This window comes from Mytilus galloprovincialis, chromosome 7, assembly GCF_965363235.1.
Source record: "Mytilus galloprovincialis chromosome 7, xbMytGall1.hap1.1, whole genome shotgun sequence".
NCBI lineage: Eukaryota > Metazoa > Mollusca > Bivalvia > Mytilida > Mytilidae > Mytilus > Mytilus galloprovincialis.
This window is the reverse complement of record NC_134844.1, coordinates 29,627,570-29,699,658: the sequence shown is the minus strand read 5'-3', so window position 1 is coordinate 29,699,658 and position 72,089 is coordinate 29,627,570. Positions and strand designations below refer to the sequence as shown.

The following is a 72,089-nucleotide window of genomic DNA, read 5'->3' as shown; positions in this document are numbered from 1 at the left end:
TTAAAATACATACCCTTCTTCTATTTATTTTTCTTTAATCATAAAATTAAGTATACTATTATTACATCATTTATTTGAAAAACTGGGATATTTTAGTGACCCCAACCGATATTTAACGCACATTTTAAAAGTCTTATGCGAACCCCTGTTACATTTCGGGATCCCTTATTTGTGAACTAACTGAATGAATTCAAAGTTTATCTTATCGGTAATTGTGCTTTTCACTGATTGCTGTATTTTGGACGTAAATCTAAATTTTGAGCATGGAACGAATATTATATATCACGAACTATACAGTCATTTAGATAACAAAGTGGAAACACTATTTGAAATTATTTATCCCGCAATGCATTGAAACATTACATTTTGTTGTTTTATAATAAATAACACGTGTTCTCTGTAGATCGTTAATATACTATTCCATCATGATCTGTTACCCATTTATTGGATTGGTCTAAAACCCAGGTTAGAAACAATGCACCATACGTACATAAACAAAAGACATTAGTTAACCAAGTATATCCATATAAGGTAGTGTTCCTGATTGGTTAAAACAAACGACAAAACGACATGCACATGTTAAAAAAGATATGATTTTTAAATTTATTTAAAAAAAAATATATTCAATGTATTTTAATAAAACTAACCTAAAATTGTATCTTTCACAAAGGCCCCTTCCAAAACCTCTTGCGTCTTCTAGTTTTCTTTTGCTACTCATTGCACCAATGGCTTTTTTAATAGCTGCACTGGAATTAAACAGGCAAATAATCAGACAGTTAACTAGTATCAATTTAAGTGTTTCACTACACTTGTTTGTATAGTGTATGGTGGTTGTTGTTTGTACGCTTTTTTATTTTATGATGGAGATTTAAAAGAGGTTTGCCGATATTGAAACACTTATGTTCACTGTCATTTTTGTGATATCCCAAATGCGTTGTCCTTTCATGCAATGAGAATAAATATATATTCTTAAAGTGAATTTAATAACTCTCAAAGTTTGAATTTGTTTTGTAATATGTATATATTCGGTCGTTGAATATTGTCTTATGTTACAGTATATATATTGAAGGATCATACTGTATTCAAGACATTAATCAGGTGTTTGTTTATCAAGGTTTTGAAGTTCATATGTAAACTATTTTGCATCTAGGATTTTATATTTAAAGTTAAAGTAAAACTTCTGAACTTTTATGACCAACACAATAAATTAAGTTGATTAATATGGAACATCTTAGTCAATCACTGGTCCACGTGTACAGTTCCTTCCTACCCTAATTGACATGGGACTTATATTTGCACATATCATAGAACGCAGACAGATCTTATGTTATGAGCAGGTATAGTGTTCTTTCTGTCAGGAACACCAGGTTATATTACATCTGTTTAGTGAGCCATTACCTTTAAGTCTTTTATGAACTACACTTTGTTTTTATGTGCGTTTTTTTTATATAATGTCAGGCTTTAGAAAGCCATGAATATAATGTGAAACTTGTAATCCCTTAACCTTACTTCTAACTTCGGACTGACATATTTATAACATTAGGCAATCATAATAGTTCCAAAACTTGTAATGTTATAATTTGAAGGATATTACTGAATAATAAAATTTATATAACTATAACATAGTTGACGTTGCGGCATTTTAAACATACCTCGCAAATAACGTTGCATATAAGAGGATTCATACCGTTAAATATATTCTTAACAAGGCAGAATGTACTTACGCAGGATATTTGCCAGAAGTTTTTGCAGCAACCAATTCTTCTATTTCAGGTTCTTTTGGTCGGAAGCAAATCCTCCTTCGTCCGAGGGATGCTTCATCAACTGGTTCCCCTGGGGGTCCTTTGTCCCTTGGTTGCGCGTAGACAACTATAATCACTAATTGCAATGTGATTTGCAGCCTCTAAAAAGACAAAAAATGATTTACGTATGTGCATTTCATTTTACATTGAATAAAATACATTCAATATTACTAAAATAGTAAAAGGCTAAATACTTGACACCAAGTCAAAGGAGTAGAGCCAGTTATCCAAATAAATAGCCCTATATATGAAGGTGCATTTATATACACTTTCTCGATAACGACAAAAATCAAGTTAATACGTTAATACAAATACTAGTGTAAAAAAATAATAGTTCTAAGTATTTCCGGCTAATAACTCATGTTTGCCTTGGATTACTATATAGAGTAGCTTTAATTTAAAATCCTTATCATTTCAGTAACTGTTCTAGTGTCGTGACCTTGATTATTTCTCAGTATTTAACATGTTTAAAGGATGATACCAATATTGTAGTTAGAGTAGGGTATTCAGACTTACAACTCCTATAAACAATTTGTAAATACAACTAACACTTTATAAGTTTTGTTCATCCGATGCAATTTTGTGGATTAACCTTCCTTTGTAACGCTCAAATCTAAACATTTGAGAGATAAGGATGCATTAATTTGTATATGTTTTGGGGACTATATGACCAAAAGAGAAGAAAACGACAGTCAGTTTCATCAATGTTCAACTTTGATTATAATGCCTGTGTAAGCTAAAAGTTGGTGCTGTCCTTGATTGTAAAATTGACGGATTTATATATTTGAAACTTTGATTATATTTGCATTTCTGCCAATACGCTGACATTGAACAATCTCATATATGTGAAAACGTATTTCCTTTTTTTTCCTTTGGTTGATTTTGGCAACATTGTAGATATTTACTGTGTTCTTTTCAAACATGCACGTATTTTAGAAATAAATAGGCAGCTACGTCTAGTTAAGGTAGGATTGAAATATGTAAATATATGCATGAAATTTTTGTTTAAACGAATTTTTAATGTAATACATTTAAAATGTGAAGGAAATATAATCAAATTTGACTTACCATTTTTCGGACAGAACTTCCAAGTTAACAAAGTAACTAATAACAAAATACTATTAAAAAAACTTTCCTTTGCAAATGTTTGTTACAGTCTTAGTCTTTTATATTGGAAGTTTCCTCAAGAAAATTAATCTATTGATATAAGATTACGAACTTATGACCGAAAGTTCACATAATGTCATTATGGTTTTGTTCATTATTCAGTATAACGTATTTGGTGATCATAAGTCTTAACCTTCAATCTTTTATTAGCATAAAAAATGCGACAAAATGGAAAAGATTATGTTAAAAAGGGTCTCAAAAGTTAATCGGACATATTACAAAAATTAAATACATTGCGCAAACCAATCGTGTGAACGCTTTACAAAATCAATAGATGTAAACTTCCTCAAAATAAGGAAACACATTACATATAGGTATAAATTGGACTACATTAATCGCTGAGGTAAACAACTTACGACTTTTTCGTTTAATAATGAAATAATCATATATTTAACATTCCACAAAATGTTTTGCATTACTTCTATTATGCTGTTTTTCCAACATCTGTTGGCTGTGCTACTTCTTTTGGAACAATGGAGTTATTTTACTTTGGCAAGCATCCAGATGCGTTATCAATTAAAATCTGTAGTTATACAAACGGTGTGTGCTAATAAACGGACATCGCTGCTTGTACGTTTGCAATAATATTCCTTTTAAAACTATATGCGTAGTCATAACAAAAATGAAGAATTGTTTTTTTTTTAAAAGGACATTTCTCAAACTGTGTTCTTTTAGATTGTGTATTTATAATATTGAGATTAGAGATTGCTGGGTGTATCTTTTTCTTTTTTGATTACGTTGAAACTAACTATTATGATGAGGTTATCTACCCTTGGATAGTTTTTTGACGAAGAACAAAAATACACAAGAAGATACATTGACATTTCTATTCTAATTAATTTACAACTAAAACACAAATGTTGATAAACGTGTTCTTTGTTTTTATCTATATCTTAATGAAATATGCATATGGGGGTTTGAAAAATAAAACAGTTGACGTATGATGAACCTAAGGTAATTGGTAAAGGTTTTTATATCTCTGCATAAACAACAGCATAAAAATGTATACTTGCAAGTGATTTAAATATAGTCCGTGTCTAATGATTGCATCTTATGTGAGAGGTGAGAAATATACCAGAGGAACATTCAAACTCATAGATCGAAAATAAACTGACAACGCCATGTCTAAAAAGAAAGAAACAAGGAACAAATAATCGCACACAAGACATAGCAAAGAAAACTAAAGACTAAGCAACACGAGCCCCACCAACAACTGGGGTGATCTCATGTGCATCGGAAGGATAAACAGATTTGGCTCCACATAGGGCACCCTTTGTGATACTCGTATTATTACAAAGCCGGTTAATAGTCTAATTCGGTAGGTCACATTCATGAAAAGGGAACGGGGTTGTAGTAACGACATACATGTAAGGAACATATCCGAGATCATCTGTGAAATGGATATTCCATAATGGTTAACCAAGTCGTGATGACGTCCATAAAATTTACGAAGGGATGATTTCAATATCATTATTTAGAACTCTTGGTGTAATAGCTTCCTTGTGAGCACCAACCCTCTAGCAAGGAAATCATGATATGAAATAGAAGACTGGTAATATTCTATGAATTGGGAGATTTATACTCCGTATGCAGGCGCTGCTAGAATGTTGCTACATTGAAATGGAAAGTTAACAATTGGAAGTTGAAATCATCTCATTTGTTGTAAAGTTTTGTTTTCAACCGATCCTCTTGGTCTCTTTCTAGTTTAAAGTCAAGATATTCGGCAGACATAACTGTATATGTATCTGTTGTATCCTTTATCTCTTGTTCGATGGGTTAGATGCGTTTAACATTGTCACGACATTCTAAATTATTCAGTGAGAGAACATCATCTATATAGCAGAAAGTAAAGTTAAAGGATATTGCTAACTTCTTTTCTTTCTTTTTACGAAGTTCCTGTATGGATTCAGCTTCATAAGAATAAAGGAATAATGTTACAAAAGGAGGGGCACAATTGGTGATAAAAATGCAAACTATAATGTACTCAAAATTATATGCGTTTGATAGTTTTTTTATGTTGACAATTTTGGAAATTAATTTCTAAAGTTCAATCTATGATAGGTGTAAAATAATTTTCAATGTTCACATTTTAATTTTAGAAACAAATAATGTGAAGTTTTGTTAATTTGTCGCTTCAATACAGAGACATTGTCATATATATGAGATGAATTTTAATGTGAAACTTTGATAAAACATTTTTGTGTTACATGTACATGTACATTACTCACGATTTCATGCTCCCTTCATGTCAGCTCTTAACTTTTTTACATTTATATATACCTTTTACTGTATTAAATGATCAACTAATAAAATATTCTTATATTCTATCGAATAACATTCACGTACCTCACAATGGGGTCGGAGGCGGGAAGGGTGGATAGAACTATATCCTCATTTCAGTTAAAAAAAATGTATAACTATTCAAAAGAAAATGATTCTGAATATATCATTCGTATCAATTAAAATTGTTGAAAAAATAATCACTATTCCACGATAGAAATGTCTTTACAGATAGGAAAATACAAGATAGCAAAACCCCTTTTTTTCAATAAACTAATTTGGTACAATTAATAATTTACAAAGTGTCTTGTATTTTTCATATACTGTTATCAGATGGTAACAATTCATTTGTGTCTTACTTCATGCAGTAACAGTACTAATTTTATTGTTTATGGATAATAATTTGTTAGGTTTATATCGAGATTAATTAGTGAGTTTTATTTCACATCCGAAATAAGACGTAGAGCATATTAAAACCTGAATGCATTAGAAAGGGGTATCCTACTTTAGTGTGGTCGGTACATTAGGATGCTAAATTTTGCAAATCTTGACGGTATATAAGTCAGATAATGCAAAATTTAAGTTTTTTCTTGTCGTAAAACACCCCTCGGTATGTTCTACGACAAGAAAAACCTTAAAATATGCATTATCTATAACTAAACATCCCTTAAGAAAAGGAAGGAAATCTGTTTTATTCTATGTTTGCTTTTCTTTATGGTTGATCTTCTGAGTATTCCTGACATCACACGGTGTGTTGTACTACACGGAGGCCTTACATATCCATTATAACTATTTTAACTTAGAACTGTAAGTTATTTTAAGTATTTTTGTCTTGTTGCCATGTATTTTGTGGACGAAGTGTCCCAAATGATAACATTACGGTCAAAAATCATTGCACCAGATACGCATTTCTACAAGTACTGATTTTCAATGAATGTTGAAGGCTAAAATAATTGACTGTCCAAATTCTAATACAATGGTAATATCCACTGAAACTATATAAACATTCATTATTCTTATTGCATGGCTATTTATGTTCGTTAGTGAGTTGTGAAAGAGGGACGAAAGATACCAAAGGGATAGTCAAACTCAGAAATCTAAAATGAATTGACAACGCCATGGCTAAAAATGAAAAAGACAAACAGACAAACAATAGTACACATGACACAACATCGAAAACTAAAAAATAAATAACACGAACCCCACCAAAAACTAGGGGTGATCTCAGGTGCTCCGGAAGGGTAAGCAGATCCTGCTCCACATATGGCACCCGTCGTGTTGCTTATGTGATAACAAATCTGGTAAATAGTCTAATTCAGTAGGTCACATTGATGAAAGGGAAGGGAATTGTAGTTACGACGTAAGGTACATATCCGATATCCTTTGTGAAACGGTTATTCCATAACGGTCAACCAACTTGTGATGGCGTCCGTAAAATTTACGAAGGGATGATTTCAACTTCACCATTTGGAACTCTTGGTTTGATAGCTTCCTTGTGAGCAGCAACCCTCTATCAAGAAAATCATGATAGGAAATGCATACACGGGAATATCGTATCAATTGGGAGGTATATACCCCGTATGCAGGTGCTGCTGGAATGTTGCTACATAGAAATGGAAAGTTCACAATTGGAAGGCTGAAATCATCTCTTTTGTCGTAAAGTTTTGTTTTCAACCTACCCTCATTGTCAATTTCTAGATGTAAGTCAAGATATGAGGCTGACTTAACTGTATCTGTAGTATCCTTTATCTCTAGTTAGATGGGATGAAAGTCATGCAACCGGTGATGAATATATATTTATTGGGGTTAATCATTAAAACGAGAAGATGCAGTATGATTGGGAATGATACAACTCTTCATCCGATAATAGTACTTTTTGTAAGAACTTAAAAGTCTGCCTTTGAGCTCGTTTTTTTTTTTATCTACGATTGAAAACAGTGATATGGGAGTTAATATCTAAAATAAGTTCATAAATATTTATTCATTCATATCAAATCAATGATGTTTGACCGATGTTGAACAAATGTCATTTATTGTATTTAATGTTGAATATTGTACTTATGTTCCCCTCAATTCTTCACACATTCTTACCAGTATCAGCGGGAAAGTTGAATTATTTATGTTAAACAGGGTCACCCAAACTTAATCTGCTCAATCAAAAATACATTTATTCGACGTCAACATTATCTATTCATGAGTGAATATGTTTATGTGTTCACGTCTGGAAAACAAGGAAACTTCAAAAGTTGATATTGTCAATATACAACTACCAACTACATCAGATTTTGAAATAATTATCACCAGTTAGAAGAAAACCAGCATAAGATTGGCAATATAGCATCCAGAGAACCTCTTAAAGTTTGCATTATGAATAACATATGAAAAGAATTATATTATGTGTTATGCAAGTCTTATCCTTTAATTCAAGTTCCGCAATATAGATAACTAAATAATTCAAAGTTTGGTGACTATATTATTAGCGCATCTAGTTTTTAGAACTTGAAATAAAGGATCATACACTAGATACAGGTAAGTCTGCCTTATATCTTGACTTACATCTAGAAATTCCAATAGCGGCTTCATATGAAAAAGGTTCAGCACATCACAAATTAAAGGACGCATTGCCTCATATATGTCAGATCAACACTAACCTCAAAAACAGACAATAAATTTCTCTACGTGAATGGGATTTTGTATAAGTTATCATGGTCTTGAATTATGTTGTGCATAACATGCATAAGAAGCTGACGAATTACAAAAATACTCTTAAAATCCTATCATAGGTACCACATTGAAAATTGTATATGTCATGTACACGTTGCAATTTTTTACAGGTTATAATTTGTACAACGCAAAAATACAAGTTAGAGCAACAAAAGTACCCTGTACATGTTATAACGTGTACACAGTGTTGCTTAAAAATGGTTTCAACCTGTACAAAATTTCAAAATAAATTGAAATAAAGCAGAATATACATGCACGTTTGAAGCTTATTAAATAACAATGAACAATAATGAAAAGCAAAAAAAAAGATGCATTATTTACAGCATGAGCCGCTATCAATGGATGGAATTGGAATGGTAAAGTTGTTGCCTTGGGAAAGACCAGTTAATTTAGTTTTTTACTGATGCGTGTTTCATCAGCAATGTAAGCATCACTTACATCATTTATAACCTGCACAAAATTGCTACTTGTACACGACATATACACCAGACTCGTTTTTTTTAATTGTCAACGACTGTGACAAAAATCAGTTTTGTAAAAACTCAATTTATAAGTATTAGCATATAAATGATAACAAATACCAACACTGGGCTGGAAGAGATATATCAATTCATTCTTAACATAAAATATATTTTGAGTATGCAAGGAGCATTCAAAACTGACGATACAAATGACACACTTACAGAATACAAGTGCAATAATTTTTACAACATGTAATAAGTCGATTTATTGTGTCAGTTTTTGTGAAAAAAAAAAAATACAGAAAGTTAATTGATTCTTTTTACTATAAATATGATTGTATTTTCTAATTTAACTTCCTTACAAAAGACTCTGTCGTCACTTTTTTCAAGGTGTCGTTGGTTAATTGTTTAGTTTAATTAAAAGAGGGACGAAAGATACCACAGGGACAGTCAAAATCAGAAATCGAAAATAAACTGACAACGCCATGGCTACAAATGAAAAGGAGAAACAGAAACACAACAGTACACATGACACAACATAGAAAATTAAAGAATAAACAACACGAACCCCACTAAAAACTATGGGTGATCTTAGGTGATCCGGAAGGGTAAGCAGATCCTGCTCCACATGTGGCATATCCAGTGAGTCTGACAATCAATATGTTCACATAGCTCTTATGATTTATTGACATAATAGGAGACAAAGACAACCCAGAGTTTTAATGTGATTATATTTAGAACGTGTTTTTCTAGTTTCATTATATTTAGGAATTAATACAGGGGATATTTAAAAAAACACAAATCAATCCTTTTCCTCTTATTAACATCAAACAGAAAAATGACCACCTCGTCCCTATATCCTAGATACATTATCTGTAGAAAATCCGCAGAAAAACCCGCTATTTATCCATGTTGTCTAAATATTCGGCTAAACATGTTTTAAAGTTTGTATCATTATTCTACCAACAGTGTTTGTTTGATGTATTGTCTGCTTTATATCAATCTGATAACTTCAGCCTTTTTCAACGGATTTTTGTAGTTTGTTCTGATGTTGTGTTATTACACCAGTGTCTCCGGTTAAAGGAGGACTGAGTTCTCACAAACATGTGTAAGCATGTCACATTCTTTATGTGCCTGCCCTTGGTCAGGGATTTATATATCAGTGTTTTTCATAAATTGTTTTGTTAATAATTTATAAGCCGTTATTTTTATTGATTTGTTTGACATTTTTTATGTCGAAACTTTTATAACCGACTATACGGTATGGGATTTACTCAGGGTTGAAGGCAGTACATATGCTTATATTATGCTTACATCAACTGCAATTAAACTTCGGATGATAGTTGTCTTCTTTGCAATCTTATCACATCTCTTTATGTTTATAAAGATGGTCTTCAGAAATTGTGTAATGAGCAAAATAATCAAGCAATCTACCGGAGAATATTAAATGTCAATCATTACATTTCTTGCTGAAATATCACTTATGTTTCTATAATATTGTTTATGCTCAATTGAAAGTTCGAACACAGCATTGCTTTTGATAGAACTTTTTGTACAAATTCTGGTACACACATACACATTTGTTGTTTTGGATCATGAAAAATGTTACCTTGTGAAAAAAAGGCACGGATTCCAAAAGAATATGCACCACAGGTGCTATCGTCAAAGTGTAAGACCTTTTTTTTATCAACAACATATTTGTTGACTTATTGGATTGACATTGTAACAGGTAGTCAGTATTCCAGTGGATACTTATTACAATGCATGTCCTACACGTTTAGATACTCATTTAGAACTTTTGATAATTTAGACTAATGGGGTTTCTGTTTACATTAGTCATTTGGGGTCCTTGAAAGCTTGATATTCGGTGTGAGCGTTATAGTGTTCTTTTCAATGAAAACAAATAGCGCATTTCCAATGTGTAGGTTAAGTTAATCGTATCAATGAATCATTTAATAAAACAATTATAATAATGTATATCCCGAAAACGATAGATAAGTGCTTTTAATCTGCATGATAAACAAATTTATTTTTTAACAGTGGTTGATCCATATCATGTATGTACTTTAATAGTTGGTTTTAAAAATGTTTTCCTCTTATTCATGCCAACATACCTAGCAACAGTAAGATATCAACCAATTTGCTGAATGCTTCCCTGACGTTTGGTTTCTTAAATAGTCGAGAAAGAAAAAGAATAAAATAAAAAAGTAAAGTATTTTGCGAAAATACACGGGGCAGAAAACCTTAATGCAGTAAAGTGGAAGTATTTTGCTTTCATTTTTATATAGATTGATTTTATACTAATTTTCTTTGTATTGATTTCCTACGTATTATTGAGGATTTGATCTTTATAATATTATTTAGGGATTCGTATACACTTATTTTATAATTAGTATTCGTTCGTTCCTGAAATGTTTAATTCCAATATATTTTTTTCTTCATACGGGTCTGATCAACACATTAATGAAATTCAACCATATTAATATTCGTTCCATGTAAATATTTGAAAAATAAAAATCTAAATTTCAATGTACTCAGATACGTAGATTGTATGAAAATTAAACAATTTGTCTAATTAGTCCGGTCGATTGGTGCAGATATAAAGCAGAATTGCTCACTTGATGAGGAAAGCATGAAACTTTGCATAGTAGTTCTTGGTTATATACCCTTTAATTTCAGCTATGGACCCACTCTGAAAAATCCAATATGGCTGCCATTTTCAAGATGGCGGGAAAACGGTATAAAATTCAAGATTGTCCTAAAGGTATTCTATATAATTTCGGAAATTAAAGTAATGATTCTTTAAAAATGGACTTCATGTTCTTGAATTTGTTATCAATTAATTCTAAAGTATAAAACAAATAATTTGGGTATTTCTATAACACATAAGTTGCAAATATGGCTGCATATACAAAAACAAATAGTGAAATTCAAAATATTAATCAATATGTTACATGTTATTGTAATTGTTCTTAAAACGCTTTCAGTTTTAATGGTTGGAATGATATAGGTTGAAACGAGTCGATTTAACGATAATATAGGTCGGTTAAATGTGGTGGAATAGTAGGTTACTCATCTGAACTTTGAGGCAGTGCCGAGGGCACCTTGTCTCGTGTCTCTTCAATGCCCCGCCTTACGTCACTTATCGCGTTTTCATCTGCCGTACCCACTACATCGTCAAATTATTCTATGTAATCAATAGGTATACCTTTCCTCAGGCGGATTAAACAATTGCCATCATTTAAAATGGTTAAGGGGCAACTATTTCCTTTTCCAACTACGTGCGTAACCAATTTGCAACATTTCAGCGAGCATGGTCCTAAAATGCACTCCTGGTCAACACTTTTATTAGTTTTAATGGTAACAGTCATGTTTGAATTTGGCGGAACTGTGATGGTTCGTTTTATGCAAACTAGCTGAGCTAAAATTTCGTTTCCACTATTAACAAATGGCGCATTTATCACTTTATTGTTGATGGTAATTGTGGGAGTACTCAGGTTTATCACTGCGATAATAACTAGCCTAAGTATAACGTCGTCTGTAAATGGCTCTTTGCACACATCCCATTGTATGTTTACTCTATTAATGTCGAGAGTCGTTCCTTATAATCTTCCCAATGACAAGCTGTTAACCTAAACCACGTAGCGTTACGTTCTCCAAATCTCCATTTTCTGCCGGAATTAATTTCTCATTTACTAATGTTATCATTGCAGCAGTGTTTACAATCGTGCTCACATTCTGGTCATGTATAGTACCTCGTAATACTAAGCTCTTTCAAATGGTTCGTCTGATGACAATATTGGACGAGGCAGTGGGCCTCTGTTCGATTTTGTGATAAGGTGATGTTTCATGGCCAATAGACTTTGGAATCTGAGTTGTCCTACTGGCCCGACCCTTTGCTCCATTGTTGTGGTTACACTTTGATTTGCTCCGTATCCTGGTGAAGGTGACCGTTGTTTGAAATATTCGGGATTTCTGGAGTTTGTTCGTGGAGATGCTAACCGTTGTCTTTAGGGACTATATGATCTCTAGCTTAGTGGGGGTGTTGCTGATCGATAGGCATTAAGCTTGGGTGTACTTCTATATTGATCAGGTGATCTTCCGTTGAACTGGTGATCTTCCATGATTTTTTTTATCAGAAAAACCGAGATTATATTGATCGGCCACTCCAAAGTTATGCTGATTAGTTGAAAGCATAAAATCAGCTAGTTTTGTGACAATTTGTGTGAGGTTATGCAACTCATAATCCAAATGACTGCTCATATTTTCTTTATCGGTCGGTGATACTGCGCCATCAGCAAAGTAGACTTGTCGATGGTCATAATTGGCACATTTTGATCCATATATCGCCATCTGGTTTGCTATTGAGGTTTTCAATTGTTTTAACGCCTTGTTGAATGTTTCTGGATTCCTCTCTATTACATGCCTTGAAGAATCGTTGTCTTTACATCCTCGACGGAATGTTTTGGTTCCAATCTGGTTTGATCGTCTTTCTTGCTGAAGCGCTGCTCCAAATGAATCCTTTTGTATAAGGCATTGGAATCATCATCTGTGTTTACCATGCGAGCGTACTCAAAGCCAACATCGGCCTGGCAATCTGGGGCCTACACACATTTTTCCTGATTTCCCATTGTCATCTACCGACAGTTCGTTCAAATTGGTAAATGAACGCCTTCCAAAAAATGGATCCTCTTCAATTGAGTTTTTTTCATTTTTGGCAGCTGTGGGCTTCGGCTACGGTCCCTTGCACAAAGATTTTCTTGCCATCGAATATATTCTCTCTCCAGTGAGCAGACTGAAGAAAAGGTGTTGCCACACTCTTTTTGTTTCCTCTGCCCTTTCCTGGATCGGTCAATGGAGTCAACTTGCTGTTATGGGAAGCATATTAGAGCTCCAGAAGCGGACGAGGGGGACTGTCATAATTGGAGTGATAAATGTGAGATTTGCCATTGACTCGACGGGGATGATACCGTAAGTAGGCACTGCATTCAGCATTGGAGAAACTTGATAGAATCCACTTGCAGCCAATTGTTTCTGTAATGGTGTGCTGATCTGAACCAAATATTATTGGCTCACAGTAGATGGTTAGTGTGCGTAAGAAGAGGTTTACAGTATGTTCTTGAATGGAGATTGTTATTGAATAATTTGAACTGTCTCATGCAGGACTTTTAGGACTTTTGACTTAAGGTGAAAACACATTCAACAGAGTTGGTGCGGTTTATGGTTCATGCGAACTACAATTGGGGAAAGACCCACGGCATGGATTTTGTTGTGTACTTTTGGTAAACTTGCGTTGTACTGGCTAAGGACAAATTTTGGCTTAGATGATGTGTCCATTGCAGAAATATTAACTTCTTTATTTCGATTGTCCACTGATTCATTTACAACAGATGCCATTTGTTGGAAGGTACCCTGCTGTTCAAATGCACTTTTAAATAGAACTGTGTCTCCTTCCTCAGTTGTTGTCAGCTTGTCCATTCGTCTTACCACAACATTGAATATCTTATTGGTCTGACCATCAATTCCGCCAAGCAATTATTACTAGCCTTGTGGTCTATCCTGTCTTCAGAGTGCTGAAGTTGCTGAGATATTGCTTTCATCTGTTTGTTATTAATATTGATTGCCTCTTTCTGTTCAGCTAGAAACGTAATGAGACCAACACATATTTTATATATTCGCGCTTCGCTCTGTTTTATATTGTGGTAAATACTCAGCTGTTCTTTGAGCATTTGATTTTCTATCTGCTAAATATTCTTGGTACAATTGTTTAATAGTCATTTCTGAGTTGTCCTCTGTTAAAGCGTCTTCAGCAGTGGGTTTCTCCATATCCCGAAGTGATTCAGTTTCTGCCATTTCAATGTTCCTGTCCTTGTTGTCCTCAATTCCTGCCATTTCACTGATATGTGTTTAACTGATTCTCAATTCACAGTTTAATGTCTCAAATTGCAAAATATTGCGACCCAAGAGATAAGATAGGCACTGAATAATATCTTAAGGCAGATAAATCCCAAATCACAGCTTTTATGTGTGACCCAAGACAACATATAGTGCAGCTTTTAATGAAAGCTACTACTGCAGCTTTTTATGAAAGCTACTACTTTGTGTATGAAATGACAAGCAAGGCAAAATCAGAAAGGACAGAACTGGGACAGATACCAAATGACACTATACATCAATAAAATGCTTATATTCAGGTCAATTCTCAATAATGAATATTTGCTTATTTTTCTAGGCGGCCATTTTGAAAATAGCTGCCACTTTGTATTTCAAAAATAGATCAAAACAAAATCTTGCTAAGTACACCAAGTCATTCAAATATGTTGATTTTTGTGCACCCAGCATCAAATCCACTGTGGTTTGTGCAATACTGGAAAGTATTTTAGAACGTACGGCAGCCATCTTGAATTAAGCCGCCATATTGAATTTTGAGGGTGGGTCCATAGCTAATATTGCTCAGTACACAAAAATGTACTATTATGCAAAAATTGGTGCTTTCCTCATTATTTGAGCAATTTTTTCACCGATCGGCCGGACTAAATGTTTCTTTTATCAATTTATTATTGCAATTTAAAATTCGGCCAAACATGTTTAAAATAAATCTTTTGAGAAACATTTTTGTTTAATTAAATTCCCATTATTTGACCAGTGTGATCTATTTTAATAGGTCATAAGGAGTCCGCTTTTCGCATTTGGCACTAAAACTACAAGACTAATTCTAGACAAGGTTATCAGAAAAGTTCGGAATCTCTATTTTAGACACTAATATGTACATGTACCTCATGAAATTAAAAATATACCGTCAAAGACAATATAATGTTCAGGTTGTAAAAGTAAAATGAAATTCCCCTCAAGGTCAAATCAAAGTGGATAAAAATTGTGCACGATTGATTATTCCACCTACGATACAAAAATAAATAAGCACATTAAAAAATGATTGTCAAACGTTGTTAAAGTAAGTGAATACAGTTTTAATATAAAATACAATTCATTTCGATCTCTGAGACTACTAAGCTGGGGCAAATCTTTGAAACTACTAAGCCATGGCGAATCAAAAATTGTAAAATAAAACCTGCTAGGGAGGTATACCAATCACAAGCAATACAATTGGTTGAAGAAAAATGAACTTTCGTTGGGATTCTGGATTTATTGCTTTTTTTCAACCGTTGTGGAATGGTTGAATATTTTCAGTTTGTAAATGTCACTCAAAAAATTATAGATTAAATAAAAACAACATACATATTATTGATATACATTATGTGGAGTTTAATTCAAAAAATATATTTGAAAGATATCTGTCTGTTGGTTTTTAGAGCGGAGTAGGCATTGCTCGGAACTAAGGGCATCTCAGTCGCATACATGAACAAAATTGTGGCAATCGGATACGTCTTCGCACTAAACCGGACCTTGAGCACCAAATATAATAGTAATATGATTTCCATGTACTCTGTCTACAGGCAGTGATTCCTGAATATGCTTCCTTTACTCATCGACAACCCCTAGATCTATAAAAAATAAATGTCTTGTGTCAAATTGGACTTTTTCGAAAAAAATAAAAACGACCCATATTTCTGATACCGGATTAAATGTAATATATATTTCAAATCAATTCAATGTTTTATTAAAGTCTCATCTCTCAACAAGTACAATCAATCTTTATACATTGTAAAATAACACTAGATAAAATGAGAGCCATTATCTACAGAATTATAAGAGACTATTAAAATGCATAGATATAATACACAATATGAAATAAAATACTATTTACAATATATAAAATTTCTACGTCTTTTTAAAATCAAATGACAGGTTTTGGCACACACACGTATAATAATTACATCTGAGAATAAAAACACTTACTTTTGATTATCATCTAAAGTATTAAAATTATCATTAAAAGTTACAGCAACATAAAATAAATGTTTCTAAAATCGTCATAAAGAGGACATCTTAATAAAACATGCGCTTCATCTTCAATAAAAGCGTCACATATATGGCACACTCTATTTTCTAAAACAATATTTTCATATCTCCCTGTTTCAATTCTTAGGGGAGCAACACCACATCTAAATTTGGCGAAAGCACTTCTGTGACTGAAGGGTAAAGCTATTTTGCAGTATTCCTCCGGTTCAAAATTTTCCTTAAACAGTCTGTTAGTTCGTAGCTTATTGCCACCTCTGCCCGATATAGATTAATCAGAATGTAAAACAGCATGCAAATTATCGACATGTTTTTCGTGTAATTTTGACATAAATTTTTTTATAACATAGTTAGTGTCCTTATTTTCAGGACACGATAAATTACTTAAATTTAGTTCACAGAAGGTTTTCTTTACTAAAAAATTCCAGTTTTTAACACACTTATGCTTAATACTCATACTATCAGCCCACTTGTGAACTTTTGCATTTAACCGATTTGAGCTCATGTTATTTAATCTACACCACAAACGAATAATACTTTTCCACTGCTTATCAAAAATAGGTGGTATACCTAAGTCTCCAGTAACTGCAGCATTTGGTGCATATTTTCCTACTCCGAGAAAAAATCTACAAGCCCTATTATGTATGGAGTTAATACAAGAATATGTTTTTACACCCCATATACCTGCTCCATATTTTATTATAGGACAAACCAAACTTTCATATAATTTTACAAGTTGAACAAAATGGGCGACAAGGGACATCCTTGTTTCAAGCCACAGTTAACATCAAACCAGTCTGTGAAATGACCGTTTATTCTTACAGAACATAAAACATTTGTATAAATTGACTTAGTAGCAGAACAAAAAGGGTGTGCAACACCCATTTTATTTAATTTATACCACAAAATATCCCTTTGTATAATGTCGTAAGCCTTTTTAAAATCTATAAAGGCTCAAAAGGTTGATTTACGAAGTTTTTTTCTTACATCAATCAAATTAGTAAGACTAGATAATTGATCAATTGTACTACGTTGTTGCCGGAAACCATTCTGCTCGTCAGCCAGTACATTGTTATCATCTACCCATTGAGCTATTACTCAGTATATTACAGTACAATTTGTAAGACACTGCTGCCAGGGCGATCCCTCTATAACAAAGGGGGTCTCTCGCGTCTGACATGTTAGATTTAGGAATAGGATTTAAATTAATTCTATTCCATAAATCGGGAACATTACCATATCTATTTTATCTATTCAAATAAATGGTATAGAAAATGAACTCTGGTTAAGAAAAACCTCCCCTGGTAGGTTATCGATGCCAGCAGATTTACCCCTTTTTGTCTTTTCAATAACTTGTACTGTTTCCTGAAACGAAATGGGTTCCGTCAACAAACAATCATTAAAAGTACTCGCTTCATTTAAACTCAGAAACCCTAATCGAACTGTTTTGCTGATTAAGCAATTCTGAATATTCAGATTTCCATTTATCAAGAACATCTGTTAATTCAGAACTTACAATACCATCATCATCGATTACTTCCATAAGAATAACGTGTTTACGACTTTCTGCACTACCTATTTTACCAATCTTTTTCCAAAACATATGCTGATTTTTGCTATATATGTTACAGTAAATAGGTGAAATTGGAAATTACATATAATTACTAAAGTTTAGGAATTACATGTAATCCCCGATGTACGATGTACTTAGTAAATACAAGTAATTCCTGAAACGACTCAGTTATTACCAGCAATTACTAATTTTAAAATGAATTTTTACACTGTTAAAACAATGTTGTAATATGGTAAGCTGATCAAAAGTTATGGTAATTCTACCTATAGAAGATCAGTGAGTACTCTTAAAAAGTGATCAGCCTAAAATGTACCTTTTTTTGTTATAAGAGTATTAGCTACAAGATATAAAATCAATTAAATATGATTTTTTTGTTTGTTAAATCATTAATGAAAATTATATAGTGAAATTATAATTCACTTTTAGCGGCAATCTGGTTCTATTTTACTAAAATAAGCAGAGAAACATGGTTGATGGTTTTTGCACTTGCAAGTGAATAATTGGACCTCATTGAATAAGTTTTCATGTGACCTTCATTTCCACCCCTAGCTGGAGATAGGTTACCGATGTATTCAGATTTAAAATTGTAAGGGTTTCGCAGAAGCCAGTATCTCACCTACGGCTCAACAAAAATGGGGGAAAATATCAAATCTTTTGACTAGTGCTGTAAGAAGCTTCTATCCAAATTTGGTTAAAATCCAGGATGGTTTATCAAATCTAATAAATGTTTTAAAAAAACTTTTAACCGCAGAGTGTATGTAATGTTAACCGGGGTAAAAAAAAAACCAAGTACATTTATAAGGAATATACGAAAAGGGATTTTATTTTTACAAACTTTACCTCTTGATATTATCTTATGATCATAAGCAAGCTCCTGTCCAAGTTTGGTAGAAATCCAGGATATTCTGAGACAGTTATCAAATTTTAAAAACTTTAACCACAATGTGAATGTACTGTTAACTGGCATATAAGTCCATTTATAAGTAAAATACGGAAAAACTTGATTTATTTTCACAAAATTTACTTCTTGAAAATTATCTCATAATTGTAGTCAAGCTTCTGTTCACGTTTGGTAGAAATCCAGGATAATTTAAGAAAGTTATCAAAATTTAAAGACCTTTAACCACATAGTGAATACGTGTGGATGATGCTGACGACAGAATGGTTTGCTGTGTCTCGCTTTTGCGACAAAGGTCGCAGGCTCGACAAAAAGAAACATAATCATAATGACAACATTGAAAGAAAATCAAAAGAAATGGCTTATTCAATCCACAAAAGATCATTCTTTTACAGATAAAAACGATAATAAAATTGTGTTGCAGGTATATAAGCGGGAGTTTGGAGGTCTTGAAAAACTAACAAAAAAGAGAAACACAAAAATATGAAATGTGACTCTTAACACCATCAAATTGTATAAATGTGTTTGTGAAGAATGTCAGTTTTATCACAACAGTCTGACAAAAGAAGTTGTAAATAAAACTCTTTTGTAAAAGGAATTTGACTTATGTCATTGGGCAAGTTTATATGCAACAACAACAACAAACAACAAATATTTTATTTGCCAATCACGGCGCCCAAAATGAGCAAACAATTACGATATAATTTTCAAACATAATGTAAAGTAAATTAAAAATAGGTTAAAAAGGACATAATATGATTAATTTTGATTTAATTGATTAATATAAAACATTAAAGCAAATGAAGTAAGCAGAGTATGCCTGATGGAGATTGCAATATAAAGAAATTATGAGATTTTAAGAATTATTCAACCAAATTTGGCATTATCAAATGTTTATCATCAAAAAGAGCTGGCAAAGTTTCCTATAAACTTCTCACAAATGCATCTCTCAATTTGGATTGATATTATTGTCTTGCATGCTGCAAATGATATTAAGGGAGTTTCAATACTTTTAAAACGACCATTTTTCAGTTTCAATTCACAACCACTAAAGGTGTGCCTTATATTCATTAATCCTTAATTAAGTCAGCCCTAAAATACCTACACTTTTACTTTCTTATTTTGTATCTTGGATTATATCTCTAATTTTAAAACAAAAATATCAAGTTTGTAAATAGCTGTAAAAATGACAAAGAAAATCAGTGAATACCAGTAATCACTGAAACAACTAGTAAATACATGTAATTACTTAATTGGCTAGTAATTACAGGAATTTCTTTCAGTACATGACATAAATAGTATTGTAAAAATAAGTAACGAGTTTTCAATCTTATTTTTGAAAAGCAACTTCTTATATTTAACCTTATGCCATACGTTTAAATAGACCATACATTATTGTACGGTGCGTGGTATATATTGTAGCAATAAAAAGTAATGTTTAACAACCAGCACACAACCTTCATGAATATTACTCACGTGCAGGCAGTGTAGGGACAATGTAAACGATACCATGGAGATAACATCCAGCATGTTTGTCCTTTGTATATGATGGCTTTTGGAAAGTAAAAGTACTTTGTGTATTTTGGGCACGAATCAAGCCAGAAAGGAATAGGTCGAGGTGAAACAGATGATGTGTCACTAGTTCTGAAAAGATGCAATTGTATTACATGTAAATAATCTAAAAGAGGGACGAAAGATACCAGAGGGAAATTCAAACTCATAGATTTAAAATAAAGTGACAACACCATGGCTAGAAATAAAAAGACAAACAGACAAATAATAGTACAGAAGACACAACATAGAAAACTAATTACCAAGCAACATGAACTCCGCCATAAACTAGGGTATCTCAGGTGCTCCGGAAGGGTAAGCAGATCCTGCTCCACATGTGGCACCCGTCGTGTTGCTTATGTTATTACAAACTCGGTAAATAGTCTTATTCAGTAGGTCACATTCGTGAAAAGGAAAGGTTAGTTTTCTCGTTTGAATTGTTACACATGGTCTTATCGGGGCCTTTTATAGCTGACTATGCGGTATGGGGCTTTGCTCATTGTTGAAAGCCGTTCGGTGACCTATAGTTGTTAATGTCTGTTTCATTTTGGTCTTTTGTGGATAGTTGTCTCATTGGCAATCATACCACATCTTCTTTTTTATAATGTAGTTACAACATACGGAACATATCATTGACATTGAAAGCTGGAACTATAATTTTCATTAGATAGATTGTATATTTAGCATTACATGTACAGATGATACAATAACATACATTATGCGGCAGTAAACGTTTTATGAAATGTTGTATTAACAGCGCTTTCGGAAGACAAAACAAACAATTTAATGAAAAAAATTTCAAGCAGTGCCCACTATATTCAACAAAACGAAACTCATGAACAAACTTAACGCACAAAAATGACTAGAACTTTTATACATTGGAATACCGGTTTCTCTTTGCAAATCCTTAACAAAACTTGTTAAAAATACATATTGACATTTTAAGATTCTGTGTACTTTAACATTTATAGTAGACGCTTTTTATAAAGTAGGTAGGTTCATAATCAGATGAAGTTTTGTATGACATACGAATATTCAAAACCTTATACTCCATCATCAAATGAAAATGAAATGTTCACGTCCTGGTGGATATTTGTGTTGAACTTCTTCATTTTAGTTTATTGTTTCGATCACAGTTTACACGTTTTCCCCTGCCATATTCAAATTATTGATCGAAATTATTTTCAAAGGAAATGATTGAAAATTTGAAAGATTCTTTAATGGCAAAACGAAGGTTATAATTTACAAAACGACACGCGTTTCTTTGTAGTTCATAATTGCTCTATATTATCTGGTACTGCTTATTTTGGTGAACGTTTGTGCTATAAGATTCATAAACACGTACTTGTGTCTGTATGTTTCACTAAAACCGTGTCCATAACCTCTTGCAAAATGGAGACCGTGTCTGTTCCTTCGGCGGGATTTAAATATAGCTCTTCTTATAGATGCACTGGGAATACATGCATGTAAAGTTGTTAAGCAACACGACAGATGTCACATGTGGAGCATGATCTGCTTACCCTTCCGGAGCACCTAAGATCACCCCCAGTTTTGGTGGGGTTCGTGTTGCTTAGTCTTTAGTTTACTATGTTGTGTCTTCTGTACTATTATTTGTCTGTTTTTCTTTTTATTTTTAGCCATGGTATTGTCAGTTTATTTTCTGTCTATGAGTTTGACTCTTCCTCTGGTATCTTTCGTCCCTCTTTTGTTAGAGAATTATAGTTTAGTCAAAATATATGAATAAGGATCGCTTTTTCCGAATGCGAGGTGATACTAGTTTCTCTTCTTGAGCTACAGTTTAACACAAGTTTTATCTGTTTTAGAAATAGAAAATTGATTTTAAGCTGTTTATTCGGGTTGGTGAATTGTTTAAACTGTCTATAATACATTTGTGTTTTAAATTTATTGGAGAATGCCTTATGTTGTTTACAAAGTATTCGGGAACCAATCCTTCCTACCAGAATATTGTGTCATAGGTAATATATTCTCACATTTCATTATTTCTGAAGTGATCGTTTAAGGATATATTACATATGTCTATGTTCCATTCGTTAGAGTCACAACACAATTCTCAATACTTAGCCATGGCGAAACAAAAGTTGTAAAATAAAACTGCTAGGGAGGTATACCAATCACAAGCAATACAATTGGTTGAAGAAAAATGAACTTTCGTTGGGATTCTGGATTTATTGCTTTTTTTCAACCTTTGTGGAATGGTTGAATATTTTCAGTTTGTAAATGTCACTCAATAAATTATAGATTAAATAAAAACAACATACATATTATTGATATACATTATGTGGAGTTTAATCCAAAAAATATATTTGAAAGATATCTGTCTGTTGGTTTTTAGAGCGGAGTAGGCATTGCTCGGAACTAAGGGCATCTCAATCGCATACATGAACAACATTGTGGCAATCGGATACGTCTTCGCACTAAACCGGACCTTGAGCACCAAATATAATAGTAATATGATTTCCATGTACTCTGTCTACAGGCAGTGATTCCTGAATATGCTTCCTTTACTCCTCGACAACCCCTAGATCTATAAAAAATAAATGTCTTGTGTCAAATTGGACTTTTTTCGAAAAAAGTAAAAACGACCCATATTTCTGATACCGGATTAAATGTAATATATATTTCAATTCAATGTTTTATTAAAGTCTCATCTCTCAACAAATACAATCAATCTTTATACATTGTAAAATAACACTAGATAAAATGAGAACCATTCTATACAGAATTATAAGAGACTATTAAAATGCATAGATATAATACACAATATGAAATAAAATACTATTTACAATATATAAAATTTCTACGTCTTTTTAAGATCAAATGACAGGTTTTGGCACACACACGTATCATATTTACATCTGAGAATAAAAACACAAACTTTTGATTATCATCTAAAGTATTAAAATTATCATTAAAAGTTTCAGCAGCATAATATAAATGGTTTCTAAAATCGTTATAAAAAGGACATCTTAATAAAACATGCGCTTCATCTTCAATAAAAACGTCACATATATGGCACACTCTATTTTCTAAAACAATATTTTCATATCTCCCTGTTTCAATTCTTAAGGGAGCAACACCACATCTAAATTTGACGAAAGCACTTCTGTGACTGAAGGGTAAAGCTATTTTGCAGTATTCCTCCGGTTCAAAATTTTCCTTAAACAGTCTGTAAGTTCGTAGCTTATTGCCACCTCTGCCCGATATAGATTTATCAGAATGTAAAACAGCATTATCGACATGTTTTTCGTGTAATTTTGACATCAATTTTTTTTTCGTGTAATTTTGACATAAATTTCTTTATAACATAGTTAGTGTCCTTATTTTCAGGACACGATAAATTACTTAAATTTAGTTCACAAAAAGGTTTTCTTTACTAAAAAATTCCAGTTTTTAACACACTTATGCTTAATACTCATACTATCAGCCCACTTGTGAACTTTTGCATTTAACCGATTTGAGCTCATGTTATTTAATCTACACCACAAACGAATAATAGTTTTCCACTGCTTATCAAAAATAGGTGTTATACCTAAGTCTCCGGTAACTGCAGCATTTGGTGCATATTTTCCTACTCCGAGAAAAAATCTACAAGCCCTATTATGTATGGAGTTAATACAAGAATATGTTTTTACACCCCATATACCTGCTCCATATTCTATTAAAGGACAAACCAAACGTTCATATAATTTTACAAGTTAAACAAAATGGGCGACAAGGGACATCCTTGTTTCAAGCCACAGTTAACATCAAACCAGTCTGTGAAATGACCGTTTATTTTTACAGAACATAAAACATTTGTATAAATTGACTTAATAGCAGAACAAAAAGGGTATGCAACACCCATTTTATTTAATTTATACCACAAAAAATCCCTTTGTATAGTGTCGTAAGCCTTTTTAAAATCTATAAAGGCGCAAAAGGTTGATTTACGAAGTTTTTTCTTACATCAATCAAATTAGTAAGACTAGATAATTGGTCAATTGTACTACGTTGTTGCCGGAAACCATTCTGCTCGTCAGCCAGTACATGGTTATCATCTACCCATTGAGCTAATCTATCGCTCAGTATATTACAGTACAATTTGTAAGACACTGCTGCCAGGGCGATCCCTCTATAACAAAGGGGGTCTCTCGCGTCTGACATGTTAGATTTAGGAATAGGATTTATAATAATTCTATTCCATAAATCGGGAACATTACCATATCTAAAACAAATATCAAATAAATGGTATAGAAATAGAGCTGAACTCTGGTTAAGAAAAACCTCCCCTGGCAGGTTATCGATGCCAGCAGATTTACCCCTTTTTGTCTTTTCAATAACTTGTACTGTTTCCTGAAACGAAATGGGTTCCGTCAACAAGAAATCATTAAAAGTACTCGCTTCATTTAAACTGGTACAAGAATCAGAAACCCTAATCGAACTGTTTTGCTGATTAAGCAATTCTGAATATTCAGATTTCCATTTATCAAGAACATCTGTTAATTCAGAACTTACAATACCATCATCATCGATTACTTCCATAAGAATTACGTGTTTACGACTTTCTGCAATACCTATTTTACCAATCTTTTTCCAAAACATATGCTGATTTTTGCTATATATGTTACAGTAAATAGGTGACATTGGGAATTACATATAATTACTAAAGTTTAGGAATTACATGTAATCCCCGATGTACAATGTACTTAGTAAATACAAGTAATTCCTGAAACGGCCCAGTTATTACCAGCAATTACTAATTTTAAAATGAATTTTTACACCAATTTACTAACTGTTAAAACAATGTTGTAATATGGTAAGCTGATCAAAAGTTATGGTAATTCTACCTATAGAAGATCAGTGAGTACTCTTAAAAAGTGATCAGCCTAAAATGTACCTTTTTTTGTAATAAGAGCATTAGCTACAAGATATAAAATAAATTAAATATGATTTTTTTGTTTGTTAAATCATTAATGAAAATTATATAGTGAAATTATAATTCACTTTTAGCGGCAATCTGGTTCTATTTTACTAAAATAAGCAGAGAAACATGGTTGATGATTTTTGCACTTGCAAGTGAATAATTGGACCTCATTGAATACGTTTTCATGTGACCTGCAATTCCACCCCTAGCTGGAGATAGGTTACCGATGTATTCAGATTTAAAATTGTAAGGGTTTCGCAGAACCCAGTATCTCACCTACTTTAGCTGTTAGTCACAGGCTCAACAAAAATGGGGGGAAATATCAAATCTTTTGACTAGTGCTGTAAGAAGCTTCTGTCCAAATTTGGTTAAAATCCAGGATGGTTTATGAAATCTAATAAATGTTTAAAAAAAACTTTTAACCGCAGTGTATATGTAATGTTAACCGGGGTAAAAAAAAACAAGTACATTTATAAGGAATATACGAAAAGGGATTTTTTTTTAACAAACTTTACCTCTTGATATTATCTAATGATCATAAGCAAGCTTCTGTCCAAGTTTGGTAGAAATTCAGGATATTCTGAGAAAGTTATCAAAATTTTAAAAACTTTAACCACAATGTGAATGTAATGTTAACTGGCATATAAGTCCATTTATAAGTATACGGAAAAACTTGATTTATTTTCACAAAATTTACTTCTTGAAAATTATCTCATAATTGTAGTCAAGCTTCTGTTCACGTTTGGTAGAAATCCAGGATAATTTAAGAAAGTTATCAAAATTTAAAGACATTTAACCACATAGTGAATACTTGTGGATGATGCTGACGACAGAATGGTTTGCTGTGTCTCGCTTTTGCGACAAAGGTCGCAGGCTCGACAAAAAGAAACATAATCATAATGACAACATTGAAAGAAAATCAAAAGGAATGGCTTATTCAATCCACAAAAGATCATTCTTATACAGATAAAAACGATAATAAAATTTTGTTGCAGGTATATAAGCTGGAGTTTGGAGGTCTTGTAAAACTCATAAAAAAGAGAAAGACAAACATATGAAATGTGACTCTTAACACCATCAAATTGTATAAATGTGTTTGTGAAGAATGTCAGCTTTATCACAACAGTCTGACAAAAGAAGTTGTAAGTAAAACTATTTTGTAAAAGGAATTTGACTTATGTCATTGGGCAAGTTTATATGCAACAACAACAACAAACAACCAATATTTTATTTGCCAATCACGGCGCCCAAAATGAGCAGGACAATTACAATATAATTTTCAAACATAATGTAAAGTAAATTAACTAGAGGCTCTAAAGAGCCTGTGTCGCTCACCTTGGTCTATGTGAATATTAAACAAAGGAAGCAGATGGATTCGTGACAAAATTGTGTTTTGGTGATGGTGATGTGTTTGTACATCTTACTTTACTAAACAGTCTTGCTGCTTACAATTATCTCTGTCTATAATAAACTTGGCTTAGTAGTTTCAGTGGAAAATGTTAATAAAAATTTACAAATTTTATGAAAATTGTTAAAAATTGACTATAAAGGACAATAACTCCTTAGGGGGTCAATTGACCATTTCGGTCATGTTGACTTATTTGTAAATCTTATTTTGCTGAACATTATTACTGTTCACAGTTTATCTCTATCTATAATAATATTCAAGATAATAACCCAAAACAGCAAAATTCCCTTAAAATTACCGATTCAGGGGCAGCAACCCAACAGCGGGTTGTCCGATTCATCTGAAAATTTCAGGGCAGATAGATCTTGACCTGATAAACAATTTTACTCCTGTCAGATTTGCTCTATATTCTTTGGTTTTTGAGTTACAAGCCAAAAACTGCATTTTACCCCTATGTTCTATTTTTAGCCGTGGCGGCCATCTTAATTTGATGGCCGGGTCATAGGACACATTTTGGAAACTAGATACCCTAAAGATGATTGTGGCAAAGTTTGGATTAATTTGGCACAGTAGTTTCAGAGGAGAAGATTTTTGTAAAAGATTACTAAGATTTATGAAAAATGGTTAAAAATTGACTATAAAGGGCAATAACTCCTAAAGGGGTCAACTGACCATTTCAGTCACGTTGACTTATTTGTATATCTTACTTTGCTGAACATTATTACTGTTTACAGTTTATCTCTATCTATAATAATATTCAAGATAATAACCAAAAACAGCAAAATTTCCTTAAAATTACCGATTCAGGGGCAACAACCCAACAACAGGTTTTCCGATTCATCTGAAAATTTCAGGGCAGATAGATCTTGACCTGATAAACAATTTACTTCATGTCAGATTTGCTCTAAATGCTTTGGTTTTTGAGTTATAAGCCAAAATCTACATTTGACCCATATGTTCTATTTATAGCCGTGGCGGCCATCTTGGTTGGTTGGCAGGGTCACGCCACACATTTTTTAAACTAGATACCCCAATGATGATTGTGGCCAAGTTTGGATTAATTTGGCCCAGTAGTTTCAGAGAAGAAGATTTTTGTAAAAGATTACTAAGATTTACGAAAAATGGTTAAAAATTGACTATAAAGATCAATAACTCCTTAAGGGGTCAACTGACCATTTCGGTAATGTTGACTTATTTGTAAATCTTACTTTGCTGAACATTATTGCTGTTTACAGTTTATCTCTATCTATAACAATATTCAAGATAATAACCAAAAACAGCAAAATTTCCCTAAAATTACCGATTCAGGGGCAGCAACCCAACAACAGGTTGTCGGATTCATCTGAAAATTTCAGGGCAGATAGATCTTGACCTGATAAACAATTTTAACCATGTCAGATTTGCTCTAAATGCTTTGGTTTTTGAGTTATAAGCCAAAAACTGCATTTTACCCCTATGTTCTATTTTTAGCCATGGCGGCCATCTTGTTTGGTTGGCCGGGTCACGCCACACATTTTTTAAACCAGATACCCCAATGATGATTGTGGCCACGTTTGGTTTAATTTGGCCCAGTAGTTTCAGAGGAGAAGATTTTTGTAAAAGTTAACAGACGACGCCGGACGACGACGGACGACGGACGCAAAGTGATGAGAAAAGCTCACTTGGTCCTTTGGTTAAAAAGGACATAATATGATTGATTTTGATTTAATTGATTAATATAAAACATTAAAGCAAATGAAGTAAGCAGAGTATGCCTGATGGAGATTGCAATATAAAGAAATTATGAGATTTTAAGAATTATTCATCCAAATTTGGCATTATCAAATGTTTATCATCAAAAAGAGCTGGCAAAGTTGCCTATAAACTTCTCACAAATGTATATCTCAATTTGGATTGATATCATTGTCTTGCATGCTGCAAATGATATTAAGGGAGTTTCAATACTTTTAAAACAACCATTTTTCAGTTTTAATTCACAAGAAGCAATAACCTTTCAAAAAGGGGCTAAGTCGACTCTTAGCTGATGAAAATGGAAAGTGCTGTTGCTTTGTAGATTAATTCATTTGCTAGAATAGCCACGTGCATCAATCAACAAATACCACACACGTGAGGTCACACGTTATGAAGTAGTATATATCGTTTAACGTTGTTGTTTACGAAACTCTAGAAGATTCGGCTATTTATAGATAAAAGTTACCTGTGTATCAATATGCATGATTAATGACCAGGCAAAATCTAATTGCTAAAATAGAGAGGACAAATCCGATACTCTACGGGATTGAAAGACATTTACTAGGTTTGGATTGTCCTAACCAATCAATAAACTTTGATTATTCACGTCTCGTAATATTTTCCAATCAGGTAGCAAGAAAAATTCACGCACTAACTGTCCATCGTTCAATTCTTAATATCGACTCCTAGGAGTCGATAACCACTAAAGGTGTGCCTTATATTCATTAATCCTTAATTAAGTCAGCCCTAAAATACCTACACTTTTACTTTCCTATTTTGTATCTTGGATTATATCTCTAATTTTAAAACAAAAATATCAAGTTTGTAAATAGCTGTAAAAATGACAAAGAAAATCAGTGAATACCAGTAATCATTGAAACAACTAGTAAATACATGTAATTACTTAATTGGCTAGTAATTACAGGAATTTCTTTCAGTACATGACATAAATAGTATTGTGAACATAAGTAACGAGTTTTCAATCTTATTTTTGAAAAGCAACTTCTTATATTTAACCTTATGCCATACGTTTAAATAGACCATACATTATTGTACGGTGCGTGGTATATATTGTAGCAATAAAAAGTAATGTTTAACAACCAGCACACAACCTTCATGAATATTACTCACGTGCAGGCAGTGTAGGGACAATGTAAACGATACCATGGAGATAACATCCAGCATGTTTGTCCTTTGTATATGATGGCTTTTGGAAAGTAAAAGTACTTTGTGTATTTTGGGCACGAATCAAGCCAGAAAGGAATAGGTCGAGGTGAAACAGATGATGTGTCACTAGTTCTGAAAAGATGCAATTGTATTAAATAATCTAAAAGAGGGAAGAAAGATACCAGAGGGATATTCAAACTCATAGATTGAAAATAAAGTGACAACACCATGGCTAGAAATAAAAAGACAAACAGACAAATAATAGTACAAAAGACACAACATAGAAAACTAATTACCAAGCAACATGAACCCCGCCATAAACTAGGGTATCTCAGGTGCTCCGGAAGGGTAAGCAGATCCTGCTCCACATGTGGCACCCGTCGTGTTGCTTATGTTATTACAAACTCGGTAAATAGTCTTATTCAGTAGGTCACATTCGTGAAAAGGAAAGGTTAGTTTTCTCGTTTGAATTGTTTTACATGGTCTTATATGGGCCTTTTATAGCTGACTATGCGGTATGGGGCTTTGCTCATTGTTGAAGGCCGTACGGTGACCTATAGTTGTTAATGTCTGTTTCATTGTGGTCTTTTGTGGATAGTTGTTTCATTGGCAATCATACCACATCTTCTTTTTTATAATGTAGTTACAACATACGGAACATATCATTGACATTGAAAGCTGGAACTATCATTTTCATTAGATAGATTTTTATATTTAGCATTACATGTACAGATGATACAATAACATACATTATGCGGCAGTAAACGTTTTATGAAATGTTGTATTAACAACGCTTTCGGAAGACAAAACAAACAATTTAATGAAAAAAATTTCAAGCAGTGCCCACTATATTCAACAAAACGAAACTCATGAACAAACTGAAGGCACAGTTTACACGTTTTCCCCTGCCATATTCAAATTATTGATCGAAATTATTTTCAAAGGAAATGATTGAAAATTTGAAAGATTCTTTAATGGCAAAACGAAGGTTATAATTTACAAAACGACACGCGTTTCTTTGTAGTTCATAATTGCTCTATATTATCTGGTACTGCTTATTTTGGTGAACGTATGTGCTATAAGATTCATAAACACTTACTTGTGTCTGTATGTTTCACAAAAAACCGTGTCCATAACCTCTTGCAAAATGGAGACCGTGTCTGTTCCTTCGGCGGGATTTAAATATAGCTCTTCTTATAGATGCACTGGGAATACATGCATGTAAAGTTGTTAAGCAACACGACAGATGTCACATGTGGAGCATGATCCGCTTACCCTTCCGGAGCACCTAAGATCACCCCCAGTTTTGATGGGGTTCGTGTTGCTTAGTCTTTAGTTTTCTATGTTGTGACTTCTGTACTATTATTTGTCTGTTTTTCTTTTTATTTTTAGCCATGGTGTTGTCAGTTTATTTTCTGTCTATGAGTTTGACTCTTCTTCTGGTATCTTTCGTCCCTCTTTTGTTAGAGAATTATAGTTTAGTCAAACTATATGAATAAGGATCGCTTTTTCCGAATGCGAGGTGATACTAGTTTCTCTTCTTGAGCTACAGTTTAACACAAGTTTTATCTGTTTTAGAAGTAGAAAATTGATTTTAAGCTGTTTATTCGGGTTGGTGAATTGTTTAAACTGTCTATAATACATTTGTGTTTTAAATTTATTGGAGAATGCCTTATGTTGTTTACAAAGTATTCGGGAACCAATCCTTCCTACCAGAATATTGTGTCATAGGTAATATATTCTCACATTTCATTTTTTCTGAATTGATCGTTTAAGGATATATTACATATGCCTATGTTCCATTTGTTAGAGTCACAACACAATTCTCAATACTTAGCCATGGCGAATCAAAAGTTGTAAAATAAAACCTGCTAGGGAGGTATACCAATCACAAGCAATACAATTGGTTGAAGAAAAATGAACTTTCGTTGGGATTCAGGATTTATTGCTTTTTTCAACCGTTGTGGAATGGTTGAATATTTTCAGTTTGTAAATGTCACTCAATAAATTATAGATTAAATAAAAACAACATACATATTATTGATATACATTATGTGGAGTTTAATCCAAAAAATATATTTGAAAGATATCTGTCTGTTGGTTTTTAGAGCGGAGTAGGCATTGCTCGGAACTAAGGGCATCTCAGTCGCATACATGAACAACATTGTGGTAATCGGATACGTCTTCGCACTAAACCGGACCTTGAGCACCAAATATAATAGTAATATGATTTCCATGTACTCTGTCTACAGGCAGTGATTCCTGAATATGCTTCCTTTACTCCTCGACAACCCCTAGATCTATAAAAAATAAATGTCTTGTGTCAAATTGGACTTTTTTCGAAAAAAGTAAAAACGACCCATATTTCTGATACCGGATTAAATGTAATATATATTTCAATTCAATGTTTTATTAAAGTCTCATCTCTCAACAAGTACAATCAATCTTTATACATTGTAAAATAACACTAGATAAAATGAGAACCATTCTATACAGAATTATAAGAGACTATTAAAATGCATAGATATAATACACAATATGAAATAAAATACTATTTACAATATATAAAATTTCTACGTCATTTTAAAATCAAATGACAGGTTTTGGCACACACACGTATCATATTTACATCTGAGAATAAAAACACTAACTTTTGATTATCATCTAAAGTATTAAAATTATCATTAAAAGTTTCAGCAACATAATATAAATGGTTTCTAAAATCGTTATAAAGAGGACATCTAATAAAACATTTTCTTCATCTTCAATAAAAACGTCACATATATGGCACACTCTATTTTCTAAAACAATATTTTCATATCTCCCTGTTTCAATTCTTAGGGGAGCAACACCACATCTAAATTTGGCGAAAGCACTTCTGTGACTGAAGGGTAAAGCTATTTTGCAGTATTCATCCGGTTCAAAATTTTCCTTAAACAGTCTGTAAGTTCGTAACTTATTGCCACCTCTGCCCGATATAGATTTATCAGAATGTAAAACAGCATTATCGACATGTTTTTCGTGTAATTTTGACATCAATTTTTTTTCGTGTAATTTTGACATAAATTTTTTTTCGTGTAATTTTGACATAAATTTTTTTATAACATAGTTAGTGTTTCTATTTTCAGGACACGATAAATTACTTAAATTTAGTTCACAGAAGGTTTTCTTTACTAAAACTAAAAAATTCCAGTTTTTAACACACTTATGCTTAATACTCATACTATCAGCCCACTTGTGAACTTTTGCATTTAACCGATTTGAGCTCATGTTATTTAATCTAAACCACAAACGAATAATAGTTTTCCACTGCTTATCAAAAATAGGTGTTATACCTAAGTCTCCGGTAACTGCAGCATTTGGTGCATATTTTCCTACTCCGAGAAAAAATCTACAAGCCCTATTATGTATGGAGTTAATACAAGAATATGTTTTTACACCCCATATACCTGCTCCATATTCTATTATAGGACAAACCAAACTTTCATATAATTTTACAAGTTAAACAAAATGGGCGACAAGGGACATCCTTGTTTCAAGCCACAGTTAACATCAAACCAGTCTGTGAAATGACCGTTTATTCTTACAGAACATAAAACATTTGTATAAATTGACTTAATAGCAGAACAAAAAGCGTGTGCAACACTCATTTTATTTAATTTATACCACAAAAAATCCCTTTGTATAGTGTCGTAAGCCTTTTTAAAATCTATAAAGGCGCAAAAGGTTGATTTACGAAGTTTTTTCTTACATCAATCAAATTAGTAAGACTAGATAATTGGTCAATTGTACTACGTTGTTGCCGGAAACCATTCTGCTCGTCAGCCAGTACATGGTTATCATCTAACCATTGAGATAATCTATCGCTCAGTATATTACAGTACAATTTGTAAGACACTGCTGCCAGGGCGATCCCTCTATAACAAAGGGGGTCTCTCGCGTCTGACATGTTAGATTTAGGAATAGGATTTATAATAATTCTATTCCATAAATCGGGAACATTACCATATCTAAAACAAATATCAAATAAATGGTATAGAAATAGAGCTGAACTCTGGTTAAGAAAAACCTCCCCTGGCAGGTTATCGATGCCAGCAGATTTACCCCTTTTTGTCTTTTCAATAACTTGTACTGTTTCCTGAAACGAAATGGGTTCCGTCAACAAGAAATCATTAAAAGTACTCGCTTCATTTAAACTGGTACAAGAATCAGAAACCCTAATCGAACTGTTTTGCTGATTAAGCAATTCTGAATATTCAGATTTCCATTTATCAAGAACATCTGTTAATTCAGAACTTACAATACCATCATCATCGATTACTTCCATAGGAATTACGTGTTTACGACTTTCTGCAATACCTATTTTACCAATCTTTTTTCCAAAACATATGCTGATTTTTGCTATATATGTTACAGTAAATAGGTGACATTGGGAATTACATATAATTACTAAAGTTTAGGAATTACATGTAATCCCCGATGTACGATGTACTTAGTAAATACAAGTAATTCCTGAAACGGCCCAGTTATTACCAGCAATTACTAATTTTAAAATGAATTTTTACACCAATTTACTAACTGTTAAAACAATGTTGTAATATGGTAAGCTGATCAAAAGTTATGGTAATTCTACCTATAGAAGATCAGTGAGTACTCTTAAAAAGTGATCAGCCTAAAATGTACCTTTTTTTGTAATAAGAGCATTAGCTACAAGATATAAAATAAATTAAATATGATTTTTTTGTTTGTTAAATCATTAATGAAAATTATATAGTGAAATTATAATTCACTTTTAGCGGCAATCTGGTTCTATTTTACTAAAATAAGCAGAGAAACATGGTTGATGATTTTTGCACTTGCAAGTGAATAATTGGACCTCATTGAATACGTTTTCATGTGACCTGCAATTCCACCCCTAGCTGGAGATAGGTTACCGATGTATTCAGATTTAAAATTGTAAGGGTTTCGCAGAACCCAGTATCTCACCTACTTTAGCTGTTAGTCACAGGCTCAACAAAAATGGGGGGAAATATCAAATCTTTTGACTAGTGCTGTAAGAAGCTTCTGTCCAAATTTGGTTAAAATCCAGGATGGTTTATGAAATCTAATAAATGTTTAAAAAAAACTTTTAACCGCAGTGTATATGTAATGTTAACCGGGGTAAAAAAAAACAAGTACATTTATAAGGAATATACGAAAAGGGATTTTTTTTTAACAAACTTTACCTCTTGATATTATCTAATGATCATAAGCAAGCTTCTGTCCAAGTTTGGTAGAAATTCAGGATATTCTGAGAAAGTTATCAAAATTTTAAAAACTTTAACCACAATGTGAATGTAATGTTAACTGGCATATAAGTCCATTTATAAGTATACGGAAAAACTTGATTTATTTTCACAAAATTTACTTCTTGAAAATTATCTCATAATTGTAGTCAAGCTTCTGTTCACGTTTGGTAGAAATCCAGGATAATTTAAGAAAGTTATCAAAATTTAAAGACATTTAACCACATAGTGAATACTTGTGGATGATGCTGACGACAGAATGGTTTGCTGTGTCTCGCTTTTGCGACAAAGGTCGCAGGCTCGACAAAAAGAAACATAATCATAATGACAACATTGAAAGAAAATCAAAAGGAATGGCTTATTCAATCCACAAAAGATCATTCTTATACAGATAAAAACGATAATAAAATTTTGTTGCAGGTATATAAGCTGGAGTTTGGAGGTCTTGTAAAACTCATAAAAAAGAGAAAGACAAACATATGAAATGTGACTCTTAACACCATCAAATTGTATAAATGTGTTTGTGAAGAATGTCAGCTTTATCACAACAGTCTGACAAAAGAAGTTGTAAGTAAAACTATTTTGTAAAAGGAATTTGACTTATGTCATTGGGCAAGTTTATATGCAACAACAACAACAAACAACAAATATTTTATTTGCCAATCACGGCGCCCAAAATGAGCAGGACAATTACAATATAATTTTCAAACATAATGTAAAGTAAATTAACTAGAGGCTCTAAAGAGCCTGTGTCGCTCACCTTGGTCTATGTGAATATTAAACAAAGGAAGCAGATGGATTCGTGACAAAATTGTGTTTTGGTGATGGTGATGTGTTTGTACATCTTACTTTACTAAACAGTCTTGCTGCTTACAATTATCTCTGTCTATAATAAACTTGGCTTAGTAGTTTCAGTGGAAAATGTTAATAAAAATTTACAAATTTTATGAAAATTGTTAAAAATTGACTATAAAGGACAATAACTCCTTAGGGGGTCAATTGACAATTTCGGTCATGTTGACTTATTTGTAAATCTTATTTTGCTGAACATTATTACTGTTCACAGTTTATCTCTATCTATAATAATATTCAAGATAATAACCCAAAACAGCAAAATTCCCTTAAAATTACCGATTCAGGGGCAGCAACCCAACAGCGGGTTGTCCGATTCATCTGAAAATTTCAGGGCAGATAGATCTTGACCTGATAAACAATTTTACTCCTGTCAGATTTGCTCTATATTCTTTGGTTTTTGAGTTACAAGCCAAAAACTGCATTTTACCCCTATGTTCTATTTTTAGCCGTGGCGGCCATCTTAATTTGATGGCCGGGTCATAGGACACATTTTGGAAACTAGATACCCTAAAGATGATTGTGGCAAAGTTTGGATTAATTTGGCACAGTAGTTTCAGAGGAGAAGATTTTTGTAAAAGATTACTAAGATTTATGAAAAATGGTTAAAAATTGACTATAAAGGGCAATAACTCCTAAAGGGGTCAACTGACCATTTCAGTCACGTTGACTTATTTGTATATCTTACTTTGCTGAACATTATTACTGTTTACAGTTTATCTCTATCTATAATAATATTCAAGATAATAACCAAAAACAGCAAAATTTCCTTAAAATTACCGATTCAGGGGCAACAACCCAACAACAGGTTTTCCGATTCATCTGAAAATTTCAGGGCAGATAGATCTTGACCTGATAAACAATTTACTTCATGTCAGATTTGCTCTAAATGCTTTGGTTTTTGAGTTATAAGCCAAAATCTACATTTGACCCATATGTTCTATTTATAGCCGTGGCGGCCATCTTGGTTGGTTGGCAGGGTCACGCCACACATTTTTTAAACTAGATACCCCAATGATGATTGTGGCCAAGTTTGGATTAATTTGGCCCAGTAGTTTCAGAGGAGAAGATTTTTGTAAAAGATTACTAAGATTTACGAAAAATGGTTAAAAATTGACTATAAAGATCAATAACTCCTTAAGGGGTCAACTGACCATTTCGGTAATGTTGACTTATTTGTAAATCTTACTTTGCTGAACATTATTGCTGTTTACAGTTTATCTCTATCTATAACAATATTCAAGATAATAACCAAAAACAGCAAAATTTCCCTAAAATTACCGATTCAGGGGCAGCAACCCAACAACAGGTTGTCGGATTCATCTGAAAATTTCAGGGCAGATAGATCTTGACCTGATAAACAATTTTAACCATGTCAGATTTGCTCTAAATGCTTTGGTTTTTGAGTTATAAGCCAAAAACTGCATTTTACCCCTATGTTCTATTTTTAGCCATGGCGGCCATCTTGTTTGGTTGGCCGGGTCACGCCACACATTTTTTAAACCAGATACCCCAATGATGATTGTGGCCACGTTTGGTTTAATTTGGCCCAGTAGTTTCAGAGGAGAAGATTTTTGTAAAAGTTAACAGACGACGCCGGACGACGACGGACGACGGACGCAAAGTGATGAGAAAAGCTCACTTGGTCCTTTGGTTAAAAAGGACATAATATGATTGATTTTGATTTAATTGATTAATATAAAACATTAAAGCAAATGAAGTAAGCAGAGTATGCCTGATGGAGATTGCAATATAAAGAAATTATGAGATTTTAAGAATTATTCATCCAAATTTGGCATTATCAAATGTTTATCATCAAAAAGAGCTGGCAAAGTTGCCTATAAACTTCTCACAAATGTATATCTCAATTTGGATTGATATCATTGTCTTGCATGCTGCAAATGATATTAAGGGAGTTTCAATACTTTTAAAACAACCATTTTTCAGTTTTAATTCACAAGAAGCAATAACCTTTCAAAAAGGGGCTAAGTCGACTCTTAGCTGATGAAAATGGAAAGTGCTGTTGCTTTGTAGATTAATTCATTTGCTAGAATAGCCACGTGCATCAATCAACAAATACCACACACGTGAGGTCACACGTTATGAAGTAGTATATATCGTTTAACGTTGTTGTTTACGAAACTCTAGAAGATTCGGCTATTTATAGATAAAAGTTACCTGTGTATCAATATGCATGATTAATGACCAGGCAAAATCTAATTGCTAAAATAGAGAGGACAAATCCGATACTCTACGGGATTGAAGGACATTTACTAGGTTTGGATTGTCCTAACCAATCAATAAACTTTGATTATTCACGTCTCGTAATATCTTCCAATCAGGTAGCAAGAAAAATTCACGCACTAACTGTCCATCGTTCAATTCTTAATATCGACTCCTAGGAGTCGATAACCACTAAAGGTGTGCCTTATATTCATTAATCCATAATTAAGTCAGCCCTAAAATACCTACACTTTTACTTTCCTATTTTGTATCTTGGATTATATCTCTAATTTTAAAACAAAAATATCAAGTTTGTAAATAGCTGTAAAAATGACAAAGAAAATCAGTGAATACCAGTAATCATTGAAACAACTAGTAAATACATGTAATTACTTAATTGGCTAGTAATTACAGGAATTTCTTTCAGTACATGACATAAATAGTATTGTGAACATAAGTAACGAGTTTTCAATCTTATTTTTGAAAAGCAACTTCTTATATTTAACCTTATGCCATACGTTTAAATAGACCATACATTATTGTACGGTGCGTGGTATATATTGTAGCAATAAAAAGTAATGTTTAACAACCAGCACACAACCTTCATGAATATTACTCACGTGCAGGCAGTGTAGGGACAACGTAAACGATACCATGGAGATAACATCCAGCATGTTTGTCCTTTGTATATGATGGCTTTTGGAAAGTAAAAGTACTTTGTGTATTTTGGGCACGAATCAAGCCAGAAAGGAATAGGTCTAGATGAAACAGATGATGTGTCACTAGTTCTGAAAAGATGCAATTGTATTAAATAATCTAAAAGAGGGACGAAAGATACCAGAGGGAAATTCAAACTCATAGATTGAAAATAAAGTGACAACACCATGGCTAGAAATAAAAAGACAAACAGACAAATAATAGTACAAAAGACACAACATAGAAAACTAATTACCAAGCAACATGAACCCCGCCATAAACTAGGGTATCTCAGGTGCTCCGGAAGGGTAAGCAGATCCTGCTCCACATGTGGCACCCGTCGTGTTGCTTATGTTATTACAAACTCGGTAAATAGTCTTATTCAGTAGGTCACATTCGTGAAAAGGAAAGGTTAGTTTTCTCGTTTGAATTGTTTTACATGGTCTTATATGGGCCTTTTATAGCTGACTATGCGGTATGGGGCTTTGCTCATTGTTGAAGGCCGTACGGTGACCTATAGTTGTTAATGTCTGTTTCATTTTGGTCTTTTGTGGATAGTTGTTTCATTGGCAATCATACCACATCTTCTTTTTTATAATGTAGTTACAACATACGGAACATATCATTGACATTGAAAGCTGGAACTATCATTTTCATTAGATAGATTTTTATATTTAGCATTACATGTACAGATGATACAATAACATACATTATGCGGCAGTAAACGTTTTATGAAATGTTGTATTAACAGCGCTTTCGGAAGACAAAACGAACAATTTAATGAAAAAAATTTCAAGCAGTGCCCACTATATTCAACAAAACGAAACTCATGAACAAACTGAACGCACAAAAATGACTAGAACTTTTATACATTGGAATACCGGTTTCTCTTTGCAAATCCTTAACAAAACTTGTTAAAAATACATATTGACAATTTAAGATTCTGTGTACTTTTTATAAAGTAGGTAGGTTCATAATCAGATGAAGTTTTGTATGACATACGAATATTCAAAACCTTATACTCCATCATCAAATGAAAATGAAATGTTCACGCCCTGGTGGATATTTGTATTGAACTTCTTCATTTTAGTTTATTGTTTCGATCACAGTTTACACGTTTTCCCCTGCCATATTCAAATTATTGATCGAAATTATTTTCAAAGGAAATGATTGAAAATTTGAAAGATTCTTTAATGGCAAAACGAATGTTATAATTTACAAAACGACACGCGTTTCTTTGTAGTTCATAATTGCTCTATATTATCTGGTACTGCTTATTTTGGTGAACGTATGTGCTATAAGATTCATGAACACTTACTTGTGTCTGTATGTTTCACAAAAACCGTGTCCATAACCTCTTGCAAAATGGAGACCGTGTCTGTTCTTTCGGCGGGATTTAAATATAGCTCTTCTTATAGATGCACTGGAAATACATTCATGTAAAGTTGTTAAGCAACACGACAGATGTCAGATGTGGAGCATGATCTGCTTACCCTTCCGGAGCACCTAAGATCACCCCCAGTTTTGGTGGGGTTCGTGTTGCTTAGTCTTTAGTTTTCTATGTTGTGTCTCGAATTCTGTACTATTATTTGTCTGTTTTTATTTTTATTTTTAGCCATGGTGTTGTCAGTTTATTTTCTATCTATGAGTTTGACTCTTCCTCTGGTATCTTTCGTCCCTCTTTTGTTAGGGAATTATAGTTTAGTCAAAATATATGAATAAGGATCGTTTTTTCCGAATGCGAGGTAATACTAGTTTCTCTTCTTGAGCTACAGTTTAACACAAGTTTTATTTGTTTTAGCAGTAGAAAATTGATTTTTAGCCGTTTATTCGGGTTGGTGAATTGTTTAAACTGTCTATAATACATTTGTGTTTTAAATTTATTGGAGAATGCCCTATGTTGTTTACAAAGTATTCGGGAACCAATCCTTCCTACCAGAATATTGTGTCATAGGTAATATACTCTCACATTTGTAACATTTCATTATTTCTGAAGTGATCGTTTAAGGATATATTACATATGTCTATGTTCCATTTGTTAGAGTCACAACACAATTCTGCCCTGCTTTTCTCGGTATAACATAATCAAATGAAACTCATAGTTGTTCATGCCATGACTTACAAACCGAATGTCACCTGAGGCGCATACATTGTTTGCCTTTCCGGAAGCTCCTCAATGTACTCATGCTTAGTAGTAAGGTTGCATGATTGTGATTTAGAAATTGCTGGTTGTCTATTTTATAATTACTAAATCCATGGAGTAAACCTTTTCCCACAGATATTATGATTCGTTCAAATACATAATTTAAATATTGGGACCACACCCTAGAGTACTAAAACTCCATTTCTATAAAAATGCGTCTTTATTAAAATTTTGCCATCTTGAAAAAAAAACAACGCTTAAATGCTGGCAACCTGATAGATTTTACTGCTCATTTAGTGACAAACCGTTGCGGCAAATATCCAAACCATCTACCCCAACACTAAAACCAATCCACTACCCACTGGTGAAAACAGGAAATTTTAATACGCTATACATAGAAATAGATAAGCGTGATATAAAACAAATCTTAGAATAATTGTTCTCAATCTTGATTTTGTAAGAACTAAAAACATATAGTAACATAGATGTGACTAGTTTACAGCAACAGTATTGTCACCTATATTTGATAGTATGATAAAGTTTTGTCAGGGTAAGTGATTCAGACTTTTACAACAAAAATGGTATCTGTTAATTAATAACATAAGAGCTTGTTGCTTGTTTATGAATTATATTTGTGTATGCGTATACTAAATATGTTTATATAATTCATAATAAAATATTGTTTACACTACATGCACTAATTACTAATTCACAACTTTTGTTTTGGTGAAGTGTTTATTAGTTTTTACGATGCTAAATGTACTTACGTTGGATATCTGCCGGAAATTCTTGCTCCAACCAACTCCTGTATTTGAACTTGTTTTGGTCCAGTGCAAACTCTGTTAGGAGCAGGTTTTGGAGCAATATTAGGAACAGGAGTAGGAGTAAGAGTTGTAGGAGGATTCGTGGTTGAATCTGTGTAAATAGGAGTGGTAGGGGGAGGAGTAGGAGGAGCCCCGCCACCATGAATTACTGATGGCACGTAAATGACAAAAATCACTAAACTTAATGTGATGTGCAGCCTCTAAAATAAAAAAAAAATGATCTGTAAATAATCTCTATTTGTTTTTTGTTTAAGGTACCGTTACTAAATGAAATATCTAAATCATTGAAAAATAGATTTCGATGCGAGAGTTATTACTTAAAATAAACATTCTAACATGACGCTTCAAACGCTTTGAGTACACACCCGTGGTAAAATATGAATATATTGCCAGGGCTGTTCTGATTGTACTCCCACGTCATATGCTTTGTTATGAATGAGGTACCAGACGTCATAGAAAGATGACGAAAGAATATAAGCATTTTACGGAAAGATATACGCTTGTGAAACCGAAAATCATCACAACAAGAAACGTAAACAAACGATGCTAAAATGTGGCATAAGCCAATTACTTTTATACATATGATACATTTAAGTAAATTATCATTTAAATTCATCCAAAACAATATAAATGCGGTATTGAAAATAGTTTAATATAAAAAAAAGAAGATGTGGTATGATTGCCAATGAGACAACTATCCACAAAAGACCAAAATGACACAGACATTAACAACTATAGGTCACCATACGGCCTTCAACAATGAGCAAAGCTCATACCGCATAATCAGCTATAAAAGGCCCCGATAAGACAATGTAAAACAATTCAAAGCACGTCATTAATTTAGTTTGCTCCATTCTTTTACGCCAATTTAAGGTACTGCGAATTTTAAAAGAAATTGTATACACGTAGAACTTATTAAAAGATAATGAAAAATCGAAAAATTTAAGTTGGTCACCGATCTAATTTCCGAGTTCTAGGCATTTGAAAATGGTAATGAAACAACATAAAGTACATAGACATATTAACGTCAAATTTGAACCAAAAATAAGAAATTTCAAGCTTTATTTATTCTGCAGTTTAAACCAATCCTACGATTTTTCTATAAAAATCAAATGTTTTTAAGGTATTATTTTCCTTTCTTTTGATATATAATTTTCATGGGGTTACCGAACTCCTCTTTCATATATATCAGCCGTTGAAAGGGTGTTGTTGACGGGAAAAGAGAGAAAAATTATGACGTCACCGAAAGGATTACGCAACGTCAAGGCTATTTCAGCAGAATTGTAAAGACAACGACTGCCTCATTATAATTTGTTTGGTTATTCAATTGCGCTATAGAGCATATTATCCTGCCTGGAAAAAGGATTGATTACCTATTATTGTTTTTTCAGTGATTATAAGAGGTCTTAAGTATTTATAATGTATTTCTGGAATGATTAAAAACACAATGTTTAAGGACATATGTTTATAAACTTATTGAACAGATACGATAAAAGATCTATCGTTAAAATAGATTCTCAGATCGAATGACGAGATACATTCAATGTTCACATATTCGACCACAATTTTGCTGCTTCACGATATTGGAGGCGAAATATACCGCGCAACGGTAAATTGAAACTTATAAGCCGAAAACATACTGACTATGTCATGTGAAAAAACGAAAAACGGCCGAAATACAAACAATGGTAAATAAATGGAGAAATGTGTCCATGGGACACAGATGATGCGCCAGCTTGCATATGATATTATAAAGTGATATTACCAAAAAACTTTAAAGGTGACGCCACCAAAATTTAAACTAGATCTGTGATTTGTTTTGGTAATCAGCATTGTGTATAAGTCTTCTAACATTTGTTTGAGGCAAACTAAAGTTACAGAACGGAAACCAATTTTGGACGATAAGATGGACGGACAGACGGCCAAGTGTTAAAAGTAATGCCCCCTCCGCTACGGCGTGTGCATAAAAAAGTCACAACATTTAACTTTTAATCCTCCGATAGTTGCAGGAGGTCATGCATATAAAATATATAAAATTATGGTTCAATGACACGAGAACTTAACATAAACATGAAAACATACTTCGATCCAAATAGTACTGGTCATTTGCAAACTTAAGTAGTGTGTTTAATATGACACGAAAGCAGATGTGGGATAAATGTAGATTATAGGCAAAAGACCAACAAAAAGAATATTTCAAAGTTTGTTGCATATTATCCCTACTTTTTCTCCATTGTTGATTTTGTTCCGTTATTATAGTGCGGACAGTGCATAGATGTGAATATCTAAAAACAAATGTATATAAATTCCAACTAATTTATCTCTTTTTTTTTTTTTTGTTATTCGGTTTCGCTGCGGTTGACAATGTTTTCTCAGGATATCAATCTGCTCTACCCCCACTCAGCTATGTGTTGTTATAAATTGTTCAACATAGACTTTGAACACACTTTATATGACGTTCAGATAAATTTATCCAGTATAGATTTTGTGAGCTGTAATGATCAAGCTAACAATAAACTGAATAGAAAAGCTGCATGTGATTTTGAAGAACCGTCTTCGAGGGATTTTAACGTATGTATTAGATGTTGCAGAGATTGGAAATCGCCAACAGCATTATGGACCTCGTAATTTATGCCAACAATATTCCTGTTCGTACTTTAGAATTTTTTGCAAGTTTTGCGAAAATGAGAAGAAATACGTAAAGCAAAAATAAAAACTCTAATTCTAAATGTTTATAGCAGCATTTGCACATGTATATAAACAGTATCAAATGAAATCGAAATAACTGTAATTCCGAAATTTTGCGCAATTAAAAATGAATTGATTGATGCAAGCAGAAATTTCTATATCTTCATATATTATCCTCCACCTAGAGCGCTTCGATCCAAAAGAATTGCCGTATTTGTCCTATTAGAATCTAAATGTGGGCTTGCATATATTGTGATTTTACCACGGGTTGTCCCTTTAGGTCGATATTTTACCCTTTCGTTCAGGGTAAAACATTTTTCATAAAGGGCCAACCCGTGGTAAAATCACGATATATTCAAGCCCCATTAATTATTAATTATTATTTAATTATCTTGTCTCCATATACGGTATAAGTTAATATATTAACTGAAAACGATTTCTGTGTGTTAACCTCCTATGTGCCATAGGGCCGATTTGGCCGATCTTGTTATGCTTCCTTTGAGTGCCAAAGATCGGCCCAGCCCAATTTTTGAATTTGGTTTACAAAGTATGTGACGTCACAGCCAAACCTACGGCAAGCGGCGCTGTCAAGAATGGCCGCACCGGGAGATGAGCCAATTTGGTTCCGTGTGTTTCCACCAGAGGTAGAGCAGGACACGCCATTTCACGGAGATGCATCTGGACCAATCAGGATGCCGGCTAAAGATTCAACTCCTATTCTGTACTTTTATCTGCTCTTTTCATTGGATCTGATGAAAGAATTTGTTAAGCAAACAAAGAGGTACAAATTTTGAAAGATTTTTATTAAGAGATTTTTTTTCTTATTACTCAGTTTTTCTAGTTTGAACCAACGGGAAATTTTTTTTGCGGGAAAGACGATCTATTATTTTTAATTATTGAAAAGCAAAAAAAAAAAACCAACAAATAAACACACACAATAAAAAAGGACCGAGTCAATGAATACAAAAGTTTTTCACGGGAAGAACGAACGAGTGATAATGTTCCGATAAATTTAATAAAATATGTTTTTGGATGGGTTTTCACTTATATGACAACACAGGATAATTTGTGTAAGCTAAAATTATTCTTTTATTAAAGATTCTTTCCGACGGACATAAAACTTGGCAAACGGGAAAGACGGCTTACATAAGAACTATTTCCTCCGGGCATACATGTAGGCTTATAAACGTTCTTTTTTTTTTTCATTTTTTGAAAACAATTGAACATAAAATCTCAATTACAATCATTATAATTTTCAGATATGCTTCAGACCTGTATGACAAAACTAGAATCCAGATTGGTAGATATTGCAGGAAATGTCAGTGGAGAAAAGAAGGAAAGCTAACAATTTCCGACTTCAAGGCTTTTTTAGGCGTCCTTTTCAATATGGGATTAAATAGGAAAAACTCCATAAAAGAATATTGGAATCGAAAAAACATGTCTCAATCTACTCCGTGGTTTAGAATGACTTTTGCCCGCAATCGCTTTCAAAATGTTTTGAGATTCTTAAATATTGTAGACTGTAAAAAGATCCCGGCAAGAAATAACCAAAAATACAATCCGGCGTCAAGAATAAAACCTTTAATAGACTTCGTAAATCGAAAATTTCTGCATTACTATAGACCGAGACGGGAGTTGTCTGTCGACGAGACGTTGGTCAGAACAAAGGGTAAAACGGCAATATTGCAATACATTCCGAGCAAAATATCTCGCTTCGGAATACAATTCTGGGTTCTCGCGGAAGCTGTTACGGGGTACGTTTTGCAAATGCACATTTATCTCGGTAAAACTTTTGAATCCGCTCTCCCTGCTGGTACATTACAAGGAACAAACGTGGTAATTAAATTGTAACAATCTGCTAATCTGCTCAATAAATGGTATCATGTTTTACGGACAATTTCTTCTCATCCTTAAATCTTGCAAGAGCACTCCTTGTTCAGAGAATCCACCTTACAGGACCTTAACAAAAAAATCGACCCATGCCTAACATGATTAAGAACTCTAATCCCGATCCCGGACATACAACTTATGCTAGACAGGGAAACATACTTGTGTACTCCTTCCGGGACCAGAATCGACGTAAGCAGGTAAAGCTAGTGTCTACGTTTTATAGCGCTATCCAGGCAATTAATGCAAAACCACTTATCGTTAACGCGTACAACTTCATGAGAGGTGTAGACCTTTCGGATCAAATGATGGCATTTTATAACGATCACAGAAAACAAATCAAAGTCTGGAAAAAAATATACTCCACATGTTTCACAGAATACTGCTTAATTCTTATATCCTGTATTATCAGCACACATCTCATAACCCAATATTATCAAGATTTGAATTCGTGAAACAAGTAATTGAAGGGCTCACTGAAGAACATCTATAAAAAAGACAGCAGAATCCTGGACAACGACAAAAAATACGAAAGGTAACGGAAAGGAAAGAAAAAGACTGTACTGTGTGTTCCGACAGGAAAAACGGCAGACGAAGAAGAGCAAGGATCGAGTGTTCACATTGCACGAAGGGACTGCACAAGTTGTGTGTTCATAGACACGAATGTTAGTAATGGAATTATGACTTACTTATAATTGTTTTGTGAATTATGATATATTCTTGTAAAAAACATGAATGAATTAAAAGTAGTTTTATATTTTCAAACGACAAGGTTTTGTCTTTCCTTTACTTATGGAACGACCATTTTATTCTCGGAGGAAGGAGTGCATGTTGTTTTTTTTCGAAAATAAATAATTTGATTCTACACTTGAAAAAAAAATAATCTGGCATGCAAGGGAAGAAAAAAAATCTGAAAGGGAATATTTAACATAAACTATAATGCCAAACTACGAGGGAATGTTGCACCACGTAAAAAAAACAACAATAAATCAGAGATTTTGTGTTAGCTAAAAGGTCGATTCCATTGAGGCGGACAATTTAACTTGCAAAAAGGGGGCATGATTTTTTTGTAGAAAAAACAAGTAAAAAACATTTTGAGTGAGAAATATTTGCGATAAAATATAATTTGTTGCTTCGTATTTCAAACATAAATAATTTTGAGAGACAGGAAAAAAATACTTTTTTATAAGTTAAATGGTTCGTCCCATACAAACTCAAAAGATGAAGAGGTACACAATCTAAAAAGAAGGAAGTATAAAAACAAACATATGCATAGTTTTCGAACTGTCTGTGACGTTCTCACGAAAAAAACAACTTTATGTTGGGCCGATTCTTGGCACTCAAAGGGAGTAATTAAAATATTCCTGGCACTCAACCTAACCTCCATCTGAAATAAATCGTGTACCTTTTGAAATCACATAGAATCATATTTATGAAAAACAAGATCAAATGTTATGTCTACAGCGGATTCAATTTCTTGCCCAAATTGTAAATATATCTTAATATACCATTCATGTGATTTAGAACTTCAACTAAATTTTTAGCTCCTACCTTGAGATAGGCACATTCAAAAATAAAATGGTTTTGAAATTACTTTTTAAGCGTCCTTAACTTTAGGGGCCAGTTGAAGCAGAACGCAGAGTGCGAAAGTTTCTCACTGCATTGAAGACCCATTGGTGGCCCTCGGATGTTGTCTGCTCTTTGGTCGGGTTGTTGTCTCTATGACACATTACTCATTTGTTTTTTCAATTGTATATCTAGAAAAGGGGCGAATGATACCAGAGGGAAATTTAAACTCGACTTATGAAATTGTATGTCTCTTTTTGTATCTTAACCTTATTAGTATATCTACCTACAATTTACAGCAATTTATTTTAAAGATTGATTTTTGCTTAGGTAAGACGAGATGTTGGCAAGCACGTTATATGAAGTTTTATTATTGGAAACAAAGCATAAATGTAACATAACGAAGATTTCAGTTTCTAAAGAGAAAGTTTATAGAAAATATTTCTTTTGAATTGTACAAATAAAATATTTAAACCACAATCAGTATTTTATTTCAGCTCGGAACGAAATTTATTAAAAATACAACAATGCTCTGTACGCCCTTACACAAGGTACAGCATATGTCTGTTTATATTGGTTTACAGTAATAAAATTAACGGTACCAATTTTCTTGCACCAGATGCACATTTCGACAATACATGTCTCTTCAGTGATGCTCGTGGCCAAAATATTTGAAATCCAAAGCTTATATAAAAGATGAAGAGCTATAATCCAAAAGGTCCAAAAAGTATAGCCAAATCCGTGAAAGGAATCAGAGTTTTGCATGAGTAAACATTTTTGATGCATAGAATAATTGTTTTACATATTCTTTAGAAAAAAGTAAAACTACAAAAATACCGAACTCCGATAAATATTCAAAACGGAAAAGCTGTACTCAATAAGGGAGCTACCATTTGATTTTTATGGGGGGGCTAGGATGAAATTTGAAAAAAATAGGCAGGACAGGAGTTTTGAGTAAAAAAAAAAGGCAGGATGAGACACGTTGCAAAAAAAAAAGGCAGGATGACAATTTAGGTAAAAAAAGTCAGGATAAACTAATAAAAAAAAAAGGCAGGACCGAATAGAGTGAAAAATAAAAAGGCAGGACAGAGATTACAACTAAAAAAAAATGCAGGACAAAATTTTTCATCCTAGCCCCCCCATAAAAATCAAATGGTAGCTCCCTAAGAAAAACAAAATGCTCAAACACAACAAACGACTTGCATTGGTACATGCATTTTCATATGTAAAACATAGTGGATTAATTCTGGTTTTATAGCTGTATATATATTTCTGAAAATAAGAATATACCGACAAATTGTTTCATCATTCTGTAGCGTCTGACTTACAAAATGAAAATGCTTGGTATATCTCATAAAAAACTACTTCGGTCGATGCTACATGCATGTACTACTATTGAAAAAAATTTATTTGTGGTGCTTAATGCTCTTCAATTTTGTATTTGATTCGGCCTTACAGTACTTGTATTCAATCGGCACTGATAAGTCTGATGTGGCCGTCAATTCGTGACCTTAATGGTTATATAGAGATCTGTGTATTTCAAAGACGTGGGCATCATTAGCTTAATACTAGGAGCTTCGGTACTGACATGTTTGTTAAACTGAATTTAAAAATTAGTAAGAAACTAAGGTTTCATCAGGCAAAGTTGACCATAGATCGATTTGGTATTGTTGTGTGTCCCTTTTTAGCATGAACATATATTTAATTGTCATTTAATAGATTTACTGTTTGTAAAAGTATGAGTTATTCGAAATACTAAGAATTTTTTTATACCAGGCATTACCTTAGCCGTATTTGGCACAACTTTTTAGAATTTTGAATCCTCAATGCTATTCAACTTTCTCTTTGTTTGTCTTTCTAACAATGTTGACTTGAGCGTAAGTGTTGTGTCTTATGTAGACGAAACGCGCGTCTGGTGTATCAAATTATAAGCTGGGTAACTTTGATAACTATTTCATCGTAAAAAGTAAAATACCAAAACTACCGAACTCCTCGGAAAATCTAATGGTAAAATAGAAAGGTCAAACATATCAAACAAAGAGATAACAGCTGTCATATTCCTAACTTAGCACAGACTTTTAATTATATCGAAAATGGAAGATTCAACCTGGTTTTATTGCTGGTTAAACCTCTCACTTGTATGACAGCAGAAATAAAACACTATATGGACAACAATATGTGTACAAAACAAACAGACATAATACTAGAAGGTAAAATTTTCCAATAAAGGGGTACAGCAGTCAACATAAATTGTTCAGCTGTTTAGGGAATTTAATGTCCTTGTTATTCAATATTTGTACTTTGAATTTTCCAGGTAAAGGAAAACAAATCAACCAAACCGCTTCGGATGCATTTACCATACAGTTTTTATTTTGACGATCTTGAGATATATGATCTTCATGTTGGTCATTCGGAAGTGACGTAGTCCGGCTGGTGTAATTTTGTACAATGTTAAAAAAAATGATATATGTTTGAAGTCACAAATCAAACGAAAAACAAAATGACAGTTTAAAGTGGAAGGAACATTTTATCCGCTTTAAGTTTATTTAAAGGGGGGGAAATAACCATAAACACATGGTGTTTGTGTCCCTTTAGCTATGACATGACAAAACGTACATAGAAGACCTGTTGGTGCTCTTCTGCTGTTGTTTTTTTCTATGGTCGGGTTGTTGTCTCTTTGACACATTCCCCATTTCCATTCTCAATTTTATTATAGAATCTGACTGAATAAAACGCGAGACAATATCAATTAACGAAACGCGTGGAAAACAAACGTCATATTCCTATAGTCGAATCTTTCCAGAAAACTTTTTTTGACTTTTAAAGCGAGCTAAACCTTCAAGTTGAATGAAAGTTGTTTAAAGTACATATATATGAAGTGAAATATAAAAAAGGGGGGAATCGCATCAACTCCAAAAACAGCGATACCATGAGCATCTATATAAGCGTATCCTGCTATGCATTGATGTCTCGACAAACAAACTCCCATTCAGTCCAAACATCACAATGGGTAACATTACAGATCAGTAGCCCTTTTCACACAAAGTCGTAAATGTAAAATGTATCGTATGTCTAAAACATTCCTTAACAATTCAACTAAATAGTTTTATTATAAGATTAATTTTACACTTTATAGATTTTTTTTTTAAAGGGCTACAGACGACTATACTTGTATTTAAAGATCTACGACCGAAAATATTGACACACCGACACATCATAACGATCAAGAAAATTATGTTGGTAACTGTAAAACTTATTGTGTAGTCTCGATTTCAGAAGTTCTTCTTTTTCCACCTGTTGACACATTGGTGCGTTAAAAAATCTGGTTAATAAAATCCAAATAGTGTAACCGGCACGTTTTAATTGTGAGACGTTAGCATCATACGATAGAACATAGGGAATGTAACTGCTGCAAAGATGAAGTTGACAATTGAAAAGTTGACATTATAACGTTTATCATTAATGTTCGTTCGTATTCGTCAATCAGTGTCATTTCGAGGAAAAGATATATAAGATACGAAGCAGACCTTATACATTTTATCTATAGAAAAATATCACAAATCAGTACATACACAGCAAAAAACACAAAAACACAAAAACAAACGGTAGGCCCTCATCACGACAATAATCAAACCTTTCATTTCACTGCAAATTTAAGACGGTTCCAGTTCATTTGATCCTTAATAACCAAATAAGGGAATTCTTGACAGACAGTTATATTATTAAATTGTTTATTTATTCCCGTTTCATAACAAAACACCAATGCATGATTTATCAATAACATAGGTTTTTTGTATTTCAAGTATTAATGTAATCTTTGTGAAGCATGTTTCCGAATCAAATTTTCATAATTTTTGTATAATATGATTATATATATGTACTTATATATTAAGCTAAATGTATATTCATCACCACGTGAAATGTAATTTTGAGAAAACAAGTATAAAACAGTATCTTCAAAACCAGTTTATATAAACTTAGTGTTTTTATAGTTACAGCAACGGTCTAATATCTTTATAAAAACAAGAAACCACAAACAATTATCAACCACATCAACAAACGACACCAAGTCTTGACTTAAGACAGTTGCAAACAAATGCAGCGCGTTTAAACGTTTAAATAGGTACAAACATTTACCCTTACCTACGACAATAGTGTAAAATCCCAACATAGAAAGGCACACTATAAAATATCAATTGTAATGGCTAAACTCAATCGAAAGTCATACTAACACAAACGAGTGAACATACACTGAACGAATAAATTTGATCTAGGACATAATGTAAGTACACAAACAATAAGATAAGGTACAAAAATCAAATATAAATAACAAAACAATAAATAAATTTGCCATAAGGTTCCATAGACAAGTTTCATCCACCACATTATTTGTGTGTCTTTCTTAAGTCAGAAGTAGTTCTATGATTGTAATTGGTTTATATCTGTCAGATTTGTTTTTGTAAATTGATTTGTTTTATAAACCATATGGATGACTTTTATATTCAATTGATACTTAAGTTTTTGAACAATCAGTTGTATAATGATCCGTTTATGTTAATAAAGGGCTGCGCTTTAGCGCATGATACGCCCGTTGTTTGAAAGACGACGGGCGTATAAAAATGGCAAAAAAGACTACAATGACAATGAGGAGCAGCAAGAAGATAACAGGGAAAGTGAAGATGGTGAAAGTGACTCTACTGAAAGTTATGATCTAAATGAGGAAGTAGGTGATGAAAGTAAGGATTTCATTGACGACGGGCGTATAAAAATAGCAAAAAAGACTACAATGACAATGAGGAGCAGCAAGAAGATAACAGGGAAAGTGAAGATGGTGAAAGTGACTCTACTGAAAGTTATAATCTAAATGAGGAAGTAGGTGATGAAAGTAAGGATTTTATTGATGATGAATATAAAGATTTCATTGATGATGAGGAGGCCTCTTCTGAGAATGAAAATGAGGAATTTTCTGATGATGAGGACAGTGATTACAGTGAAGAAGACACTGATGATTAAACCTAGTTCAGCTTTTTAATATTTAGCATAAAAAACAAATATCATTAACATTGGCATATAACATAGAAGTCTTCAATGCAATATAAGGAAAGTGATATATGATTATGGGTTTTAGTTATTCTATGGCTGATTTCCAAATTTTATAGTAGTTTGAAAGAAGGTAATTTTCTTGGGGTATATTGCTCATAGTTAGATTCTGTTGAACACAGTAAGGAATCCATACTAAATTATACAAAGATGTATGCAAAAGTTGTTCAAATGGTGCTTAATATGGTGGATAATGATTATACCTTTTTATTGTTTATAATATTCACAAGATGATCATATTGATAAATGTTTAGGAGACTTGATTTCCTTATTTTTTTCATAAAATGACACCCTTTAACATTTAAGGAATATTTAGTCACATGTTAGGATTTTCATGTTGTCACTTGTTCACTTATTATGTGCTATTGTAGACTAGTTATGTTTTATAACATTTTTTATTGCGCTCAACCCTTCCACCGAAACCGAACTCTATAAAAAAGCTGCAATGCTAAGGTATCATTTGTGATTTCAATTGCAACCAATTTTAACAAGAGTAAAACAACCTATATGCAAAAACAGTATTTGATTTTTATCCATAGCTTAGATAGTAAAAATGTTATCATAAAATGATATATGCCTCAGGGAACAGTTAGTATCTCAGGGACTGCTAATGTGCTTTCATCCTTGCAACCATTCAATAATAGTACAAACGTATGACATTCATGGAACCTATTTTTTAATGTTTTAAATTGAACTAAAGATTTTACAAATTTTATGTTTTCATCAGATTTTATTAAGTATTATTTGTTACATCAATAGATATAAACAATTCACCAAAGTTTCATGGACATTGGTGAAAGCCTTTTTCAGTTATTGTCCGAAGTTTTAAAAATCCCCCTTTTTTTATGAATAAAGCCCCATTAATCCAAAACTTAAAATCTGAAATGAAAAAAAAACGAAAGGGAGCTTACGTCAATAAATATAAACAATTCACTTAAGTTTCATGGAAATTGGTGAAAGTGTTTTTGAGTTATTGTCCGAAGTGTGGACGACGGACGGACAAACGGACGGACGGACGGACGGACGGACGGACGGACAGCGGTATACCATAATACGTCCCGTCTAAAAGACGGGCGTATAATAACGAAGATAATCGTGAGCTTAGTTGTTTGGCTTTATAAATATTTTGATATGAGCGTCACTGATGAGTCTTATGTAGACGAAACACGCGTCTGGTGTACTTAATTACAATGTATAATCCTGGTACCTTTGATAACTATTAGTACTATGTGCTTCGGTACCAACATTTTTTGTTTAAATGAATTTACAAAATTTGGAAGAAATTAAGGTTCCGTCAGCTAAGTTTCAGTTACATTAATGAAATTCTAACCATCAATCGTATTCATCCCGTCTCGTACCTGACACTATTCTTACCCCTTTAAATAGTTTGCATTATGAATGTCTCATTGGACAACTCGAAGAATGATTGATTATGCCTGTCTATATCAAGTAAATCAAAATACCATTGTATTTATTTATTCCGTTAAAAATGTTTTGAGTTGTAATTGGCTTTGAACTAGCTGTCGATTTCTGCAAGTACTTTTTGTCGTTTTTATAGTTTATGATATATAAATATACTGCCTCCGTTCTGTTTTTATTAGATGCTTTTCTGCAGTTACAGTGTAGTATCGATGTAATGAGTAAAACCCTTTTTTACTTATTTCGTAGTTTGTTCATATATCTAACTGTAACACCATTGTCCCGTGTTTAAGTAAAGGTTTGATTGCTCTTAATATATATATAAGAAGGTGTGGTATGAGTGCCAATGAGACAAATCTCCATCGATGTCACAATTTGTAAGGTAAACAGGTAAACCATTTTAAGTCAAAGTAAGGTCTTCAACAATAAACCTTGGCTCACACCGAAAAGCAGGCTATATAGAGCTCTTAACAGACTAATGTAAAACCATTCAAACAGGAAAAGCAACGGTCTATTCTATTTAAAAAAAACAAAAAACCACATTCACCCTTACCTACAACAATAGTGTAAAATCATAACATAGAAAGACACACTATGCAATATCAATTGTAATGGCTAATTACAATTGAAAGACATATTAACACAAACAAGTGAACATTCACTGAACGAAATAAATATGCTCTAGGACACAATGTTTGTACAAAAACAATAAGATAAGGTACAAAAATCAAATGCAAAGAAAAAAAAAACAATAGATAAAGCTGCCATAAGGTTCCAACAACATGTTTAGTCCGCCACATTCTCCATGTGGCTTTCCTAAGCCAGAAGCCTGTAGTTCAGTGGCTGTAATTGGTTTGTCATATTTATTTTTCGTTAATTGTTTTGTTATAAATTGGGTTATCAGTTATCTCAATTGAATTATTTCATATATTTTATGAATGAGTCTTTTATAGACGATAGTCCGGTATGGTTTTTCTCTTTGTTGAAGGCGGTAAAGTTGCCTTTATTTGCTTACATCCACGTCAATTGACATTTGATGGATAGTTGTCTTATAGGCTATCATACCACTTCTTTTCTTGATATTTACGATTACTAAAAGATTGTTTTAAGAAAATTACCCTTAATAAATAATTCATGCTTTCCTAGATAAGAATCAGTTCACATATCGAATCTAACAGTTTTAGTGTAAAGATGTCGTAAAAACGCATACTTTTCTGCAATACAAAAATAGGAGTAGACAACATCGACTGGACGCAGGATCACGAGTATTCATAGCTGTACATAAATAGCAATATATATTTTGTTATTACTATACAAAATAGATAACCAAAATATTTGTATCAATGAAAAAATAAAATGACAGTTTGCTGTTTATCTGATGTTAAAGAAATCCATTACTTAATAATTTCCAAGTAATACATATAATACGTTTATTGAAGTTTTAATTGCAACTTCGGACATGGAATTAGTCAACACTGTGAAATAAACACCATGTTTAAGGAGGCCAAAGGAATAACACCATTCAAAACATAAAAAACTTGACAAACGAAACAGAATTGTCTGTGTTGTCGTAAATGTTTGTGTAGTGGTTTCTGTGTTTATCCGAATTATCCTTGTATCGAAACGGACAACAATTGCTGTCTTATTCGATTTAAAAGTAAGTTTATTTGGTAAACTTATGCAGTTAATTTGAATACATTTGATTATGTAATTTATTGCGTCTGTTCCGCAGTGATCTGTCACTATGTGTTTCTGGAAACTATAAAGGGTTTTTTGAGTTCTTACCATGATTTTTTTCTTTAAGTCAGTATATTTTAGAATTTTAATAAAATAAAATACACGGTAAGAGGACTTACCATATTTGTCTGCAAGTGTTTCCAACTGAATTCTAAAACATATAATAATGTTATCTTATATGCAAAATAGTATTATCAAAAATAATTTATTTCTATAAATATTAGGAACATATAACCGATGTCTCAGGTTACGTCATTGCATAAATTAAATTATGAGCACAATGGAGATGTTAATTTGCTCAATCAAAAATAACTTTATTCAATACATGTAAAAGCCGCCTAAATACATGCTAAGGAGATCATTTCTGCAAGACATGAAACTTTGAAAATAATGCATAAAATATTCAGTCAATATAATTTTGAGTGCATGTAACACAAAGATCAACAGATGCTGATTACGTAGTAAACGTTGTTAAATGCACGTACTTGAAAGCTGTTCTCACTGACAAATGGATTTGCGTTTTTTCTTTAACAAGCAAGCTAAACACAATGTGTGAGGCGGTTTTCCGTTTCGTCTCCGAGGATATCACCAGCCCAGTAGTCAACTCTTCGGTGTTGACATGAATATCAATGATGTGGTCATTTGTATGAATTTCCTGTCTACAAAACTTTGAATTTTTCGAAAAACTAAGGATTTTCTTATTCCAGGCATAGATTACCTTAGCCGTATTTGGCACATTTTTTTGGAATTTTGGATTCTCAATGCTCGACATCTTTGTTCTTGTTTGGATTCATAAATATTTAATATGAGCGTCACTGATGAGTCTTATGTAGACGAAACGCGCGTCTGGTGTACTTAATTACAATGTATAATCCTGGTACCTTTGATAACTATTAGTACTATGTGCTTCGGTACCAACATTTTTTGTTTAAATGAATTTACAAAATTTGGAAGAAATTAAGGTTCCGTCAGCTAAGTTTCAGTTACATTAATGAAATTCTAACCATCAATCGTATTCATCCCGTCTCGTACCTGACACTATTCTTACCCCTTTAAATAGTTTGCATTATGAATGTCTCATTGGACAACTCGAAGAATGATTATGCCTGTCTATATCAAGTAAATCAAAATACCATTGTATTTATTTATTCCGTTAAAAATGTTTTGAGTTGTAATTGGCTTTGAACTAGCTGTCGATTTCTGCAAGTACTTTTTGTCGTTTTTATAGTTTATGATATATAAATATACTGCCTCCGTTCTGTTTTTATTAGATGCTTTTCTGCAGTTACAGTGTAGTATCGATGTAATGAGTAAAACCCTTTTTTACTTATTTCGTAGTTTGTTCATATATCTAACTGTAACACCATTGTCCCGTGTTTAAGTAAAGGTTTGATTGCTCTTAATATATATATAAGAAGGTGTGGTATGAGTGCCAATGAGACAAATCTCCATCGATGTCACAATTTGTAAGGTAAACAGGTAAACCATTTTAAGTCAAAGTAAGGTCTTCAACAATAAACCTTGGCTCACACCGAAAAGCAGGCTATATAGAGCTCTTAACAGACTAATGTAAAACCATTCAAACAGGAAAAGCAACGGTCTATTCTATTTAAAAAAAAACAAAAAACCACATTCACCCTTACCTACAACAATAGTGTAAAATCATAACATAGAAAGACACACTATGCAATATCAATTGTAATGGCTAATTACAATTGAAAGACATATTAACACAAACAAGTGAACATTCACTGAACGAAATAAATATGCTCTAGGACACAATGTTTGTACAAAAACAATAAGATAAGGTACAAAAATCAAATGCAAAGAAAAAAAAAATAGATAAAGCTGCCATAAGGTTCCAACAACATGTTTAGTCCGCCACATTCTCCATGTGGCTTTCCTAAGTCAGAAGCCTGTAGTTCAGTGGTTGTAATTGGTTTGTCATATTTATTTTTCGTTAATTGTTTTGTTATAAATTGGGTTATCAGTTATCTCAATTGAATTATTTCATATATTTTATGAATGAGTCTTTTATAGACGATAGTCCGGTATGGTTTTTCTCTTTGTTGAAGGCGGTAAAAGTGCCTTTATTTGCTTACATCCACGTCAATTGACATTTGATGGATAGTTGTCTTATAGGCTATCATACCACTTCTTTTCTTGATATTTACGATTACTAAAAGATTGTTTTAAGAAAATTACCCTTAATAAATAATTCATGCTTTCCTAGATAAGAATCAGTTCACATATCGCATCTAACAGTTTTAGTGTAAAGATGTCGTAAAAACGCATACTTTTCTGCATTTATATTAATAATATAATTAATATTTAATATGAGCGTCACTGATGAGTCTTATGTAGACGAAACGCTCGTCTGGCGTACTAAACTATAACCCTGGTACCTTTGATAACTCTTTACAACACTGGGTCGAGGCCACTGCTGGTAGACGTTTCGTCCCCGAGGGTATCACCAGCCCAGTAGTCAACACTTCGACGTTGACATGAATATCAATAATGTGGTCATTTGTATGAATTTCCTGTTTACAAAACTTTGAATTTTTCGAAAAACTAAGGATTTTCTTATTCCAGGCATAGATTACCTTAGCCGTATTTAGCACATTTTTTTTGAATTTTGGATTCTCAATGCTCGCCATCTTTGTACTTGTTTGGCTTCATAAATATTTTGATAACTACTAATAACATAATTCTTTAGATGTGATTTCTTTTTCATATTTCAACAGATGGATGAAAAGCACATCACTTAACTAAAAGATCAATCAAACATATTTTGTTTTCAATAACAAAAACAAAAACAAAGGAAAAAACATTTAATATTTAATTCATAATTATAAAAAGTATATATTTTCAATAGTCTGGTTAAATTCTATGAAAATATTTGTGTAGGTGTTGCAGCGTTTAGCTCATTGTCATATATGGCATCGCCGTAGATGGCACGCTCACGTTCTATTTGAATTTAGACATTCCCGTATCTGGTACTTATTAATTTGTTGTTGACAACCAAAGGACGGAGTTAGACGTAGACGAATGGACAGGAAAAGACAGGAGCAGGAACACATGGAGACACACGGACAGGAAGAAGCTGACATATAGTCAGGGAATGAGTCGGTGGAAGATGCACGAGCATAGCCTCTTTTATGCATAACCCGTAACACACACATTTTTGAGGCTAGCGTTCATGACACAGTGGGGGAACACGTTCCCTCTAAAATGAAGGAAAAGATTTTGGAGGAAAAGTCAAAAGAGCTAAATATTCTTTTACGAACACAAAAAGAAATGTAGGTGATTGACGAGGGCGATTTAAATTTAAAAGGGGGCGGTGGGAAATTTTTGCATTGAAAAGAAATCGTCGGGTATTGGTTTGTCCATAAAAGAATTAGCTGCAGGTTTATATGAGTGTTTTCATTGAGAAATACAGGACTCAGACACAAGAAAGTATATGCTCGAAATAAGATTAGCCGCAACGGAACCGAAAGAAATACTCCTAAGTTTAGTACAATTGTTTTTAAAATCCAATATCTGCCAATACAAAATGAATTTAAAGACAATTGTACATTCAGGTTTCACTCAGGAAAATTTCTGACGAAGTTCGCGATTTGCCAACGAAGAATGTACAGTAATTGTCTAATTTCTGAAAATATTTAAAATACGTCACAGATATGAAATTTATATGAAATTTGAATGACTTATACTTTGTAGTCTTGTCTCCAATTATATTTAAAATGTTATGTTATAATAACTTGAACATAGCGAAAACGCGAAGTCGAAAAGGCGAAAACGTGAAATCGAAAACGCGAAATCGGAAAGAAAAAAATATTTCGCGTTTTCGCGTTTTCGTCCTATAGAATATGAAGGACGAAAACGTGAAAATGCAAATGGCCTTAACCGGCCACCATACTTCAGCAACATGTTAACTGTTGCTACCTTTAAAGGTATTATATTTCTTTTTAAACAACATGTTTTTTCTAGACATATCTCGTTTTCACTGACAAATAACCCAATTTTTAAAGCCGCAAAATTAAGATTTTAAAATGGAAGACGAAGATAATTGCACATTAAACATTACATGTCTAGCAGTGCTTACCAGCTCAATACATAAATCATGCCTATTTAATACAAATGTATGTATTTATTTATTCTGTTGGCTGCTGGCTAAAACATGGTATTGAAATCTGTTTAATCATTTGTTAAAACACCTAATTATTTACTCGTTTGTTTATTCGTAATCTGCATACATTTAGATATACAAATTTAATGCATTTAGTTGATATTTTTACCTGAATGCGGTAAATCAATACACATGTCTGTTGAATCAAACTTCTTTAAGGAATTGACTTTCCGATTAAGGATTGTACTTTTTATAGCTTATACGTCAATAGGTTTTGTATGTTGTTTCTTTGGTACATTTTGTTTTAAAGCTCAGTAACATGATGAAAGAAAAAATGTTTCAAATATATGCCTGTACCTATGAAATGAGCCTATATTATTTCTCTTTGATTCTATGACTCTCTTGAATCGTTTCTTAAGCAACAGATAAGTAAGTACTATGCATTTTATCTGTTTAGTGTCGAAACAAAAAGGCAGAAAAATGTGAACAAAATCATTTACATAAAACAAGTACACTGAATATGCGTTTTTTCTTTAAGAAAAGCTTAAATTTAAATGTTAAATCTCTTTATTTTTTTGTCATTTTAAGATATCCATATAATGTGTTGCAGTATGCAAACGTCTTACAGTAAAAAGGGAATAGACGGTTCATACGTAATGATACCACTGCTGTCATATTTAAGAGTAATCGAGGGGAAAACGCGTCAATTACGCAATGTCACAATATTGGTTTTGCATGCTGTTAAAAAAAAGCATTGCTTTTGAACATGGTTGACAAAGTTGATTAGAATAGATGCAATTTAACAATTTAGATTTCGGCTACAATAAAAATGCACGCATTATATTATGCAAATTGTCAGTTAATATGGTTTGGGTATCTTGATTACGTACTCCACGCTTGAACAAATTCGTCCCATTAGTCAATGTAATCAGCACTTGGTTTTTTTTACACAGAGTGTTTGTGTAAGGCTATTGACAGACCATGCATTTAGCTGTATTTATTGCTTGTATAGAGTAAATCTTTCCTTTTTTTTTTTGGTAGAACAGGTATAGAACCATTAATTCAGGCCCGGTCGCAAAGAACATACAAGAAAGTAGTACATATTTTAAACAAAATAGTACCTACGCATAGCTGTATCTTTGTCAATAGTGGGAATATTTGGGTTATTTTTGTATCAAATGAAAGCTTGGGGATCACTGCAGAACCCTTGTTTAAAGTTTTTCTTGTATAGTAAAGAAGTATATGAAATTTTAATAGGAGGGCACATTTGGCCTGTTGTTCAGATCAGAAGTTCCGGTTTTTGAACTATCAAACTTCGGGGAACCAGTATGCTCTAATATGCAATTAAAGATATGTTGATTCTTTCAGCACAAGTCAGGATAAGGTACAGTTTTGACATGAAATAACTGCCACTTTATTTGAACTTATTATAATAAGGCAAAGTAGCAATAAATGCTTGAAATTGCAGAATTTAACATAGAAAGCAATGGGGCTAGGAATTAGTGGTTTTATACCAACACTGTAGAATCAAATGTGTGCTTTTGATATGTTTCTTCTAATGTATCTATGCGTGTCATAATATTTGCTGTTATTTGCTCGGTGTCATGTCTCCACTTATGAATTTCATTTATCACTAATGACAAAATCACATTAATAACAAATTCAGAATTTGCTATATATTCAGATTGACACACACATTTGTCAATTGAATCAAGAGTTGTACCTGGTACCTCTAGAATATTTATATTTGAATCCCAAGTCGAAGGCGACTGCAATAAGATGCACAAAGTATTCCTGTTTTAGGAGACGGTAACTTTTTTTTTTTAATTTCAAACACACTTTAAGGATGGACACCTCTGAGGAGCCGAAAATTTCTACAATTAAACTTTTTTTTCACCTGATTTTTGGGTTTAAAAGACTGTAACAAAATAATTGGTGAAGAAAAACTCATATGGTGATGCACTCTTTTTTTGCTACGGCCCTTTGAAAATGCCCAATTTTGATGATATTCCCATTTTTCATTGACTTTTACCTATTTTTGGGCTATTATCGTGAAAAAAATCACAGTTCCACAATTTAACTTTTTTTCATACTTTTTATAAAGATAAAGTGGACCAATCTGAATAAATTTTACTTAAAAAAACTACAGGTAGGTGTTAATATAAAAAAGTTTTATCACATTTTGACGTTTTTTTTGTGTAAAATTTACCATCCTGTCAATTTTCTATTTTTGTGATTTTTCGGGGTTTTAAGAACAGAATGCATATTATTTCAACTGTTTTGTTATAAATGATTGAAAACATACATATCTGAGAAATTTGAAAAGACCAAAATGATATGAGATGTACATGATTCTTGTAAAATCATTTTGTGTATCCCTCACCCATTTTCTCAAAAGTTTTGCTAAAAGTACTGACTTGATTGGTCGTAAAATTTGAAAACTGGATTACTCAAAAACCGTTCATTGTAAATACACAATTTTTTTTCACAGAGTTATGATTGATGATAATAATTCTAAAATTCATTGATATTTTCCACTTGTATCATATGTTTTGGAAATAATTCAAGAACGAGATTTCAACGAAACTGAACGAGACTGAAAAGTCAGAAGAATACATCCTTAAGTTGTTTTGTTTAATTCAACATTGTGTGTTATTGTCACAATACAATTCTTGATCATCAACATAACAACCTTTTTTCATATGAATTTCTTCAACAGACACTTAAAAGGTAGGGTTCAACATTGTTATGATATTGTAATTTTTAGATTTATTTATGTTGGCCTGATTTGTGTTGAGTGGCCTGGTAGTTGTTTACAGAATAATCTTAGAAATGTGCAGTTTAGAAATCACTGGAACAATCACAGAATGATTGGAACTTTCCATTTGACCCACATAATAATTCCAGAATGATCCTAATAAAAGATGCGTTATATAAACTTCTACATTTCACTAGAAACTTCCGTTGTAACTTTCTAGGATGTTCCATTATAGAGTGTTCTAGAACTTTCCGTGACAACTATTTATATATAGACACTAAAGTTAAACACTTAGACTTAGACATCGATAGACATTAGTATTCGCAGCATTTATATTGATACTTTTATTCTACAAACAACATCATACTGGATTGTGACCTTAATAGTGAACGTTATATTGGATTCCGAAAGATTTCCGGAAACAGATAAAGATAAAATATTGGACTCATATTTTGACAGTTAAGTTGACAGTTATATTTGTGTTATACTTCTTGTAAACTTCTGTATAATAAATATTGTAAAATTTTATCATTGATTTGTGTCGTTTGTTGGCTACAATTTAAAGGTAATTTCTGGCCGTAACAACATTGATATTGAGTACTAAAATATTTACATCTTCGAATGAATGTTTTGTTTTCAAACAAATGTGACATGTCTATTTTGATGAAATCACATGATTATCAATCAAATATAATACAAAATAATAAACAACTAACTTTTTTATCATTTTAACTTTCAGACTTTAAACTATAAATGGTTATTTTTCTTTAAAAGAAGGGCGCAGATAACAGAGAGACATATACCTCAACAATCAAAAATAATTGACAACACCATTGTTAAAAAGGATATACAAAAAGACAAAAAAATAGAAAACAGAACTTAACATAGAAACTAAAGACAAAACAACACGAACTCCGGATCCACCATTACATCTCAAACACTTGCGGATGAACAGTGTACTCACTTGGATCAGTTGTACTGTTACATTTTTTAAACAAGGAACATAATGGCTGCAAGTAATATTTATATCTAATTGTGATTTAGTTGGTGTTTCAGAACTTTGCCATGTAACAATTTTATTCAATCTTACGTCATTTTAGCATAACCTACACCACTTGAATAAGGTTACAAAGAACTATAACCAATTTGAAACATGAATGATGTTGCTTGCACATATCGTAAAGCTAAGATAGAAAAATAAATTTTTAAACGTTTTTGATGAAGTTGGAGTCAAATCAACTTGAACTTATTACACATGTTCCCTATAATATGATCTTTCTAAGTTTAATGCTAAATCTCAACTAAACATAGAAAAAAAATGATAGTGTGAGTTTTATATGACTTACTGACAATCTATAGTTGTTGCTGATGTTTACGTGATTTGAACTCCAGTTGATTGTTTTCTAAACAGCAAGCAAATGCTTCATAGATATAGTCTTAATTTTGTACGCCAGTCTTGCGTTTTGTCTACAAAAGACACATTGTTTGCATCAATCACGTTATAAAGGTAGAAAAAATCAGGAACGAGATAAAGACTCAGTCTCGACTTTACATAACTGATCTGCATCAGCTCATCTATCCCAACTATATATAAATCTTACAAAATACCAGGTAATTTACTATTTTGGTTCATTACTGTCACATTAACGGATTTTATTTGTACCCAAAATAAACGAGAATTTTATTTTTTTTTTTACTAAATTCAGATAGTAACCTTTTAAACTATATATTTCTATTTCAAATCAATATGAATTTTCAAGAAGTATAGTCTTTTCAGACTCTGAACAGCCCGTGTTCCTACAATTCGCAGTTTTGGTCGGGGTTTTATCTCACATCGGTCGCAACGTTTGAGAGTCAATGTGAACACACCTCAACAATACTTTGTTTTATTGTATTTTTTTATTTTTTTTGCGTGGTATTCTCTTTACCTTGGATTTCTATTGGTTTCTACGGAATACAGTATTGACATGTATCCATCAATCAATATTATATGACACAAATATTCAACAAAACAAACCGTATAGTCTATCACGGTGTATTGGTTTTCTTTCTAGTTAAGCTATTGATTATATCAACTTAATTATATACCTTTACAGAAAATCATATTCTAGAGCTTTGTGGTTTAAAGACAGCTATCCAACAGTAATATCAGATTACTTTGATTGTAAAAATAACAATAACCTTATTTGCCATTTGAAAATTTTTAAAAGAAATTTGAAAACTTATTAACCTTACACGTGTGTAAATAAAGCTCCAAACGTCAAATATTATTACGTTTCACCTACGAGTCGACCTTCGTGATTCGTAAAATTATTTGTGCATATTGTTCGAATGATTAGTGTCTTTTCTTACAGTACTCTGACAGTACTGTCGGCTATTGTAACTTTCTTTTTTTTTTAATTATATCAAATCATTTGTATGAATGTTTTTTGCCTGGTATGCTAGACCATGGACAGTTATTATAACTATATAATGATTTGTATATCTTTGCACGGTTAGTCCCATTATCTGTTTTGTTATAAAAAGAATTATGAAAAGCTGTTGCTCTACTTTTTTATCGGGAGGTCTTTGGTCACGTAATGAATTTTTGCATAAGTTTGATTCTAACGGAGATCACTGTATACAGTTGTCTTTTCTTCAAATTTCGATTTTATTCTTGGTAGCTGAAATCCTTTATGGGGTACATGTGATTTGAAATTCTTCTCTATATCATCATCATTCACAAAAATTGATTCATCATATGGCGATTTTGAGATATTCGGGTTTGCATCCTCACTATCTGGCAATAGAATGTTACAGTAAGGATCTTGAATAGCCCTATCCTACTTTTATAGTCATGTGGTACTCTTAATAATTTTTTTGCTGAAAACTTACCCAACAGAAAATTTTTTCCTTGTCATTGCCACTTTTGCAGAACAATGCGTTATATACGATGGGTTGTCTTTACTTTCAGAAGAATTGTTTTGTCCACGTAGTGATTTTAATATACTTGGACTTTTAATGTCAGTTAATGGTCTGTAACAATCGGAATCTTAAAAAAAACTGTTTTACTTTCGGCTGAATCATTGTATATCGGTGCCTCTTCGTTTGGTTTTGTTTTAACACTTGAAATGTTAATTTGTTGATTAGGTACTTGTGATTCCAAGTTGCTCGTTAAAGATCATTAGGTTTATATATGCAGATATGTCTTTACTTTGGCGTTTAGCCTTGATGATTGTCTGGTTACATGTAGAATTTTCACAATTTTGTGTACTGCTTGTATAAGGATGAGGTTTTTTAACATCTAACGACGTTTAGTCTAAGTTTGAACCAAAGGAGTTTGGACTGCGTGGCTTTGCCTCTACTCTATAATCAATGATGGCACAATGTCTTTCTGAAAGATTCTTTCTATATGGTGATATAATTTTACTTAAGTAAGCCTCGGTAAACGTTTTGTTACACAGATACTCTGTAACAAACTCTGTCCCACTTGCATTATTATGAGGTCGTTGGATAAGTAACGACGTTTTTATAAGGTTGACTCTGCAAAAGGTTTACTGCATATCGCTGTTGCTTCTTCATATTTAGCTTTTGTTTTTGCCTCTGGTCGATGGACTGGTAACAACGTTTTGCGTAAGGTTGACTCAAAAGGAGATATTTCCGGGTGCGGGAATTTCTCGCTACATTGAAGACCTGTTGGTGACCCTTTGCTGTTGTTTTTTATTTGGTCGGGTTGTTGTCTCTTTGACACATTCCCCATTTCCATTCTCAATTTTATTATCGTTGAATCTTCTTGGGATGTCGATTTTATAGTTGGAAAGCTGAATGAGTTCCTGTAATTAGTACTTGTGATTTCAAAATGTTCTTAAAAGTTGTATCAGTGACAAAAGTAGGATTGTTCTTTCTCGATTTATCTCTATCATATTTGTATTTGCATGAGCTCCTTGGACAAGAAACCCGTTTTCGATTAAATCTGACCAAAAATTAGATTTTCTACATGGCGTTGCCTCTTCTTCAAATATTGGTCCCATTATTGAAGGCTCAGTATTTTGATTTGGTATATGAGAGTCCAAGTTGTTAGAAAAAGTTTTTAACAGAGCCAAAACGTGGCCTTGAAGGATTGTAGTCTGTATGTCGGAATTTAAACATTCTTTGACGTGCGGCCAGAGTACCATTTTGTATACAGTTAGTGTCTGATATATCATCTGTCTTCATCGTATAATCAGGAGGTTTTTGTACACATACCGCAGTTTTGCTTAAAGTTGAATCTAAATTAAGATTAGTACATAGTGTTCCCTCTTGTTTAGATTTGGTTGTAATAGGTAAATGGTTTTCTTTGTCGGTTACTTGGGTATCGCCATTTCTAAAAATATCATTGGGCTTCGAAAAATGGTTATAACTATATGAGTATAAGAAGTTGCTTCGACATTGCAAGCGAGTAACTTTTTTGTTATATAATGGTTCTTGAAAAAAAAATCGTCTTACTTTCATGAGCACTTAATGGAGATATCTGTTCTATGGTCGGGTTGTTGTCTCTTTGTCACATTCCCCATTTCCATTCTCAATTTTATGTTCCTTATGATGTGATCTTTCAAATTGGAATTTGAAATAAAAGTTTTGACCCTAATTGCACGGTTCATTGACCAAAGACAATAATGCTGTCGTGCTTTATGTTAACGTGTGTTGTCGCTATAGTTTTAAAATTTTGGTCAATATAGTGTTTGATGAGGTTGAAGTCAATGAACTTGAATTTATTTCACAGGTTCCCTTTGATATGATCTTTCTAGGTTTAATGCCAAACGTCCACTGAACATAGAAAAAATGATAGTGCGAGTTTTTAATGACCTATGACAATCTATAGTTGCTGATTTCCACGTCATTTGAACTCCGGTTGATGGTTGTCTCATTAGAAAGCAAATGCATCATAGATACAGTCTTCATTTTGTAAGCCAGTCTCGCGTTTTGTGTACAAAAGACATCAATCAATAACGTTACATAGGTAAAACAATTTAGGAACAAGATAAAGACTCAGTCTCGACTTTACATGCTGATCTGAATCAGCTCATCTATCTCAACTATCTTACAAAACTTAATCTTACAAAATTCCAGGTAATTTGATAATTCGGTTCATTACTGTCACATTAACGGATTTAATTTATACCCAAAAAAAAAAACGGAATTTTCTTTTTGAACTAAATTCAGATAGACACCTCTTAAACTGTCTATGACTTTTTTAATCAATTTATATTTTCATGAAATATATTCTTTTCAGACTCTGAGTAGTTTATCGTATGATTAAGAGTGAAGATGATGAATTTTCATGACCTTTGCCGTTACAAATGATTATGTCAAACCTACATTAGATTTAATATGATAAAATTGAGAATGGAAATTTGGAATGTGCCAAAGAGACAGCAACCCGACCACAGAGCAGACAACAGCAGAAGGTAACCAACAGGTCTTCAATGCAACGAGAAATTTTCGCACCCGGAGGCGTCCTTCAGCTGGCCCCTAAACAAATATATACTGGTTCAGTGATAATGAATAAAATTGAGAATGGAAATGGGGAATGTGCCAAAGAGACAACAACCCGACCATAGAAAAAAAAAACAACAGCAGAAGGTCACCAACAGGTCTTCAATGTAGCGAGAAATTCCCGCACCCGGAGGCGTCCTTCAGCTGGCCCCTAAACAATTATATACTAGTTCAGTGCTAATGAACACTATACTAAATTCTAAATTATACACTAACAAAGGCTCCTGACTTGGGACAGGCGCAAAAATGCAGCGGGGTTAAACATGTTTGTGAGATTTCAACCCTCCCCTATACCTCTAGCCAATGCAGAAAAGTAAACGCATAACAATACGCACATTAAAATTCAGTTCAAGAGAAGTCCGAGTCTGATGTCAGAAGATGTAACCAAAGAAAATAAACAAAATGACAATAATACATAAATAACATCAGACTACTAGCAGTTAACTGACATGCCAGCTCCGGACTTCAATTAAACTGATTGATAAAATTATGTCTTCATCATATGAATATCAGGCACAATCCTCCCCGTGAGGGGTTTAGTATCATACCATCATAACATATATGAGAAGAACATAACCCGTGTCATGCCAACAACTGGTTTATTAATAATAAATGTGTTTAGTTCCGATGCAAAGACCCTATAAGTGAATCAATATTAACGATCAATAATATGATCAATGTTAAAACCCTGCTTTCTTACAATTCGCAGTTTTGGTCTGAGTTTTATCTCACTTCGGTCGAAACGTTTGAGAGTCAATGTTAACACACTTCAACAATACTTTGTTTTAATTGGGTTGTTTTTTTTTTTTTTTTTTTTTTTTTTTTTTTTTTTTTTTTGGCGTGGTATTCTCTGTAGTTGATGTCTATTGGTTGTTAGAGAATACAGTATTGTCATGTCCTTTTGATAACTATCACGATGTATTGGTTTTCTTTGCATTTAAATAGGCTATTGCTATTATCAAATTTATTATATACCTTTACAGAAAATCATATTCTAGAGCTTTCACTTTCACTTTCACTATTGTCGTTTTCACATTTCTAGTAAGGTCAAATAGTTATTTCCGTCTACACTTTACAAAAAGCTGTATAATAAGGCATTGTGGTTTAAAGACAGCTATCAATCAGTAAGATCAGATTACTTTGATTGTAAAAATAACAACAACCTGGTTTGTCATTTTTAAATTTATAAAAGAAATTTGAAAAAAAATAATCTTTCACTTGTGTCATAAAGCTCCAAACGTCAAATGGTATTTAGTTTTACCTACGAGTCGACCTTCGTGATTCGTAAAATTATTAATGAATCTTGTTCGAATTTTTAGTGTCTTTCCTTACAGTACTGTGGGCTATTGTAATTTTCTTCCTTTTGGAATTTTGTCAAATCATTAATATTAATTTTGTTTGCCTGGTATGCTTGACCATGGACAGTTGTTATACTTAAATAATGAATTTTGTATATTTGCACGTTAAGTCACATTATCTGTTTTTATAAAAAGAATCATGAAAAGCTGTTGTTCTACTTTTATCATCTTGAGGTCTTTGGTCACGTATGAAGTTTTGCATAATCGTGACTCTAACGGCGATCACTGTATACAGCTGCCTCTTCTTCAAATTTCGATTTTATTTTTGGTAGCTGAAATCCTGTATGGGGTACTTGTGATTTGAATTTCTTCCTTATAGCATCATCATTCACAAAAATAGATTCATGATAAAGCGATTGTAAGATATTCGGGTGTACAGCCTCAATATCTGGCCATAGACTGTTACAGTAAGGATCTTAGCTCCTATCCTACTTTTATAAGCATGCAGTCCTCTTAAATACTTTTTTTGCTGAAAACTGACCCAACAGAAGATTCTCTACTTGTCGTTGCCACTTCTTTTGATTTTGGTTTTGCAGAACAATACGTTCTATACGATGATTTGTCTTTACTTTGACATTCAGAGTCAGTAAAACACTATCAGTGACAAAACAATGCTATGAAGAATTGTTTTGTCCACGTAGTGATTTTAATATACTTGGACTTTTAATGTCAGTTAATGGTCTGTAACAATCGGAATCTTAAAAAAAAACTGTTTTACTTTCACAAGCATGATGTCCTTTGACACGTAACGAAGTTTTGATTACGGTTAACCCATGTATATCATTGCTTCTTCATTTTGTTTTGTTTTTACACTTGATAGTCATTTTGTTGATTGGGTACCTGTGATTCCAAGTTGCTCGTTAAATATCATTAGGTCTTGCAGAGAAAGGCTTTATATATGATAATATGTCTTTACTTTTGCGTTTAGCCTTGATAATTGTTTGGTTACATGCAGAATCGTTACCATTCTCTGTACCACTTGTATAAGGATGAGGTTTTTTAACAGCTAACGACGTTTGGTCTAAGTTTGCACCAAATGAATGTGGACTGCTTGGCTTTGCCTCTACTCTATTATCACTGATGACACCAGGTCTTTCTAAAAGATTCTTTCTATATGGTGATTTGGGTTTACTTAGGTAAGCCTCAGTAAACGTTTTGTTACAAGGATAATCTGTAATAAACTCTGTCCCACTTGCATTATTATGAGGTCGTTGGACAAGTAACGAAGTTTTGCAGAAGGTTGACTCTTCTAAAGGTGTATTGCATATCGCTGTCTCTTTTTCATATTTAGATTTTGTTTTTGCCTCTCCCTGTGGTTTTGTTTTTATAGTTGGACGTTTTATTTCATGATCGGGCACTTCGGAATCCAAGATGCTTGTTAAAGCATTACCACAGACAAAATCAGGCCTTGCAAAATCAAACTTTCTATATGCTGATTTTTCTTTACTTTGCCGTTCATTCTCAATAAATGTTTTGTTACAAGAAGAATCTTTAATAACATATGTCCTACCTGTACCAGAATGAGGTCGATAGTCAGGTAACAACGTTTTGCTTAAGGTTGACTCAACAGGAGATTTTCTGTGTATCGCTGACTCTTCTTGGGATGGCGATTTTATAGTTGAAAGCTGAATTCCTGTATTAAGTACTTGCGATTCCAAATTGTTCTTTAAAGTTTTATCAGTGGCAAAAGTTGGTCTGGTAGGATTGTTCTGTCCATGTGATGATTTTAATATATTTGGAAGGTTAAAATCAGAAACTGTTGTGCTACATAAATCATCTTGATTTATCTCTGTCCTATTTGGTAAATTTGACTCAAAATAAGATACTCTGTAAGGCATTGCCTTTTCTTCAAATATTGGTCCGATTCTTGAAAATTTAGTGTGTTTATCTGGTACATGAAAGACCAAGTTGTTGTTAGAAAAGGTTTTAACAGAGCCAACATTAGGCCTTGAAGAATTGTAGTCTATATATCGTGATTTAAACATTATTGGACGTGCGGCCAGAGTACCGTTGTTTAAGCAGTTAGTATCCGATATATCATCTGTCTTCATCGTATAATCATGAGGTTTTTGTACACTTACTGCTGTTTTGCTTAAAGTTGACTCTAGATTAAAATTACTACATAGTGTTCCCTCTTGTTTAGATTTGGTTGTAATAGGTAAGTGGTTTTCTTTGTCGGATACTTTGGTATCGCCATTTCTAAAAATATTATTGGGTTTCGAAAAATGGTTATTACTATATGATGATAAGTAGTTGCTTCGACATTTAACGTCAGTAACTGTTTTGCTATATAATGAATCTTGAAAA

At 32.8% G+C, this 72,089-nt stretch overlaps 1 protein-coding gene across 1 annotated transcript; it reads right to left on the bottom strand.

The window, feature by feature from the left end:
- Nucleotides 1-31,705: 31,705 nt before the first annotated feature.
- LOC143084072 (uncharacterized) lies at nt 31,706-47,588 on the bottom strand. Its single transcript, XM_076260489.1, has 5 exons — nt 47,583-47,588; nt 41,570-41,826; nt 39,978-40,082; nt 38,584-38,751; nt 31,706-31,903 (listed from the first exon to the last, which is right to left on the bottom strand). The coding sequence occupies exons 1-5, from the start codon at nt 47,586-47,588 to the stop codon at nt 31,735-31,737; spliced, it is 705 nt and encodes a 234-aa protein (XP_076116604.1). The 3' UTR covers nt 31,706-31,734.
- Between the last annotated feature and the right edge of the window lie 24,501 nt (nt 47,589-72,089).

Bases quoted from the DNA above. Each gene is read 5' to 3' on its own strand.
- LOC143084072 (XM_076260489.1), bottom strand. The intron at 38,752-39,977 runs GTAAGTGTTCAT...GCATCTTTTCAG, and splicing joins TGTGAAACATACAGACACAA to AACTAGTGACACATCATCTG. The intron at 31,904-38,583 runs GTGAGTAATATT...TATTTTTTATAG, and splicing joins TGTCCCTACACTGCCTGCAC to ATCTAGGGGTTGTCGAGGAG.